At 40.4% G+C, this 58,197-nt stretch overlaps 3 protein-coding genes across 12 annotated transcripts; 2 read left to right on the top strand and 1 right to left on the bottom strand.

Annotated features, from left to right (window-relative positions):
- The first annotated feature begins 2,315 nt into the window (after positions 1-2,315).
- Positions 2,316-19,269, top strand: thbs2a (thrombospondin 2a). Of its 2 annotated transcripts, XM_067523299.1 has the most exons (23): positions 2,316-2,629; positions 2,977-3,045; positions 3,281-3,834; positions 4,249-4,333; positions 6,481-6,680; positions 7,995-8,135; positions 8,221-8,314; positions 8,675-8,845; positions 9,623-9,799; positions 10,057-10,230; positions 10,590-10,717; positions 10,836-10,988; positions 12,523-12,741; positions 12,832-12,939; positions 13,028-13,187; positions 13,292-13,410; positions 13,668-13,902; positions 15,248-15,475; positions 15,588-15,859; positions 15,944-16,041; positions 16,223-16,362; positions 17,394-17,424; positions 17,766-19,269. In XM_067523299.1, exons 2-23 carry the CDS (start codon positions 2,982-2,984, stop codon positions 17,767-17,769), a joined length of 3,555 nt encoding a protein of 1,184 aa, XP_067379400.1. In that variant the 5' UTR covers positions 2,316-2,629; positions 2,977-2,981; the 3' UTR covers positions 17,770-19,269. The 2 variants fall into 2 exon arrangements, with proteins under 2 accessions (XP_067379400.1, XP_067379411.1); XM_067523310.1 differs by lacking the exon at positions 17,394-17,424.
- Positions 19,270-30,937: 11,668 nt separating this feature from the next.
- Positions 30,938-34,880, top strand: agpat4 (1-acylglycerol-3-phosphate O-acyltransferase 4 (lysophosphatidic acid acyltransferase, delta)). Its single transcript, XM_067523286.1, has 9 exons — positions 30,938-31,173; positions 31,668-31,849; positions 32,083-32,252; positions 32,370-32,531; positions 32,646-32,799; positions 32,919-33,021; positions 33,113-33,188; positions 33,570-33,768; positions 34,369-34,880. Exons 2-9 carry the CDS (start codon positions 31,672-31,674, stop codon positions 34,521-34,523), a joined length of 1,197 nt encoding a protein of 398 aa, XP_067379387.1. The 5' UTR covers positions 30,938-31,173; positions 31,668-31,671; the 3' UTR covers positions 34,524-34,880.
- Positions 34,881-37,306: 2,426 nt separating this feature from the next.
- map3k4 (mitogen-activated protein kinase kinase kinase 4) lies at positions 37,307-56,450 on the bottom strand. Of its 9 annotated transcripts, none has more exons than XM_067523207.1 (27): positions 56,204-56,447; positions 50,853-51,043; positions 49,335-50,734; positions 47,934-48,194; positions 47,605-47,757; positions 47,344-47,501; positions 47,075-47,191; positions 46,875-46,974; positions 46,648-46,731; positions 46,278-46,547; positions 46,017-46,166; positions 45,445-45,606; positions 45,013-45,146; positions 44,278-44,356; positions 44,086-44,164; positions 43,005-43,098; positions 42,539-42,661; positions 41,475-41,575; positions 41,284-41,385; positions 41,020-41,211; positions 40,848-40,918; positions 40,632-40,748; positions 40,388-40,547; positions 40,145-40,267; positions 39,700-39,806; positions 39,265-39,444; positions 37,307-39,157 (listed from the first exon to the last, which is right to left on the bottom strand). In XM_067523207.1, the coding sequence occupies exons 1-27, from the start codon at positions 56,233-56,235 to the stop codon at positions 39,137-39,139; spliced, it is 4,761 nt and encodes a 1,586-aa protein (XP_067379308.1). In that variant the 5' UTR covers positions 56,236-56,447; the 3' UTR covers positions 37,307-39,136. The 9 variants fall into 9 exon arrangements, 8 of the variants coding, with proteins under 8 accessions (XP_067379308.1, XP_067379318.1, XP_067379336.1 ...); XM_067523217.1 differs by having other exon boundaries at positions 49,335-50,731; XM_067523235.1 differs by having other exon boundaries at positions 41,305-41,385; positions 49,335-50,731.
- Between the last annotated feature and the right edge of the window lie 1,747 nt (positions 56,451-58,197).

Here is a 58,197-nt window from a genome sequence, read left to right as displayed (position 1 = left end):
TATCACCCAACGAGGAAGTTTAGATGTAGGGAGCTGCTGCAGCAAACAGCGTTAACATGAATGAGCCCATCAGTGTGTAGCACTTTAGTACCTTATTGTAGACTGATTCAAATCTGGTTCTCTTACTTCCTTGCCACCCATGTACCCTGTGATCCAGTGCAGAACATTTAGACAGAAACAATAACAGACTGAAGGCTACCAGTGAAAATGTTCAAATCCATGTCCAGAGTGGGTAATACTGTAGTTAGATGGGGAGAGGAAATGCCACATTGGTTTTGGAGCCGCAAAGAGTCATGTGATACCACAACCCCAGTAATGACTGTGGTGAGTACAGTGAATGAATAATGAGGACAGTAGCATTTGAAGAAAATTCTTCTTCTCTGCACATACCTACATACATACTGTACATTAAAGTGCAGTTTTTAAGCAAACTGAGCCGTCATTCCATTTGGGAGATTATGCAAGGGCATTTTACAACGCCAACCACTCTGGCCAGATTTGTTTCATTGGCCTTACTCAACTTTTGGCATGATCAACTGGCCATTTGAAGTAAATCTTAACCAGAAGGACATTTTCTACCTAACCTCTTCATTTTCATCATTCCCCAAACTATTGTATATTAGGATGTGAGATTTACATGTTACATGTGTCACTTTCTCCAGTTCTTACTACTCTAAACATTTCAGGTGCCAGATTTCCCCTTTGGATAGTGCTCCTGAGTCAAACTGAACCATTTTTTTTTGTTAAAAACACATAAACCTCCATTGTGAAGTCACCACTTGGAGATGAGAATTGGAAACTTCGGTTGTTTATCAACCTAACTGACATCCATCACCTTCATTTCATGACTCTTCCACGTCTCTGGCCTTTGTAGCATTAATAGAGGATTCAGTGTTTATGTGTGGATCTTCTGTGTACTAGGTAAGCACTAGATTATGGTGTGGTTCAAATGACCCAGAAACCTAATCTTCAATGTAATGGTAATCTGAGCTGTGCAGAATCTGTCTTGAATGAGGTATTAGGACATTATGTTATTAATTCTCTCTGTAGCATAAACAGGTCGGATTTAAATCTTTTTGCCATCTTTGACTCTTCTTCTCCTCTGTCGAAACGTGACACAACTGCATTTGCTCTGCTCTTTTTGAGCTATGATGAGCAATGCTATTCATCCTAAATATTTTCCACTTCTCGGCTAAAGCATCATCACTCAGAGTTTGGTATAAAGGTCAAACTGTGTAAATGCAGATCGTAAAGTTAAAATTCCAGCCAGAGATTGCAATCACAACTTTTTTCTTCCAAACCTGACTCGTTCATGATTAATTATGTGAAATTAACACAAATCCATTAAACCCTATCATGGATGACTACAACTAGTATATTTCGTAAGTGCAAATCTGTCGAGAATTTCAACTTTTCCACCCTTGACAGTTTTAATCTGATGTGCTCAGATAATTGCACAACACATTGTTACATTTTTTAATGTCAGACAAACTGCCCGCTACTGTTTCTGATTTCTGTCAGGTTCGTGAATTCATGTTGAAAGGCAGTCACCCCATTTGGTAATGTCTGTCTGTTCTTCACTCGCTTCTTTTCCCCTTAAATGGAATGCACATTTCCATTTGACAAAACCCTCCCTGAAAATGTAACCCACTGGTACACAAAGGCCTACCCACATCCAGTCCTATGATCCCTCTGCAGGGCTCCAAGAAAAAGACGAATCAGCTTGTTTTTTTCCCCTGACACCACAGTACGGAAGCTTTGGCAAATACCTGACAGTCTCCAGACACAAGACACTGCTTGCCAGCAAAGTGGAAGCATCCAAAGCATCTTTTGATTAATATGCCATTTTCGTGCTCTTCTTTTGTCCTGCATTGTAGACATACCTGGGATTTGTTTTCAGTGTTAACACTTTTACTCAAAATTGTCCCTTTATGATTGTGCAGAGTTATTTTGTTTAAAAAAAATTCGACTTGAATTTTCAGCAGAGTTTTACCAAAGCTTTTTCCAGAAGGTGGTTAAAGCTCCGCTTTATACCCTACAAATATCTGAGTTAATTGTACTTCTCCTTTTATTAATTGAACCTTAACATTTTTATGAAGCAGTTCCCTCCAGACTAAACTTATGTAGCTGTATTCCACAATGAAAGTGTGAAAAAGAACTAGAGGGAAGGTGGGTTTAGTTTGCTAGAGATGGTGGGCATCACCGTGAGAGAGAGAGAGAGAGAGAGGGGGGGGGCTTCACAAATACCCTATATCAGACTGCGTTTGAGCACGGATAAGAAAATTACGCCATCGAGAGATAATTATGTAACTGTGTGTCTTAACAACCGACGAGAAACGCTTCGTACCCAAAAGGTTTTGATTGACAGGCTCCCTGCGAGCCTCTATATAAGAGGAGGGAGGTGGGCGCCTCAGCCACTGTTGCCTCACATCGTCCAGGCTGTGGATACGGTGAACCAAAGAGGACTTTACCATTTTACGCACGAGGTTTACAGGGGATATCCACTTCTCATTCATTTATTGATCGGCATCTCATCATCAAAGAAATTGGCTTTTCCCTGTCTGAAGATTTTTATTTTCTTGTTGTCGGATACCTGAGTGAATTTACACACAAACATTGCCTCCATCAGGTAAGTTGAACGGCGCAAGAGCCAGTTTGTTGTTGTACTTTTCGGCACGGGGCAGTGATTGGGTTACGGCACAGTTTGCAAGATCTGCAAGTGGAATGAGAAAAGCTGTCCGTGACAGACAGTAAACAATGCAAAACAGAGACAGTGATGCTGTGAACAGACAATGTAGAACTTTTTATCTTCTATCAATTGTAGCTTTATTATCTGTATTCTTTCTGGGCTCTTGTTTCGATTATTTATAGGGTATTTGAGAAGATTCAGTCATATTGGAAATGGACCCAGGAGGTCGAAAATGCGAATAGACAGGATATTAAACTCACACAAACTATGTCTGTCTTTCTTTTAAGGCAATATGATACTCAGGAGAAGTCTCTTCTTGCTGCTGTCATTTCATTTCCTCCACGCAGTACGTCAAGGTGAGTAAAGCAGTGAAGCTAACAGCAGTAATTCGAAATAATTATGTTTATATGAATCCAATTATTTTTTTTTTATTGAAATCAATTCAATGCTAGAAGCCCAACTAAAAAGGTTTAAAGAGTTTAAGAGTTTAAAGAGTGATTTTTTTTTGTCATTTATGAATGTTAATTTTTCTCAAAAGAATTTGTGGACCCTTCTTTCCCACTGTCCATTTTCACTTTCTCTGATTTGTAGATGGTGAGCAGGAGGATGAGTCATCATTTGACTTGTTTGAAATCAGCAACATCACACGCAAGACTCTAGGGGCCAAACTGTTCCGGGGCCAAAACTCAGATACCCCAGCTTACCGCTTCATTCGCTTTGACCACCTGCCCCCAGTGAGCCCCCCCATACTAAAACAAATACTACGCCAGATCCAAAACAATGAGGGCTTTGTGTTCGTAGCCAGCATACGTCAGGACCGCGCCTCTCGGGGCACCCTGATAGGTTTGGAGGGTCCCGATGGCCAGAGGCAGTTTGAGATTGTCTCCAACGGACGGGCCAACTCTCTGGACTTAGTATACTGGGCGGACGGCTCACAGAATGTGGTTTCATTCGAAGATGTGGACCTGTCTGACTCACAGTGGAAGAACATCACGCTTTATGTTCACGGTGAAAATGCACACCTGTTTGTGGGCTGCATCCTGATGGACAGCTTCATCCTGGATGAGCCATTCTACGAGCACTTGCAGGCGGAGGGAAACCAAATGTATGTTGCAAAGGGATCCATTCGGGAGAGCCACTTCAGGGTAAGACAGAGACTGTGACTTTCTGGAAGCTACACAAGGATTTCCCAGGATCTGAGAACTCTTCTAGCTGTGCCTTTTTAATCATCAGTTTCCAGAAGTAGAAACTATCTAAACTGTGGCAGAGTGGCTCTGGGTTGCCCCTGGTCTTTTTCTGTGGCAAAGCATCCAAATTTAGACTCAAAATTGCGCCTTGTGTGTAAAAATGAGACTGTGTATGGCAGGGTCAACAGTGAGTTCCACGGTGCTTAAGTGGTAATGGGTTTGTCTGTCACACTGATTCCCAATGCATGCTTGAATGAAGGCATGTGGAAAGTAGGCATACATCACTTCTGAAATATGCCAAAGTAGCCACAAAACGGTATATAATAGAAACCGTAATCACAGTGATTGAAACATCTATTTTTTTACCAACAGGGCCTTCTGCAAAATGTGCGTTTCATCTTTGATACACCAGTGGAAGACGTCCTCCTGAGCAGAAACTGCGAGGTCACTAAAGAAGGTAAGAGTGGATTTCTGTCGTCGTATTTCAGATGCTAACCGAGCATTCACCCAATAGTTCTGGCTATACTGCATCAGTGGGAAACACTTCTGTTTTGTGTGATTTTCATGATCCAAAATATGAGTCAAACCAATTATATTAGCAAAGTGTTTCACTCCCTCTTTTACATGCCATGCTGCAAAGCATGGTATCTGTGTTTTATTAAGTATCCCACACAGCAACTTTCCAGACCAAACAGTTTAGCACAATGTTGACTCCACTTTAATGAATTTAGGTCTTTTTGAAGTGGGTTAAAAAGTTAGCAGATTTGATATGTGATCTCCAAGTTTTTGGTGATACAGATGCTTACATTTATTTCCTTTGGCAGTGGAGTCAGGATAAAGCCCTGGGAAAGAAAATCGAAAAGAGAAAGTGAATGCTGTGCTACAGAGCAGGGAGCTTCCACTTCCAGCTGCACACACACACACAAACACACACACGCACAGAGTGAAGTCATTAATTGGCTGATGGCGTTGCTTTTCTCAGCTGAAGCTTTGTTCACATGAGGAATGGTACCTCATGATCCTTGGCGGAGCGCACGCAAAGAGCGCTTGCAACTAAAAATGATACCTGAGAAGATATTTACATAATCGACATCCAGTCAACCAGAGTTGGAAACAGCAACTGTGACAAAGCAAATCCATATGCGGTGTGCGGGTTTGTGCGTGACAGAGCAGTTGTTGCACTGCTGTTGCCACAAGCAGTGTCGAATTCCAGCTGAATGAGTTTATTTGTTTAACAAATGTCACCAAGGCCTGGAAGTTTTCTACACGCTGGCAGGTACCAGCCAAGGCTCTGCACTGGTAGCAGTTTTAATGGTAAAAGTTACTCACACAGCCCATGCTTAGACAAACTGGAATGTTGGACATTAAGAAGCAGTGTTAAAGCTGCCTAAGGATGTTGCCCGTGTTTAATTCTTTCCTCTTATCTGCTTTGAGAAAATAGAAAATTATCTGGGAGAGAAGAATGTGTGAATGCTTTCACAGACGGGCTAGCGCGCCTTAACACGTGCACACAGCGTGAAGCTCTCCTGAGATTTGAATGAATCCAGCAGACTGAAAAGAAAAGAAAACATAGCATTGGCTAAAGTGGGACGTCATTGGGCAATTTGGATGACTTTGTGATTTAGAGTCCCCAGTCTGCTGTTAATCTTCACCAATTTACATAACAAGACCCAAGCCATTTGCTTATACTGTGCAGTATGTGCTGTTCTTTGGCTGAATGACAGGGGTTCTGTGGTGCTTTAATATGTGTCCTATAGGTTTGTTTTTTGCATCATACATTCCTAAAGTTCATTATATTTTAACTGAATGTCACTGGTTTGAAATGAAATCAGTGAATGCTCTGTCCTGCTTCTTTAATTTGTCTGTTATACAAAGATCACGGCTTGCAGACACATATTGCTATGGACGTCCTGCTGCAGATTTGCAGATTGTTCAAAATTTAGCCTCATCACAACCTTCAGACAACACTGTAGGTAAAGATGGGGTTTCTTTTGACACTATACACTGAATGATAAGAGATTTTAGTCCTTCTGTCATAGTGGTAGTAATGACTGACAAATCCTGTGACTTAAGGGATTTTCACACAAGCGTACTGTGCTACTGATCAACTGTAAGGTCATGAGCTTGGCTCCCTGTAAGTCCATCTGTGTGGTTAGCCGGCAAAATTCATACAGTATAGGAAGCTTATCGGAAAGGTCATGGAGATTTATTGTGTTTGCATGGTTTTCTAATCAAAAGACAAACACTGGGATTCTTGCTTTTAGTGTTCGTCAATGCCATCCCCCTCCCATCCTCCTACGGCCAACCCTGCTGTCGTCTCTGGTGGAAAGATTTACCGTCCCCTTTTCAAACAGATACATTTTTCAAATCAAACACCGCTGACTGAACATCTGTTTTTGGGAACACAGTAAACATTGTAATCACAGGATTGTTGTGGTTTTTTGGCTGAGTTCAGGAAAACAGGAAATCACCCAGTTCTCTGATCAGAGTCATCGTGTTTCAATCATCATATCTCTCAAATATGTTTTCGATCATCAGTCTGTGTTCTTCATTCATCTGCTTGCTTGCTTGCTCATTGCTGTTGCTTCTTTTTTTGCCCACCAGATGATGCTAATACTGTAAGCGAGAGTGTGGAAATTGTGGATGTAAGTCCCTCCATCACTACGAATGTTATAGGTGAGAAGACAGATGAGGTGGGCACAGAAATGTGTGAACGCTCCTGCGAAGAACTTAGTACCATGTTCCAGGAGCTCAAAGGCCTTCGGGTTGTCGTCAGTAACCTCATTGATGGTTTACAGAAAGTGGTAAGTAGTGACAAATGTGTTAAGTTGAGTTATTGTCTCTTACATAGTGCAAATGTACGTAATCCTGACTTGTGTTTGCTTTAGATGAGCTACTGCCCACTGCACTGGTCTTTAAAGGCCAATTCTAATGATTAATGTGTAAATGTCTTTGTGTGAGGGATGAAAATGAACATTTTAGAGAAAATTAACATCTTAGAAAAATAAATGATTCGGTTCTCAGTATGGCAGCAAGGAGAGATTTGAATTAGGTTACTAGGTAACCTAAACAGTAAGTAGCCGCAGCACTGTTTATACAGTCGGCTGTGATTGCTGAACCCGTTGGACTGCTGCTATCTGTGGCAGCGTGAGTCAGACAGATTTTATGACATGTTACATGTGGATATAGGAAGTGTTCCCCTGGCAGCAATGGAGTCCAGTCTAATGTCTGGCTCTGTTTAAACAGCCCATGTGTTTCCTCTGGGAGCCACCCAGCAATAGGAGAGTCTGGGTATGAACTTTAAGGGAAAAAATGGCTGGGATGAGAAGGGTCCCTGAGGCTCTTCCAGATCGAGTGGTGTCTTAGATTCTAGTGCTGCACACTGCTGCCTCCTTTTTTCCAAAAGGAGGATACATGCACACACACACAGACACACAAATCTTTGGCAGTTCCCAAGCATTGGGAAGTCCAGCCAGAGGTCCCCTGGTCTCCAATTGGGTGGGAGGTTACAATGTGCATAACTAAGCAGCGCTTTCAATGGGCTATTTTCGTTGAAACTTTAGAAATCTGAAACATTTTAATGTTAGTGCAATTTGTGGCAATGAAGAGATTATTTTAAAATCTTCTAAAATCTTAACATCTTCTTCTCATTTATACAGTGCAGTGGCTTTTTATGTTGTAGTCTTTTCCTCTGGTTCATTTAGGTTTTCCCTGACACACTTTTCTCTGAATGATATGATGGTGTCTGCAGCAAAGTATTACAGAACTGCTGACAGACACAGGATGTCTAGTGATTATGTTTCTTAGAGAGTAATATTTGTTATTTAACTTAATTGTTTTCTATATAAGTGCTCTTCTTTGCTGCATATGAATATTTAACCGAGTAAAAGCAAAAAAAGACCAGAATATAACATTTTCTTTGAACTTGTTGAATCTCACCTCTGCTCTCTAAAAATAAAGTGCTTGCCATGAGGTGCAAACAGACTTCGTGGTAACACCTACATTGACAATACAAAGATCTTATCCTACATTAACTGTAACTTTTCACAAGTGCTTCTTAATCATTTCCAACCTGATCTCTTGGCTGACTACAAATCTGTCTGTTGTTTTATGCTCAGACAGAGGAGAACCTCGTCATGAAGGAGGTCCTCGGGAGGATGAAGAACTCTAAAGAGAAGAACATGTGCTGGCAGGATGGTCGCCTGTTTGACGATAATGAAGACTGGGTTGTAGACAGCTGCACTAAATGTACTTGCAAGGTAGCGTTAAGTCAGTCCAAAATAGGCACAAATTCACTGTGGATATCAATGATCCTGATATATTTCTAATGTTTTATAATGACAGGAGTCCAAGATTGTGTGTCACCAAATTACATGCACCCCCGTGGCATGTGCCAATCCCTCATTTATTGATGGCGAGTGCTGCCCTGTGTGTATGCGTAAGTAGTCACTCAACAGAATTATTTTATGTATGCATGCTATTTTAAAGTATTGGTGCAATATGCTATAAAAGGATATGCCACACATATTACATTTCAACACCACATGTCTTTTGCATTAACTTTGTCTTTGTGAGTCAAGCACATATTTATTGGTAAATCTAAGACTCTCAGAATGGCTACTGTGGCTTTTTAAGATGTGGTGATGTGGGTAACAAGCTGACATAAAGAAAACAAACAGTGCAGTAATGGTCTTTTTCCAGTACCTTTATTAATCTCTTTTTACGACAAGTTGATAAAGATTTTTTTCTTTTGCAAAAAGGACAAACATTTTGTCGTCATTTTGTTTGCATCGTTTAGCTAAAGACAGTGAGGATGGCTGGTCCCCCTGGTCAGAATGGACAGAGTGCACAGTCACTTGTGGGACAGGGACTCAACAAAGGGGTCGATCATGTGACGCAACCAATCACCCCTGCCCTGGACCTTCTATCCAGACTCGCAAGTGCAGCCTGGGCAAATGTGACAGCCGTGGTGAGACGATTTCTTTAATAGTTTATCTCTTGTCACTCTTTTTACAGTTTAAAAATATGTCTAACATTGCCACAAGTACACACCTAAGCAAACAAACATGACATATGGGAGGGAAGAACTGTGGAAAAACCCAGCACAGCATTAAATATGAAATAAGATCCTTTCAAGTGCAAAAGACTCAGTTCACGCCTCCATAAATCTGTTGAATATGAATCCAGACAAGTGAAGAGCTGAATCTCATGGTCGGGCTGCAGGGTGTGCCCAGTTAAAGTTAATTCCAAATAAATCACTGTCTGAGAGGGTGTTCCACAGTGCAATGACTCACCACTGCCTGCCATACAAAAATATAAAATATTAATGAACTTATTCATAGATGTACAATATATGAAGTGAGATATTACTACATTTGTGCTGGATGCTAAGCTGATGAATACGGTGCCTGATAAACTGCAAGATTAACATGCGTTACGGCTTGCAGTTAACTTTACTCTGCATCTGTGTGAGTGAATGCATCAGTCTAACCACTGGAGGAGAGTTTACCCACAATGACATAAATACTGGCGCAAGCATCCTTGAAAGTCTTTGAAAGTGAGCCATCATCGCCAACATCACATAATATTTACTTGAAGAAAATGCTGTGGCCCTTTTTTTTTCATTTTAAATTACTGCAAATTATACATGTCTGTAACTGTTTGACCGAATGGATGTCTAGAGGATAATACATGACATGTGTATTTTGTTGATCACAGCCTGTCATGTGTGATGTTTGATACCCAGTTCGCCAGGATGGAGGCTGGAGCTTGTGGTCTCCGTGGTCGTCCTGTTCAGTGACCTGTGGAGAAGGACAAATCACCAGGATACGACACTGCAATTCTCCCGTGCCACAGCTGGGGGGCAAAGACTGCGAAGGAAGTGGGAGAGAGACTCAGCGCTGCACTGCAAACCCGTGTCCCAGTGAGTATTTTAGCCTGTGCGGAGTACGGCAGCTGGATTGTGTATCAAACAATCGGGCTTTCTTGTGCCTCTTAGCTCCCCTGAGGCAACATCTGGCTGTCCTTTGGGAAATGTTGAGGCAAATCAACTCACTGTGTTTTCCCTTAGTGTATTAAGTTCCAGCTTTCTGACTTTGGCTGCTTTTCAGATTTCTGAATGTGAACATTTACATATTTTTTAAAACATTGTTGAAATATTCTGCTCCATATCTTTTTTAGTTGATGGAGGTTGGGGTCCTTGGTCTCCATGGTCAACCTGCTCAGCAACATGTGGAGGGGGAATCAAAAGTCGGATTCGGGAGTGCAACAGTCCTCAACCACAGTATGGCGGGAATATGTGTATTGGAGAGCCCAATGATAGCGACAGCTGTAACAAAAAAGACTGTCCTATAGGTGAGCACCAGTCACTGTGCACTATGTTTTAGCCATTCTAGCAGCATGATTCTAGGTTTACATTGTCGGGAAATTGTTTTCAGACCTCATCCATGGAAATCTTCCAGTGATCTTACCTGATCAGGTCAAATGTAAAATGTGTGTGCTACTTTGCAATTGTGTTTAGTATTTGTAATTTGGGTAAAAGTCTGGATCGTTAGGTCATATTTTCAATGAAAAGCATGTCCCAGCTGGTGGGGATTTATCTTGAAGCATTCAGTTGAAATGAAAGCTGTTGATAATGAAAGTTGAGCCTTTTAAAGACATGTAGATCTCTTTCCATTGTTTGTGTCCACTCTTGTCATCTAAATCCCTTGCAGATGGATGTCTGTCTAACCCATGTTTTGGTGGAGTGGATTGCAACAGCTCTCCAGATGGATCCTGGGAGTGCGGCCCATGTCCTGCTGGTTTCCGTGGAAATGGTACCCACTGTGAAGACATTAATGAGGTAGAGGTTCCTGTTTTTCTTATGTGAATAAAGCAGACTTTTATTGAATGTTTTAAACTATTTGTTTAAACGTTGACTTTAATGATCGGAATTTTTCTGATTTCTTTCTCTTTTTTAGTGTGACATGGTGTCAGATGTTTGCTACAGCGTGAGTGGAACACAGCGCTGCGTCAACACAGATCCAGGTTTCCACTGCCTGCCCTGTCCTAAGCGCTACAAGGGCACCCAGCCTTTCGGGATGGGTGTGGATGCTGCCAAGAAGAACAAACAGGTGAGGTGAAATTGCTCTTTCTTAAGACCAATACCACACTACTGGTTGGATTTCAAATAGAGGCTTTGGGAAAGTGAAAACAGAATATGTGGTTTAGCAGCAGATGGAAAATGGGGCTTTTGCCTCAGGCGGATTTTTAAAAGCAGTGTGAATTTTTGAATGTCAAATCAAGATTTATGAATGATGGAAGCAGCAACTTAGGTGATTTATAAGCTTCATTCTTGCAGCAAGAGGGTTTACATAGTGTTGTAAACTAGGCTGCCATATACTGTATACTGGTCCAAATCGGCAGGAAGAAGAGGAGGCCAGCTGGGCAACTCTTAACAACAAAGACGTAAATTACCTAAGTATTTTCAGAGAGGTGATTGAAAAAGCACTTTTTGGTCTAAATGTAAAGTACACTAATGTTTTTATTTAAGCAAATTTATGTTTTTTTTTTCTTTTCTTAAAGCTACAATATGCAACCTTTAGGGTTCAATGCCCTCTCCTCTCCCTGCTATGCTCTGCCACACTATCCCCTGCCCTTCCGATGTTAGTCATTATGAAATTACAATAAAAAGCTCAAGAAGAAAAAATGTGTTGTTTGTCGATGGTTATAAAGGTGATCCTCAAACAGAGACGTCTAGAAGAAAACATCTCTGCCCTCCTGCAATGTTGTTTAACGAGTCTTGGACAGCAACTCTTTACACTAAGCTTTGGATACCTGTACTGTAGCTTTACTTTTGGTTATGCACACAAATTCTGAAAAACACCTCAATATTTCCACTTTTGATTCCTGTCATGACCGTTAAGCTTTAGCCACATCAAAAGTAATATGAGATGCTGTATGTCACAGTAAATACCTGACTACCCTTTTCTTCTACCTTGTATTCCTTGAATTCACAGGGTGAGTTTCAGAAAACCAAAAAAAGCTTGTCGTGCCACTGACCAGCACTTGCATAATATCCCTCATGGACAATTTTGTCACCCTTTGGCCTCTGCAGCTGCTTGTCTTTGATTTGATGCCCCAATTTTACTAATTGATTTGGGAAGAGGGGAATTGTCTCATCGCTGGCATTAGGGCTTCATTTCTCAGTTTTGATCAAAGGCCTTTTCTTGCTGTCACTTTTTGTTCTATGAGCTCATGGAGTGGCATCCAAACTGGAGTAATGTTCTTCCTCTGATAATGTGTGGCAGCTGTGAATACCTCGTGCTGCTAAAAAGGGGTAAATGTGGGTCACGGTGCTATGTGTGATGCATTACGTGGAATTTCATGAATTTAACTGCTCAAGCTACCCCTTATTTCTGTTTTGGTAAAAATCTCTTTGTTAACCGTCTCACTTTGATTTGGAGTATCTGTACGTTCGGAGCAGCCTTCCAAAAACTAAGGTACAAGCTGAAATGGTAAAATAAGTTCTCTTGACATGAATTTGTAATCGCAGGCCAACATTTTTTTCTTTTTCAGGCAGTTCACGTCCAGTACTGTGGATTTTGAATGTTGTCAGTGACAAATCTCATAAAACAGTTCCATTTGCCTGTCTTGCTTTTTCTTTAGGTGTGTGAGCCAGAAAACCCATGCAAAGACAAGACCCACAACTGTCACAAGTATGCTGAATGCATCTACATCAGTCACTTCAGTGACCCAATGTATAAATGTGAGTGTAGGACTGGTTATGCTGGAGATGGCTTCATTTGTGGAGAAGACTCAGACTTGGATGGCTGGCCCAATCAGAACCTCGTGTGTGGTGCCAACGCCACTTATCACTGCAAGAAGGTATTCCATTGAACTTTGTCTTCCTATCTTATGTAACCTATCCTCCTAACTACGTCTGTAAAACGTCTGAACTTTCCACTACGATTTTAGGATAATTGTCCAATTCTCCCCAACTCGGGCCAAGAAGACTTTGACAAAGACGGTCAAGGAGATGCTTGTGACAAGGATGATGACAATGATGGAATTATGGATGAGAGGGTAAAGACTTTTTAACACGTGGCTACATGTTTTTTCCATGATCAGATAATCAAAGAAGTTCCTAACAGATACATTCTTTCCATCACAGGACAACTGTCCCCTCCTTTTCAATCCTCGCCAGTTTGACTTTGACAAGGATGAAGTTGGCGACCGCTGCGACAACTGTCCCTATGAACACAATCCTGCTCAAATAGACACCGACAACAATGGAGAAGGGGACGCCTGCGCAGTGGATATTGATGGAGATGGTAAAAAAAGCCACGGCTAAACCACTAAAATGCAGTATGAAGTCCATGTGTGACAGCTTATATTTCTTACTTAAATTCTCAAAAAACGCTCTTTTCTGTTTCAGAAATTCTGAATGAGAATGATAACTGCCCTTATGTTTACAACACTGACCAGAAGGATACGGACATGGATGGAGTTGGTGATCAATGCGACAACTGTCCAATGCTGCACAACCCTGACCAGGTACAGTAACATAATGCATATAATGACGGTAGGCGCAAGAATGTCCAGGGCCGATATCAAAGGATCTGCAATCAGCACCGATTCAGACAAATTTGAAGACGGAAGATCAGTATGTGTTAAAATGAAGCCACTCCCATCCTTTAACTGTGATGCTTCTTCACTAGAGAGGATACCATCATGTGGTTTTCAGAAGTTGCATTCTCCCAGTTATTCTTTGATTCATATAAAAATAATTAATATCTGCATTAATCTGACAGACTGATGTAGACAATGACCTGGTTGGAGATCAGTGTGACAACAACCAAGACATTGATGAAGATGGACATCAGAACAACCTGGACAACTGTCCCTATGTGGCCAACGCCAATCAAGCTGACCATGACAAGGATGGAAAAGGTGATGTATGCGACTATGATGATGACAATGATGGCATACCTGATGACAAGGACAACTGCAGACTAACACCCAACGCAGATCAGCTGGACACTGATGGTGAGGATATTAAATCTAAAGGTGTTAAAGTTCGTGCATGCTAACGGTTCTGAATCATATGCGAAAAAGATTCTGTATTTGCCCAGTGTACAAAATGTATTGAAATTATACAGCGTAACTACAAATTGTTTCACATTTCAGTCCAGGACAGCTCATTTCAGACTTGAGTTAGCCATGTTGCAGCAGTCTCACTTTGTTACATTTTAAGATTTGGTACATAACTAGGTTAGGCATCTTATAATGTTTGTTGTCATTATACAGACTAATACCATACAAATTGTGAGGCTGTTAGGATTTTTCACTGTTCTCATGCAGTGTTTCTGGTAAACTAATGGATTGTGGAAGTCAACTCAGTAGCTGTTGGCGATTTAGACTGATTGAGTTGCTGGTTGTTATGAAATTACCCATTTAAAGGACTTCTTGTCTGTTTTGGCTTAAAATTTCTGTTTGTAGTTGTTTGTCACAAGCCACTATTAATCATACGCGACTATTCTATGACACAGTGCCCACACATTATCAACCCTGTAGCTGTACTCGTCAGTTTGGGAATTGATCATCTGTAGCTGGATTTACTTATTGTCTAATTACCCGGTACTTTCTGCCTGTTGTCACTTTGTGTTCATCACACACTGATGATCCTATTTTCCTTCAGTGGGCTTTCAGTCAACTGTTTTTACAGTTAGCCAGTAGCTTCTCTGCAGCAAGTGTGAAATATGGTGGCTTTGGAAAGAGGCACTGACTGGGTTGGCATCGGTGACGTCATGTAGAATGACTTCAGTGAGAGACTTCACATGTCAGGCTGTGAAGTTTTCCTTTAGGCTTTGCTTGTGATTAATCCACAGTGCCCATTTTATACAGGGTTACCTGGAGTTTGCACAGCTGTATGTAACTGGAAACAGACCACAAACGGGGAGCTGACGCTTTCAAACCATTCACAGCTTGTCACATGGTGTTTATTTGATGTTAGACCCTTGTGTAGTAACTAAGACGATGACAGAAAGCAGTGATCTGCTTCCACGCAGTGGCCTTCATTAGCAACTGGCATCCTTTCCACTGTAAGCTCCTGGCCTGTAGTCTGGCTCTAATAGACTTCAGGCTTCACAAAGTTTGTATTAGTGGAAGTTGTCACAGCATGAAAAGATGGATGATTTGCCTCAATATACTTGGCAATGGTATTAAAGCCAACTTCTCAGGAGAAAAAGTTTTTTTTAACTTGGTGGAGCTATTTTGCAGTCACGACAATGATATTGCGACATGGTGGTAAAATGTAGTACATATAATGTGTCTTTTTAAAACTTTTACATTTATTGTTATAGTAATTATATGTATTTGACTTTTTCCATAGGTGATGGAAGAGGGGATGCCTGCAAAGATGACTTTGACAATGACAGTATCCCTGATATTCTTGATGTATGTCCTGAGAACAATGCCATCAGTGCCACAGACTTCAGGAAATTCCAGATGGTCCACTTGGATCCTAAGGGAACCACTCAAATTGATCCCAACTGGGTGGTCAGACACCAGGGCAAAGAGTTGGTTCAGACAGCAAACTCTGACCCAGGCATTGCAGTAGGTGAGCCGTACACACAGCAAACATTTTGTTTTTTGCAGAATTTAAAGGGATTTGAAAACTAATTGGAATACAAAAAGCTTTAAAATTTAGCACCATGTTTCTCTTGTTACAGGTTTTGATGAATTCAATGCTGTAGACTTCAGTGGAACAATGTATGTGAACACGGACAGAGATGATGATTATGCCGGCTTTGTGTTCGGCTACCAGTCGAGTGGGCGCTTTTATGTAGTGATGTGGAAGCAGATCACACAGACTTACTGGGAAGAAAAGCCCTCCAGGGCCTTTGGCATCTCTGGCGTTTCACTCAAAGTTGTGAACTCGACCACTGGCACTGGAGAAAACCTCAGGAATGCTTTGTGGCATACAGGCAACACCACCGGACAGGTGGGCTGCAATAAAAGTGCTATTTAGTCTTTTTTAAAGGCTGAAGGAGGAATAATCTTGTGTCCTTTTAACTATTTTCAATAGGTGCATACACTGTGGCATGACCCCAAAAATATCGGCTGGAAGGATTACACAGCTTACAGGTGGCATCTTATCCACAGACCAAAAACTGGTTTTATAAGGTAAGAAAAATGACCAGAACAAGAAACCTATTGTTATCTGATTTGTCTGATCTGTCGTTAATGTAGTCATTTATATCTGCCGCATTTCTTTTCTTGAAAATGATGACTGCATATCCAGGGGTTTCAATAAGGACCCTAATCTTTCAAATTAAGATGTTCATGTTTTACATGTATTTTGCAGGGTTGTGGTCTATGAAGGTAAACAGATCATGGCCGACTCAGGACCTATTTATGACAAGACCTTTGCTGGAGGGAGGTTAGGTTTGTTTGTTTTCTCGCAAGAACTGGTGTTCTTCTCCGACCTCAAATATGAGTGCAGAGGTTAGTACAGACGCATCCAATATTTTCTGTTTTGCTTTAGAAACAATGTGTAACTTGTGAGCGTATGTTTGTGATATTACCAGACTGACAACAGCCGCCATAATCATAAGTGTGTCGTAAGCACCATGGTTTTAATTAATTTAATTTAGAATTTTAAACTTGAAATAGATTATTTACAACTATAGAAGGTGGCAAACAAATCAAAGGAACATTCACTGAATGTTTTGGTTACTGCTCTCCTATGCCTAAATTATTTTGTAGATGAAAGCGTCGAAGGATTCACACTTTAATTCCCACATTTGTCCATGTGAGGGAGCTGTTCTGCTATGACAGGGGGTTAATGAATATTGTTAAAGAGCGGCTTCACAGATTTTTTATTTACTTCCTCTTGTTGTAGTCTGGAGAGTACATGTACATGAGTGATGGTAAACTATATTCTGTCTTATGTTGACATATCTCTCTGCCTCTATCTTAAAATTCTTCTAGATGATTTCATCTGGAGCTGGACGCTCCCACTGACATCATGTGGAGGAGGGAGTTTTTTTATATTCAGATGATGTCATCTGATTGCTTGTAATGTGGAGCTTGTAGTCTAGTCAACTCCAGAACTCCACCTCATGATGTCAATGGGAGGAGTTTTCAGAAACGAGAGAAATAATATAATAGATAGATTAAGTCAGGATACACTTTTTGTGGAGTGGGATTCAAAAAATTTTCTGAGGCAGGGTTTAGCAATTAGTTCCACAGATATATTTAGATACATATTTGAATTATATAACTTTATAGGTGTAAACACTGTGTTTGCATGAAATAAATGCAGTATGGTGTAAGTGATATATTTGTGTTTTTGTGTGTAACCTGTACGTACAGTGCATGTTTGGTTAAATGTATGTTGGGGAAACATATATAGCACAGTTTACCTATGTCGCTACTACGTATGTACAAACATTAGAAAGTGGGGGAGCAAATCCTCCATGTTTGAATAATGTGAGTAAAGTCTTTAAAACTTCAACATCTTTTTCAAATCTCAGATAAGCCGGAGTTGCCAACAGTGTTCACAAGGTAATGATGAAAAGGGCTATTTGTTGTGTGTTGGCTGAAGCAAGAAAGAGTCACGCTATGTTCCTGCTTGTCAGCTTGCCGTGTACAATGCCTCAGATGCATTGTGAAAGGCCTTGTGCATTGGTCCAAGGACTTCAGATTTTCTGTTGCGTGCTAAAAAGTGGAAAATTAGCCTGCTGCCTTTTTGCAATCACAGCCATGTTAGCGAAGACATGCTTTTTGACACACACGATGCACATGTCGTTGCTGCTCTCTGGCACCTTCACTGTGTGAATCTGGTATTCTAGCTTCAATATATAAATGTGGTGGTAATGGAAGCTATTTTCTCAATCTTTCCGCAGATAAATGAATCAAGTCGGATAGAAAAGCATCAGAAGGCAAACGACAAGAATCTCATAAAGTAAACATCATCACTAAATCCATTTCAACGTAAATGCCACTTTCCACGTTTTTCTCAGTTTTTCCTTGATCCTTCCACTCGAGAGGAAACCTTGGACAATTTTAGTTTTCTGGTGACTTCTACACATTTCCCAGCCTGGGGAAAAACTTACGGGATTGGACAAGTCAAAAACAAGCCTCTGCTGAATATCCAATTGTAACCAGTGTACTCATGTCTGCATTTTTAAATGATTATTTGTACAAGCACTTACATGCTGTATATGCTTCCTTACAGTTTCCTATGCTGTATGATTTTTAAGTGACTTAGTTGTTTTATCTTTAATACTGTATGTTTCTTTTTGAAATTAAGAGGCAAGAACAGCTGATCATAACAGTGCCTGACAAACATAAACTGCAACCAAAGCATAATCATTTTAGCTGTCTCAAATCCATTACTACTTCTGCTCATTATTTTTATTCTGAATGTGTTGGGGTTTTTTTTTTCGAGAACTTGAGTGAACAATTTAAATAAGCCATTTTAGTAAGTGCCAAAGATGTTTATAGTAAGTCTGTATTATAATTCCTTTTGTAAATTATTTATGCTTTGCTTGTTTTGTTTGTTTGCAGTTTTTGCTGGAGATTGTAAATAATTATTTATTTGTTTACACTGACAAAACTCATGAATGAATATCACAAATGCAAAGATAACATTATAGTATAAAATTTTAGCGTTGTCACGCACTTAATTAGTTTTTCAAACCTTGACGATAAATGCAGAGTAAGGCTTTGGAGAGAATAAACATTAACCAGTTTCTAAATAATCACATACATAAACACAGCAAATGTTTGTTCACACTGTGTGATAGCAGCTGTCAGACAAAGTTAATTTAGGTAGAATGTGTATGTTAAAAATACACTGTGTTTATTTTCTTAGCTTTCCAAATGGAGCCTAACCTTAAAGTGATATGTTACTTTGGCACATTGGGAATAGTTAGAGTGAAATAGACAGCTTTGCCATTTAGGTGCCTGATTTATTGTAAATCTGTGTAACAAGCACCAAATGACGTATTACATTGACAGTTGGTAATTTAGTCTTGAAGACTAAATACAGTGAGAGCATTTTATACAAATTACTTTTTCTTTCATATGCTAGTTATCACTATCAGTTGAGGATGTTGTGAAAGTTTATATTGTTGGTTGGAAAGGATCCCTAATGAGATTCTCTAAGAACAAAGTGTGACTGTATGACAAAGTGTGTTTAGTGCAGATTGAGGATATGTCAGTGTACAACCTTGTTGTTGTTAGCGTGTATAGCATTTGTGTTCTTCCATGTTTGGTTTCATTTTGATGAGAGTTTGCAATGCACAATTTGTAAATTGTTTTGTATACTTGTGTTTTTAGATATACATTTTCTACAGACATTAGTGTAAGAGTGTTCTGTTTCACAAATAAATCACTTGTACACTATTTTGTTGATTATGTACATGAGGATCAAAGGCTTTCCTGTTCTAATTATTGTCATGCTTTTAAGCAACAGTACTCGGTATAAAATATTAGATGGAATACATTATAAAAGATGGGGATAGTGTTTCAATTAAATTTTTTTTCCCACAGTCTCTTTATACTTTCTGACATCTTCAGTCTATCTGTGGCTCCCAGTCCCAAACTCTGCCAAATGAAGAATTCATTGTTTCTATACACAGCTGGGCACTGTAGTTTTTAGTAAACGTAAATTGTCTGTTCACTTCAGAATATTTTCACCTGCATGCAAATGTGTGTGTGCGTGCACGTGTGTGTCTTTAATTTATAGATTCTCTGTGTTGCCATGGAATTACCATAATCAACCATTGGGTATGCATACTGTACATCTCCCCTCAGCAGCAGTTATTGTTTATCATGCATGAACTATTCAAAGGGTTTATCAGACATATCAAGTTTGTCTGCTTTATGCATGTGATGGACGTGGGAGAATATTGCATGCAACAAAGGATAAGATAATATGAACCATCAGCTTCCTTTAAAAGCTTCCCTCTTTTTTACTTTAAAGACTGTCAGTTCAGTCAAGTGAAGTTCTAGTTCTTTTTTAATGAATTTGCATAATTGATTGAAATGTGTGTGTGTGTGTGTGTGTGCGGATTTCAACTACAACATATTTCACGCTGCAGACATCAAGGAGTGAAGGGGTTAAGTAAATGATGTTGAGGCCAGGAAATAAATGCACTATTAGGGAAAATGGAGAAGTCAGAACCTTTCTCTTGTAACTCTGTGGCAGAGATATTTGGGTTGAGGCTTTTGGAATGGTCCACGTGGCACACACCAATGACTGGCTATATAGGTCTGGCACTGGGGTCTGGTTTTAAGCCCAGCGCACGTTCCAGGGTGGTTGATACAACTTTGCCAAAGGATGTCAATGTGTGACACAGTAAACCAGAATTTTCTGCTGAGGCAAGTGTTTAACCACCAACGGGCATTTTTAAAGGATGAATAACTTCATACACACTGGCCTCAATTAACTGAAAATAAATCTAGAAAAGTTCACTTTCACCAGTGGTTATTAAAAAATGTGACACAAGGTGTGCAGTTTGGATTGACCCCAAGGATGAAATCATCGCTGCTAAAGGAGTTCAAGATCCGATTGGTTAGTGCAGATGTGGCACTCAGCACCAGACTGTCAGTTTTAACTGCACAAAGAGACACACAGAAAGCGTCGAGTGGAGAGGGAAGTCTTCCATTCAGAGACGAAGTTTAAAGGAGAACTGCCCTGCGTCTGATATTCAGTCACAGTTGTGTGAAATACCACCGTGTCTGATGTTGGGCTACTGTAAGAGTACGCCTGAAACCCACTAACTGTGTTTCTCTGCTTTCTTTCTGGGGGATTCCAGCTCAAGATTTCTGCACACAGACATGTCTGAAATGTTTTTTTTAACAATGTGAACTTAAAGCCACTGCTAATAGACTGCCACAAACAACAGTTTTTTTTTTAAAGTTTTGATTTGTTTTTTTAAAGATACAACTTTTATATCTGTACAGTAATATATTGCTACAACCAGCAGCTTGATATTATAGCTTAGCACAAAGACAGGAATTAGCTGGTCTGGCTCTGTTCCTAAAAATTCCTTTTGCACCTTGGTTTATTCATGGATTAAACAAATGTAAAATGTGTTAATCACGCAGCCTTAGAGGAGTTGGAAGGTAACCTTTAGACCGAGCCAAGATGGTAGTTTCTTACTGTTTCCAGTCTTTGTGTTAAGCTAAACTAACATGTTGCTGGCTGTAGGTTAATTTTAGTCACATGACTCGTATCAGTCCTCTTGTTATTGACCCTTAAAAGGTTTCCTTCCTTCTTTCTTTTTTTCCTTTTTTTTTTTTTGATTCTTCTGCTTCCCAGAATCCAATTTAAATCAGCAATTATTGTTCCCATTGGCTATATTAATGAGCGAATGTTATGAATGCGAATGTTGTTGCTGAGCATAGTGACCAAGGCACTGCCAAGGGCAAAAGTGCTATAGGAAAAAAGTGGGTCTGTCATTTGAAATAAGGCAAGCCATTTATTTCAGTGTTCTTCTAGTCATTGGGAAAATATCCATGGTCTTTCTCCTCGCCAACATTTAGGGCGCACACTCGATGCTCCCAGAAAATAGAGGTGCCAGAAGTGTTGGGCTCTAAGCTGGAATCCTGAAGCACAGGGGCTCCAAGCTGTCTGCATGAACCCAGCTCTTTGATATTACTCATGGCTTTGAGATGCTTCACTTTAGAAACTTTAAATGACTGACATCAGACACTGGTACAACATTCAAGAAGCAAGCAACTTTTCCCATGCCGCAGTAATTATATGTTTGGACATTTGCTCAAATCCAGGCTGTAAAGGCATTCATTGTTAGGGATCCATATTCATGAAACCCAAATGGAACAACTTTTTTTTGGTCACGTGTCATATGCAAGTATGATCCTCAGAAATGTCTGGAGTGTCAGAGCAAAACTTGTTTCCACTTAGGTCTTGATGGCACCGGTGTGAAACTGGGAACAGATGCGGTGGGTCTCATTAAATCAGGTTGTGAAGTCTTGGCCTGGCAGTAACCTTGGACAAAACAAATCCAGACCGTGCAGATAGCCACAGGCCTTCTAAAGTCTGATTTATCTGACTTATACAAATAAACTTAGATCAAATACAACCCTTATGTCTTATGGAATGCAAAGACAATCAAGATATCCCCTGCTGCCCCTTGACTTTGAGATAAATCACCCTTCATTTATTTTCAAAGGTATTATCCAAAATTGCAAAAACCTTCATGAAATGGTTTAATATTTAGAAATATGTGTTGGCTGTGTTGTGATATTGGAGCCACATCAACACAACATGAGTCCAGTGCGACCATAGAAGCTTTAATCTTGGGTTGGATGACTTTCAACTATGTAAAAAATAACCTGATAAGAGCTCAAATCCCCAGTTGTTGTAAATGGTGAGTCAGTGTGAAACAGTAGAGTTGAACTGTCCTTGATCAAGACACAGCCTCCGCCTGCTGAAACACTCAACCATCGGGTCAAATAAAGGTCTAAATGAAACAGGCAGAAATGATTTGACACCAGCAGCTGCAGCAAAAGCAAAGATACCACAGTTTGCTGAATGTACATCTAAAGGCTACGTCTGAGGTCCGCCATGCTCAGTGATTGCTGTCCACGGGAGGTGAGTGGTTGACTGGTCCAAACTTTAGTGACACATAAACATATTTTCACATCTCATTACACATCGCCAGGAGTTGAAACCACTGTGAAGATGTTGCTGAATTGTCACTATACCTGTTTGCAGCCATTTCGCAGTTGGGTTGCCTGATTTCGTAGTTGGTATCCGTAACTACCCTTGGTGGTGATCTGGCTCATCCCAGGGGTAAGGGGTTCAATATGACGAACAGCAGCCGATACAGTGTATCACCTTGGAAAATCTAAAACTTGATAGTGACTTGTGTAGTTGGCCTGAAGTTGGCCTCTATGGTTGTTTTCCACTTCCCCACTGAGTACTTGATGAAGGTTTCTAGAGACCCGATGATGTTCTAAGCATTCCAGGATCCATGGGTGAGGCATTGAGTTCTAGCCTTTGTTTTAGTCAATCCTGGCAGTCTTGCAGGTCTCACTGTATCAAGTGACTTTATCTACCAGTAGCTGGCGCTTTGCTCCTCTGGTGTTACTACCAAATCCTTTCTGGGGCCTGTTCATGTACTGAGCAGCTATGATGCCTGACAGGATCTTCTATGTTGTGCAGAAGCAGGTTATTGGGTGGTAGTTGGATGGAACTGACCAACTGAAAACAAACGATAAACAGCATTATCTAGAGACAATAAATGTAATAAAACAGTAATGAAGTTAACACAACATACATGAAATGAATATATTTGTGTAAAAAATTAGCTTTGTTTCTTTCTGTCTGTTAAAGGTTGACCCTCAGGAATAAAGTAAAATTATTTCTCTATTCAAATAATATAAATACGTATAGTGGCAACAGCAAAAGCTATAGAACACCTCTTAGTATATTGTAGACTGGGAAATATTTTTGTTGCAACAAATATAAATAATAAGGTTGTCTTAAACATGTCTAACATGTAATGGTGAAACACTTAAATGGTTTTGCTAAAAAAAATTATAAACCATTAAAGTCTGCTTGATGTATGGAGACATTATATGGAGGATACTATAGTGTCAGAGGACAGGACAGAAGATGACGGCAGTGGTGTGTCTATGGGACTACGAGGCTACAACATCCCCTCCCCTTTCTGAAGTGGAAACAAGTGATCACACCATATCCTCTTACATCTCTGATGGCTTTCTCAGCTATGTTGCTCTGTGCTGTAATGGAACATCCACTCATGAAAATACACACGGCAAGCATCGCTCTATCCTTTTTTTTTTCTTCTCATTTTCCCATTACAAAACCATTGGAAAATGTATCACAGTTTTCCAGTCAACAAGCCAAAATTGTTTCTTTTAATATTATATATGATTTATGCAAATGTAAACATGTTTGTATAAATAAATGTTCACTTCTATCTAAACTTATAAAAGAGAAAAACAAAATTTTAAATTAAGCATATATGATCGCTTTGTAATATTGTTTTGAAGAAAAAAAATGTTTTCATAAATGAATTGTATACCTTATCCCTTTAAGATAATTAGTCACTATTGCTAATAATAAAATGTGCAATAGGAGAGGGAAGCAGGTTCTTCTTAAGTTCTGATTTTACTGAATGTAATTTTATTCTGTGCTCTAAAAAAAGTACACACAAACTTTTGGAAATGATTTAAGTGATACGAACATTCAGAAAATAACTTTTTTTTGTGTGTTCTCAGTATTTTTTCATTTATTTTTTTTATGTGGGATGCCCTTCCTGATGCAATCCTCCTCAATTTCTACTGGGTTTGGACCAGCACTGCATAGCTGGGGAGGGGAATGGGCTGTTAGGGATTCAGTGTCTTGCCCAGAGACACTTTGACACATAGCTGGGACTGGGGACTGAACCATCAACCCTGTGGTCAGTGGACGACTGCCTTTATCAACTACAGCCGCCACGATCTCAAGTATGACAAAAGGAGAAATTGTAACACCTTTCACTTGATATGATTAATCCTACAGAATATGTGAAGTCTAATACTGCATTTGCTGAGGTCCCAGCATGCACCAAAACTAATGATGTCACTAGATATACTACACATGAAGAGAATAATGTTTATTATCTTATGGATATGTTAGGACGTAAGCAAACAGTTGCTGAAGTTGATGTGTTGGAAGCAGGACAATGAGCAAGCTGAAGGATCTAAGGGACTTTTACAAGAGCTAAACTGTGCACTTCTCAGTACCTATGTAAAAAGGCCCAAGGAAGGACAACGGGTAAACCGGCGACAGGATCATGGTTCCCATGCCTCTCTGTCAGCAGGAAAAACCATCTAGCCATTAATGCAAAAAATGCTCAGGAATAGCCTGACAAAGAGTTCAAGGTGTTGCTTTAGCCTCTATATAAAGTCATGTCTAGTTTAGCTTAACAACCTTTCAAATTCTGTGAGCGGGGAGTTGGCTGCACACATGCCCAGAACAGCTGTTGGCATTGTCTGAAACAAAACAATGTAAGAATGTGTGTGGGATGACCAATTTTCTAGGCAATCCTTTCACTACCAAACAGTTAGAATAATCTTCACAAGCTGTTTGGGTAAAAATGTGATGGTCTCTTTATGCTTGTTGGAGCAGTGAAAATGCCCCTGACAACCTCAGGGATTTGTAAGAATGTTGACACAGGAAGACAGTGGCTCACTCACTGTCTGGTTGTTCTGCAGACGTCAGGAGGGCTTATGAAGAGGTACCACAATGTAAAAATATACCATTACATGCCTTTCAAGCAGGATCTTACAAGCAGCATTATTACTAGAAAAATGTATTAGCATTAACTGATGTTATGTCTATGTGCAACAAGCTGTCAATGACATATTTACTTTTTGACAGAGAGTGCTGTTAAGTCTAATGTGATAGCAAGCATTTTGCTACTGACACATGCAGCAGACCAAAGCAACATTGTCATTCATTTCAAACTTTGGCCAATTGGCAGTCCGGTATTCAGCAACCCTTTTAAATTTTGATTAGCTCTTTAACAATCCCTGAGGGACATAGTTGTCTCTTTAGCAGCTTCAATTATAATCGAGTCAATAACGGCTGTCTGGATATATCAGACTAACAGCACAAACCGTAGCTCCCACACATGCACTGTGACCAGAGTTCTGCGCATGTGACCTCATGTTGAATGGCTTTCTCATCCCTGTGCATTCAAATCCCAATTCTGACATCTGTCAGAGGAAGCAGAAGTAAAAGGTAATAAAGAGGACACATAATTGCATAACCATGCACTATTTAAATCATCTTCTCCTTGGTAATGGCATTGCATCAAACTCCGGCCAGTTCCTCTCGGCACTTCAGGTTCAGGTCTCATGCATGGGTCCCAAAGACCAGCATAGAAAGTTTCTCCAGAAAGCCTCTCAATTTTTCAATGGCAGTTGGATGTGATGGTGGGGCCCACGGTTAGTTAGTCCAATGGACAAGGCTGCAGAGTGTAGTCCCAGGAGAAATAGACAGTACATACAGTACATCAGGTTCTCATTACCAGCCTATTGAACATATATACTGTGTCAAATAAAATTTAGGCCCCAGGCTATGTTGTCACTTTTTCTGATTTGTACATTTTTCCTAAAGGTCCAAAAGCCCAGTGCATGCATTTATTTCATGACATTCCAGCATGCAGTCGTCTGAAATGACTTCATCAGATTTAGCGCCTTGTTTACTAAAAGTCTGTGGAAAACCAGAATGCATGCAGCAGGTCAGAGTTCTCCATGATTCATTTACCCAATTCACACAAATACAGTATTGTCCCTCACATGTTTCCATCAGAATACCAAGTACTGCAGATGACTCTGCTGTTAGTCAAACGCATGCATTACTTGCATTAACATAAACATGGCTGTGTTCTTTTGCTCACACTTTTAAAAGCAGTTTTTACTATCACCTGCATATGATACTGAGCTGCACATTGTTCTATAGTTAATACATTTGGAGCACTATGAGGAATATAGTATATATATTATATATAAGTAGGGTTTTGACAGTCATACGCCTGAGTAAAGTGATAAATATCCACTGATAGTCATATAACTTTAAAGACTTAAGATTTATGCCGCATCTACACCCACCTGGACAAGCCTGGGCGGTCTAAGGATTATATCCTTTGACTTTTCCAGTGCCTTTACCATAATCCAGCCTATCCTGGGGGGGGGGGGGGGGAATTAAATAGCACACCCTTTCTCATCATCCTGTATACCCCTGACTTCAGGTACAACTCAGAGTCCTTCCACCTTCAGAGGTTTTCTGATGACTCTGCGGTTGCGGGATGTGTCCAGGGTGGAGATATCACGGAGTATTGATCATAGGTGGACAGTTTTGTTTACTGGCGTGAGGACAATCATCTCCAGCTCAACATCAGTAAAACAAAGGTACCGGTGGTGGACTTCAGGAAGTCCAGGAATCCTGTCAATCTTCTCTCTATATAGGGAGGGGGTTGAGTTAGTTTGGGAGTACAAATACCTGGGTGTCCGTTAATGCAGCATCAATATACAGGAAAACACAGAGCAGGCTGCATTTTCTAAGGAGACTAAGGTCTTTCAACATCTGCAGCACCATGCTGTTTTATGAGTCAGTGGTAGCCAGCTCCATCTCCTATGTTGTGGTTACCTGGGGCAGCAATATGAAGGTGGCAGCCATTAAGCTGTTCAACTCATCCCTTCTGTAAAAAGGTGGGAACTAAATGGTCAAAATGGACAAATAGTATTGTTTCTTATTATTATTTATCCTATTTTTTTATTATCATATTGTTTATTTATGTTTACTACTCAGTAGTTTGTACTTGTACTTGTTTAATTTCTTGCTTTGGTGAAAGTTTTTTCCTTTCTTTTTTTCTTTTTTTCACATGGAGAGCAGCTGTAAAGAGGCAACACAATTTCCCTTTGAGATCAATAAAGTTGTTTGAGTCTTGGATTTTGAATCTTGAATCTAGTGGAGTCGAATGTTAATTTGTCTCGCCTAAAAGGAGTTAAGACCAGTGACAGTCTATTGATGCTGAGTGGCTCATAAATCACACTTGTGCAGTGATTTCACTTAATCCTTGGTGCATTCTTTATACAGGGTGCTCATCCAATTCACCCCTGTGTTGCTCAGCCAAAAGTATAGTTCTTTCTGGCTGAAAGCTGTTGACTTTGGCCAGATGCATCAACCTGATTCAGCCCTGACTAAAAAATGTCAGCTGTCACCACTGATTTTTACAGCAATAACTAATTAGTTTCACTAAATAAATGAAGGAATTAAAAGCGATTAAAAACGTTCCAATCCACACACCTATAATGGTGACAAGTGCAACATTAAAGCTGATATTTTTGTTCTGGGTTTTCCCCCAGTAAAGTCCTGCGTCATTCCATCTGGTGTTTAGTTTGATTTAGCAAGAGGGCATTTAAAAATTATTTTTATAACCCCTGTTCTATTTAATAGTGGACAATAAATAAAAGTAGGAGGATGTCAACAAATGTCAAGCGCTGCACTTCTACTCATGACATGACATGACATGTCCTCATATGGTATCTGATTGCCTGCTGTGCCAAAGAAGAGCCCTAGAAGGGTAACACTAACCGTAACACATAACTCATTTAATGAAAGTTGACATATCTTGGAACAGTTTAACTTCTTGTGGTTGGGTGCCCCTGCAACACATCTTTAAATCCAGTAACCCCATATCAACTGCACTTTTCCACTGAAGATTCAGTAAAATGTGAATTAGACACTCTCCTTCCTGGCTGCCCACTTTGGGCAAGAGGCACACTAATGTTAGTCTTTTCAGTTTAACAACCATTTTCAAGACGTATGTTTTCACTTGGGTTTATATTTTCCATTTAACAGTCACTCTCATGCCTCTTTCATAGCTGGGCTTTGGCTAAGTCCAGCAGTGTTTCAGCTTGGGTGTTCTTGGAGTATATCTGCATTGTGTGAGATTCAAAAAAATGGAGTAGTTATTGAAATTTATTTTGGTATCATGCATCAAACTTTTTTTTTTAAACATTGAGGCTACCACAGTCTTTATGATCTTTTAAACGATTCTAGTCACCTCTGCATTAAATATAAGTTTACTTCATTAATATTTTTGCGTTGTATGTTCAGATTCTGACATTGGATAGCCATTTTCACATTTATGTTCTGCAAGATTATCTGAAAAAAAATTATGGTTCAATATAAAAATGCAAAACTTCCAGAACATCTGTGCTGAGAATGGACTTTCCAGTGAAGCAGGAAACATTACATTTACAAACTAGGTTTATTCGTGTATTCACAGCAAATTTCATCTACAAAAAGTTAGATCATATAGACCATATAATGGCTTAAATCAGAAAACAGAATCAGAATCAGATTCTGGTTTATTTAATTCTTAAAGTGTTTCCATTAAATAATTGGACACCACACTTTAATAGTAATGAGCAACATGACAGTGCAAATGACCCTGTGTTTCTGAAGACGCAAATATTGTATGTATGAAAAGCATATAACATATTTAATTTACAAGTTTTACTGTTACTACCTTAAGTTGCCTGGTATAACAGTAAAAAAGACAAGACAAAAGTTCCATAAACTTGCACGATGGACTCATTTGACTAATCTAAACCAAGGTATTTAAAAGGTTGGTTCACTTAGCCTGGGTATCAGGTAAAGAGTTGATTTAGCCCACTTTTCAAAGGTGCTTTTCAAAAGTGATTTTAAATTACTAACACTCTTCCTTACTTCAGCTAACAGTGTAACATTTGCTATGCTCCTTCGCTTCTGTAGCTACAAAATGACTTTCATACACTAATACTTACTGAACATTATTCCCCTGTGCCGCTTTACACTGCTGCTCGTTGGTATTTGGTAAAGACATGCCCTCTCTCTTCAAATTTATTTGATCGTGAAAGAAACCTTGGTAAATATTCTTAGGAACCCCCAAGGTGGAACAGTCATGGTACAGTATTAACGTCCTTTTAGATGTCTCCAGATTGCAAAATAAAAAGAATCAAATGTAGTTTAATTTGATTTGGAAATTCCATGTGATGACATGTTTTAATAATAAAAATGAAATGATTTGACATTTTCCTCATCTGGGAAACCTATTCTGTTCGTTTCAGCTGTGTTCGGTGAGTCTTTATTTCCCTCTGCTGTTGGCATGAGGAAATGATTGGAGACATTTATTTTGGGCAAATTGACGTAAGCACATCTTCTGCTCAGCCAGGAAAGTTTACGAGTGTAGTTTCATCCACTTCTATACGTTATTACTTAAAATACTGTGATTTGTTTTTGTTTGGTTGTTTTTTTTTTGTGAGAGGAGATAAATATTTCAGTGTTTTCATTAGTCAACTCATATAGTCAATTTTAACTGTGAAAACCCTGATTTATGCCTGAATCCCTGATTCTCTTGAACGGGTATAATAAACTTTGTTAAATGCATCATGGAAATCCTTGACATTTGGAAAGTGGATTCAGTGTTGATGGTTATTCATGTTGTAAACTCAGTGATGTAATCTTCTGATGTGAAGTGATGTAAAGTTCTGTTGCAAAAGCAGGGAGAGCGTCAAGTATTTTTAAATTATTTTGGCTTCTGCTCCATTAGGAAAAATCACTTCATTTAACGTACATACAACACATTACCAGCAAGAGGTGCTGTAAGGCGCAATTTTGTATAGCCGTTGTCTGTCAAACTCCATGTCATCTTAGTTCCACAGGCTTTTAAATAGCGACATCACTGTGGAAGCGATTTTGATCTAGTTATTATTCAAATCCGGTCACAATCAAACAATGAAGTGACATTGTTTACCAGTCCGCGGCTACGTTTACTGCTTTATGATCATGTTGCCCGTCATAAAGAAAACACCACTGCGCACGTGCCTCGCTTCCAGTTCGCTTCGTGTGAAGTTCGCTTAGCTTGCGTTCGCTTTGCTCCCGCGAAGTCTGTGGTGCAACAATATCCGGTTGACCTGACGGAGAAGGTGGAACTAACATTTCTTTGAAAAAATAAAACTACAGGCGAAATAAAAGAGGCTACAGAAAAGGACAGATTCCAAAAGTGACTTAGATTAACCAAACAACAGCTGTCGTTTGCTCGCTAGCCGTGGCAGCTCTTATAGGTTATATTCCAGCCATTTTATGACCTTTCTTTATTTTGACCACAATACACAATAGATAAGTGCACCTTATCTTCGCCATGACGTAACCATCACTCACCAAAGAGGTTGAAAAAACAAAGAGGTGTCACTCAGTCCCAGTTTGAGGAACGACAGCGTGAAATTTCACCAGCATCCTCACACAGTGTGTATTGTCCAGGGGGGAGAGATTTTGAGAGACGGTCTTGCAGAGATCACGTATAGGCACAGATGTTTATCGGAGACCAGATAAAGAAAACTTGCATAACTTATGATTTCTGTGATCTTGCGTGCAGTCCCGTACATCCCACCATAGTTTATCATGGGATGTATAAACGATCTTTGAAGTCAGCCTGTTCTCCAGAGTTTTTCTAGAAGGAAGTACAAGCTCACATGTGTCTCCATCGCCAGGCGTGGCTTTCCGATGGGTGTGCTTCCTTGTGAGAGCAAGGTTCTTTTCATCCGTGAGTCGACTGTGGAGTACGCGTCATATTGAATGAATTCTGAATAAAAACAACGAGAACTACATGTGGTATGGACGTATAGCCTATGAAGACTTGAGCGATTGGGTTTTTATTTCGAAAAGTTAAAGGTCCCTGTGGCAGAAAGACTCTGTTTGAGCGTACAGACCAATAGGTGTGTATCACTATTTTATATTTAAATAATTAAATTGACCTTTATCACAGTGGCACTTTGAAACCTCTGTAACAGACAAATCCTTATTAACTGCTGGATTACAGTGTAATTGAGCTGGAAACACAGGTATCTTAAAAATGTTCATATAGGGAAGTATTATGCCAAACATTCAGCATTGTTGCAGTGAGAGATATGATGAAACTGTGTCACTGTCCCTAAAAGCATTGTGTGTAGTGTGACCTCACAGTTTTCCTTGTAACTGGCCGTTTAAGCGTAGTCCAACTCAAAGGCTCCATTCAGCAGATAAAATCAGAGAGTCCAGTCAAAGAAAACCTTTATATCAGATGAGGCTCAGCACTTTGAGAATACTTGCTTCTAGCTGTCCAGGATAACACCAGTTTAAAAATAATTCTCGACAAGATTGAAAGGTGAAGTACAGTTTGCCATCTTCTGACATAAAGCTTCTGACATGATAAATTTTGCTACATTCACAGAAACATGGGCCTCCTGCAGCTGCTGAAATCACAGTTCATATGCCACCTAATCATCTGCTACGTTTTCCTGGTCAGTGGCCTCTTTATCAACCTGTTGCAGCTCTGCACTTTACCTCTAAGGCTTGTCAATAAGCAGCTGGCCCGCAGGGTCAACATCGTACTGGCCTACTGTATCAGTAGTCGTAAGTATTGTTTTTTCCAATGAACTGCAGCGTGTTATAAAGACGATACTGAAATAAGTTGCCTGTCTGTCTGTACTGGGTTTGTTTTGATACTTAAAGGTGGAAATTAGTCATTTCAGTGTTAATGAACAAGATTCAAAACTTCAACTCTGTTCATTGCACACAGTGGAGTGTGTAATGACGACTTTACAACTACGCCAATCCATAATGTATTATTCTCTAATTATACCCAGAGATGGTAGCTGCCCTGGAGTGGTGGTCGGGGACAGAATGCACACTCTACACAGACCTGGAGAGTTATCCATTTTATGGAAAGGAGAATGCGATTGTGGTTATGAACCACAGCTTTGACATAGACTTCCTATTAGGCTGGACCTTCTGCGAGAGATATGGAGTTCTTGGGGTAAGAGAAAATATGCCAGTAGAGCACACCTTTGCGTTTTGGCCATAGGTTTGTTTTTTTTCCCTCTCCGCCATCTTTGAGTTACTTAATATGCTTTCAATTTTAACCTTTTTCTAGAGCTCAAAAGTGTTGGCCAAGAAAGAGTTGGCATACGTGCCAGTTATTGGTTGGATGTGGTACTTCCTGGAGATAGTTTTTTGCAAGAGGAGATGGGAGGAGGACCGAACAACAGTGGCTCACAGTCTGCAAAATTTGCGGGATTACCCGGAAAAGTTCTGGGTAAATTTCCACTTATTGTAAAGTCAACATGAAAGAAAGTGAAAGCTTAGCAGTAGTGTGACATCACAGAGATGAATAAGGCCATTAATGAGCACTCTGTTTTGCTGGGGTTAGTTCTTGCTTTTCTGTGAAGGAACACGCCTCACACCAAAGAAGCACCAGGTCAGCATGCAGATAGCTGAGAGCAAAGGCTTGCCCAAACTGAAGTATCATCTTTTACCGAGGACAAAAGGATTCTACATCACGGTTCAAAACCTCAGAGGAAATGGTGAGTGTCTTCTGTGATACAAAAGTACGCATCAGATAATGTAAGGTAAATTTTGAGAGGGTTTACCAAATCTAATGACTTGTACATATAACTGCTGCTGTGTGTCTCACCATGTGTAGCTGCAGCTGTTTACGATTCGACGCTGAACTTCAGAAACCGTGAAACTCCAACCTTGCTTGGAATTCTTAATGGCAAGAAATACCATGCAGATTTATACGTAAGGTATAAAGAAAGGTTTTCCAAAGAGTATTGCCGTATTTCCCAGTGTTGCTGAGCTTTCTCTGACTAATCCAACCTCCCCTTTTACTTGCAGAAGAATCCCACTGGAGTTGATCCCAGAAGGTGAGGCAGAATGTGCTGATTGGCTCCATAATCTGTACCAGGAAAAGGTTAGTGAATATAAGAGAAGCTGGGTTTCTGAAGGAAAATGTGAGACCGCCAAGATAGTGAAAACTGAAGCAGTAGCTATACTCATTAAATATTTATGCTTGAATTAGTAAAATAGTGCCTCTGGGTTAATATTTTATTATGAAAGCTAGGAGGATATAAGTAGTACATTGGCGAGGTAGCAACTCTACATAAAAACCTTGTGAGAAACCCTGTGTGTTTGGCTCAGCTCTGAAGCTCCTCAGTTGTCTGGTCACATACTTTATGGCATTTAATTAATTTATCCAAAACGATTCAGATGAATGAATTATGTTATAGAAGGTAGTTCTGTTTTGGTGCCTACCACTGTGCTGTCAAATTGAGTCTTCATAACTTATCCACAGGACAGCTTTCAGGAACAATACATACAGACCGGACGTTTCCCTGGCTCCATAGTGAACCCTCCACGCCGACCCTGGTCTCTGCTCAACTGGCTCTTCTGGTCCTGCTTGCTCCTCTACCCACTAGGACTGCTACTTGCTCAGCTGATCAGCTCTGGGTCGATACTGACCATCTTCACTTCTGTGGCCCTTTGCTGTGCAGGTTAGTTTCATGCATTCACATCCAAAGCGCAAAGCCACCCTGAAATAGGCAAAATGGACCTACCTTCAGTTTAACCAGCTCCTTTTTATCCAAACATTCCATAAAGCAGCAGATCTGACAACTCAAATGTAAGTCCGCCTTTTTGGAAAATATGACTTAGTCTTCAGAGCATGTCCCTAACAGCTCTCAGGCATGTGTGTGCTTAGCAAAGTTAAACATTCATCTGAATACTTTCACTGAGATGCCAAATGGAGAAATGATTTCTCTAACAGCATGGGTTCACGAGGAGCGTGTTACAGTTTCCACAATAAATAAGTGTCTATGGTTTCAGGTGTAAATGACAAATTCAGTTTCATTTTTTACCAAACTTACCCCTTAGCTTCTCATCTCAAAGTGACAAATTGAACAATGCCATTAAATTCTAATCCTAAAAAATCTTTACAATTTGAGGGGAAATTTACAAAATTTTAAAATGAATTTGTGGATACTGTGGAACTGGAAAACCATGTCCTGTGCAGGATCTCTAAAATGGTTGCCACTTCCTTGTGACTTACTCAAATAATGTTGTAAATCTTTCTTTCGTGAATCTTTCATTCACAGCTTCAGTGGGAGTTCGCTGGATGATTGGCCAGACTGAGATTGACAAAGGCTCAAACTATGGGAACAAGGAGGTTCCTGAACAACAACTAAAGAATCCAGACAAACTCAATGCAGCTTCATTGCACAATGCAAGCTGCCAGCAGCAGAATTCATAAACACCAGTTGGGATCCTGCTGGTCTAACAAGTGCAAACCTGCTTCAGAGGACAATGCAGGACAGCATAGTCTCATCTTAACACTATGCTGCAAAAGCTCGAGACACAAGATCACGAAACTGGACTGTGCTGGCCAGCACAAAATTTTAAGAATGCGAGGCAAGATGAAATATGACCTCATTACACAGTTTTTAAATCAGGGAGTAAAGATTTTAATATAAGCATTTCACTGGTGACTGAACCTAAAGTTAAAATTCAACTAAGTGAAAAATGGACTACAGTAATTAATAGTAATGTAAACATAATTATAAATCTCAGCTTCATGGTTCAATAAAACACACATTTTGCTTTTAAAAAACATTGGTTTATTAATGTTAATGGCACATAGTGACATTGTAAAAGCAGCAGAGTGTGTGTGTGTGTATCTCTGTGTGTGTCTGTGTTTGCTTGCGTGGATGGTTTGTGTTCCGCAGTAGAAAAGGACAATAGGCTACATTCCAAAAGCTCCTGAAGGCTCCAACTTGACATTTACTCCTTAGCAAAGAAAAAGGGAAAATTGTAACTAAATGTTTCCTAATGTCAGCAATGGCCACTTGTCAAATTATTACAACTAGTATTTGAATGTTTGGAAAGTAGAAATGTTCAAGTGCCCGTGTACGATTCATCTCTATATCTTTGTACTTGACATGATGTAGATGTTCTTACAGTTACATTACTCAGCAAGTTGAAAACGAATAGTCATCACTTCTTGCTGATGGTGTGAAGTGAGATCCAGTAGTCAGATAAAAAGCTATTACAGTTTTCCTCGTTCATCACTTAGTGGCGACAGAAATCTTGCCTGAAGCAAAAAAAAAAGATGAACATTGCTTTGCACATCATTACATCTGCAGGACTAATAACTCTTGAAGCTGTGGTGTTGGCCGCTGTCGCACATTGCCACACAGCCTAAACCCCCATCTACTGCTTGTCGAGTGGGATTACAAAGACCTAAATGGTTTACCAGTTAAGGGAAATGCAGTTCTAAATGTGAGATCTGGGGTAGCTTGAGGCTATGAACAGTTAATTTTCTTTAGGCTCCTTCACATTTTAAATTGTAATCATTTAAAAGACCGGGTTCATGTTTCTGTCATTGGTCAGATGCAGCACTTCCTGAAAATAGGTTTCTGTAAGAGGAGGTGGGAGGAAGACAGGACAGGGCCTCCAGAACCTGCTGCATTACCCTGACAACTTGTGAGCAGGTTTCAGTCTGTCATCATTAATACAAAATCAAGAAGCCTGAGAATAATATATTTTTAAGGTGTTGTAAGGTGCTGTTATAGAGATATTTGAAACAGACCTTCACCCTCTGCTTTTCTGATGTTCGGGGACCATGTATGATGATAATGATAGAAACTGGGATACTTAAACTCAGTTGTTAAAATTTGTCACAAACTCATTACCGGGACTACACAAGGCCATGCTTATGTTTGCAAGAAGCAAGTTGGTGGAAGTCCAGTGTGAAAGTGCTTGCACTGGTATAAATGAAGAAACAGACAATCACCAGGCTGAATCCACCTAAATAATGTCAGAATGAGCGAGACTGACACTGACCTTTGATACAACTAAAAAAACATGTTCATTGAGAAGACAATAGACTATAGAAATGCTAGGTTTCTAAGAAAGCTGATCCTGGATCACATTTGATATGAGTATGACATGGCTTGATAAAATGAATTCTCAATGAAGACATTACATTATTAAAGACATAAGCAAAGAATTTGTCATTTTACTATGTGTTGTCAATTTTAGTATGAGACAATAAATTCATTATTTAAAAGGAAATGACATGGTGTATTGTGTTCCACTTGCATTTCTATTTAATTTTAATTCTGCATTGCAGTGTATTCAACACCTAATTATAGCTAATGAAGAAACAAAGCTTTTTAATTGCTAGTTTGCCATTTTAGTTGTCCTTCCGTCACAGTTCATCAAGAAAACGCTGTAAGGGTCAAGTCAAAGAAGACATTTTGTACCCAGAAGATACACATTTAGTTTGCTTAAATCAGGCTGATGACATCAAGCCAGTTAAAAGTCACATATTTGTACACATTAGAAGTGTACTAAGAACAGAGAACATGGTGTGACTGATGTTATTGATGTGACTGAGAAAATGTGCCAAGAAAACAAAAAACATACTTGGGACTTGTTCTATCAATAAATTATTATTGTGACGTAGTCAACAATAATCAACAATGGGGACAAATATTGTTTTAATTTCATTTATTATTTTATTTATTTTTACTCCTCTGAGTTTCTTTTTACTTATTGATCAGTAGTTTGTACAAGTACTTGTTATTGTCTTGAACATTTTTTCCTTTTTTCTACTCTTCATGTGGAAAGCAGCTGTAACAGGGCAACACATTTCCCTATTAGATCAATAAAGTTGTTTGAACCTTGAAAATGTTCAAGGCCTGGTGCCTTACAAGGAGCAAACTTTTGTGCTGCTAATGACAGTTCATTTTCATAAATTCTTCATTCAGGAGATAAAACACAAAGGATAAGGATAAGCCATTTTATTGTCCATACAACAAACTTTGACCTGGGCTTTCTTTTGGATAATCATAAATGACATTAGAAAGAATATTTAAATGAGACAAATATATACAGTAAATTTTATCTGAATACTTTGGGTGCTGTATATGCAGTATATTTTCAAAATCAGACTAGCTTACTGCGTCAGCAGACAAAAATACTGCAATTACTTTCTTCCTGATGTCAGATGTGTCTGTTTAATTTCCTTTAAACTCCTTCACATCTTCAATTGTAGAGTAGGTTCATGTACCTGGTATTGTCTGACGCAGTACTCCCCCAAAACAGTGTACTGCAATAGGTGAGACAGAACAGGGCCTCCAGAACCTGTTGTGAGCAGGTTTCAGTCTGACATCATTATAAAATCAATAAGAACGAGAATGATATATTGTCAGGGTGCTTTTACCATTACTAACTAGTTCTCTCCTGAGGACGCCTCTTGCTGTGTGAGGCAAAGCAACAAAGCACTTCACATCCAAGAAGCACCATATCAGATGGGCAACTGCGTGAAAGCAAAGGTTTATTTACAAGCTTTCCCAGGGCCAAATGATTCTGGGTAAGAGTTCAAAACCTCAGAGGAACAGAGGAATTCATAACAGAAAAACATAACGTGCACATTTTCATGTGAAGTACAAATATATATACATTTTAAAAAGAGCTTAAAAAAAGAATGTTTTTTAATAGATTTGTCTTAGTTTAATAGTTCATATTCCTTAGTGGCCTCTAAACCAATCGGGACATAACTTTCAGTAAACACTTTTGGGCTCATTCTTTATTCAGACAGTAAGATGTGTTTGCAAAAATCAGTCCACAGGACAGTTGTCGGGGGCTATAAACAGAGACAAGGTGTGTCCTTGGCTCCCTAGTGAGGACTTCACACCAACACTGGGCTTTAATCAACCGGCTCTTCAGGTACTTCTTGGTTCACTAGCTGCTTGGCCTGCGTGCTGAATCTTTCCTTAACAAAGACTGGCTGAGGTTGACGGTTCAAGCCTACAGAGCAGCTTCTTTGCTAAGCTACTACCAACAGTAGAAAACAGCTATAAAACGCAAAGATGTCAGATCAAGAAACTTGAAAGTGATGAGCATTTTCGCGGTTGAAGAAAATACACATCTCCCTTTAAAAAAAAAGATTGGTTTATTAATATTGTTTGTACATAGCAAACACTGTAAGAGCAGCAGAGGACCAGAAGTTGTGGTGTGTGTGTGTGTGTGTGTGTGTGTGTGTACACGTCAGTGTCTGTTAGGTCGTGTGAAAGTTATGTGATCAGCAGCAGGGAGGGAGAGCAGGACCTGTTTCTCCTCTTTGTTGGCTATGCTCCAGTCAAATGAACAGCTCTTCACCAGTGAACAGTAGACTTGAACATTGCTCCAACTTGACATTTACTCCTCAGCAAAAGGCAAAGAAAAAAAAAGTACATTTAAAAAGAAAAATCCTTCCTAGTGCCTACACTTGTGACAATGACAAGTGATAAATTAATCTCAATATTTGGATGGTGTTCACTTCATAAGGGTAAACCAGCGTCTCCTTCCAGGCTTACCACACCCTTTTTACAGCCTCAAAGGTTGGCTGAAATAAGATTCCTCCCTCCTCTACAGAACTGCCCCCCTGGGTAAACAGTTTAAAAGTGCCATAGATTTTGTCCCCCCCACCCACACCCCTCCCATTCGTTTAAAAAAAAAAAAAATATGCTCAATGCCTTTTCAGAAGTCTCTTCAGTGAGAACAACAAATGTGTCGATTATTACTTTAACTTTACAGTATCGTTTATACAAGAATTAAAGCCAATCCTATTCTTACAGTATGTACAGTCCCACCCCCACCCCTCCTCTCCCCTACATGGGTACATAAAGACACCACAACCCCTATACGCTTTAGGTCCAGTTGTCCTCTGAAATGATATTGTATTAGTTCCTCAGTTTAACACTATGTGCCTTCAGCCGTAACTTCCACTTCTCCAAGTCCACAGTTCTGTTTTCTTTTGCCAACAAGCATGTACAGTAGTGCTTTAATGTGTAAACTTAAAAGCCACACTTGAAGTGTCATTCACTCTTCGTCCGTACAGACCTGAAACACACAAGAGATGACAGCTGTAATGCTGAGCCATGCCGTGACACTTCACTTGTAAAGACAACAGGGCGACTTTAAAAATACACGCCACAGCAGTGTCACACCTTGACAAATGGGTGGTCTAGCAGCATGCTAGCTGTCCAGCGGCGTTTGGGTTCGCTCTCCAGGCAATGACAGAGGAAGTCCTTCCCCTCCGTGCTTAGCTTCTCCGGGATAGGGGGTTTGTGGCCCATGCCGACTTTGTACATGATCTGGAAGTTGTGCTCGTACTCATGCCAAGGCCTCTGCAGGTTGAGATAAATGGGAAAACACCGGTTATTACCATGTGGTTTTCACTTCTGTTTTTGCTGTGAAGACTCGTGACGTGGGAGCTAATAACAGGTTTTTTAGTCTGCCTCCCAAAAAAACTCTGATCCAGATGCAAACCTGTTTACTTACTTACTGTTCACTTTTAAGCACAAGCTTTTCGGGACCTATGGCTAAGGCAAAATCTCTTCCAGACCATATGAAATGTAAGTCCCCCCCCAATTACTTCTTACCTTGCCTGTCACCATCTCAATGAGCACACAGCCCAAACTCCAGATGTCTGCTGCTCGTCCATGACCTTCACCCTTTGCTCTGGTGATAACTTCAGGTGCCATATATGCTAATAAGGAATGAAAAAATGAAGAATATAACACACAGCTAAATCACTATAAATTATTAAGCAGTTATAACATAATTTTTTTGACATAAATACAGCTTATCTGTAGGTTTGAACATACGTATACGTAGAAATGAAGATTGCTCTGCCAACTAAACAGCTTTTAGAAACAGAAGAGTTTAAATACATTTAGTTTTATATTTACAGAACCTAGGACATACATCAAAGCAAGGGGGTGAACATATGTTGGCGAAAGGAAAAACAATCACTCTGTGCCACAGTGACAACTTGTGGTGTTGTGCAGCTCCAAATCACACTATAGTCGATATATAATTTCTAACCTGCTGTCCCGAGTGTGCTGTTGACCTCCCCCGGCATGGTATGAGTGTTGTTCCTCAACTTGACAGAACAGCCAAAGTCGCCCAGCTTTATTAGACCGGAAGACGTCAGAAATATGTTGGCTCCTGATTTAAAAACAAACAAACAAACAATAAAAAAACAGTAATGAGAAACTAGTCTGAATAGTTACATATTCAATATGAGAGAAACTCCAAAAAATATGAGTTAAAGAGTTTGACCCTGACCCTTAATATCTCGGTGGACAATGCCGTGTTCATGGAGGACATTGATGGCTGTAGTGATCTGTTTACTGTAAAGCCTGATGACATGTTCCTGCAGCCCCAGCCTGGACACCTCCTCTAGAGTTCCCTCATCACAGTACTCCATAAAGATGTACATCTCCTCCTACGGGTCAGCACATAAACATTTTTACCACGCCGCTTTATTATTGACCATGTGGCGCCTGCAATGACACGAACAGCCTCTCACCCGATGGAGCTCGACTCCAAAGTATCGCACCAGATTTGGGTGTTTAATGCCTTCAAATATCTTTAGCTCATCTGCAGTCTCCTTGATTGTTTTGTGATCATTGGGCTGGAATCGGATCTAGTTTATAAATAAATAAATAAATCAGGGAAAACAAATTGTTACTGCTACCTGTAGCTCTCATGGTTATTTGTGAATACATCTGAATTGATGTCATACCTCCTTCATGGCCATTAGTTCTCCAGTGTCAACATTAATGCAGGTGTAGACTTTTCCATACTGGCCCTCACCTGTTTATATATGCACAAGCATAACATCACTGACTGTATGTGCATTAAAAAAAAAAAAAAAAAAAAAGATTTGAACAAAGGCCAAGACCAAGTTTCCATACCTATCTTGTTGCCCCTTTGCCACTTAAAGGTCACCTTCCTGAGCCCGACGTGCATGACGTTGTCATAGGACTTAGGTGTGTGACATACTTGGCCAATGATGTTGCGCTGCTTCATCATGGCGTAGCGTTTCTCCTCAAATTTGCGAATAGAGCGACGGACGGCCTCCATTGCGCTCTGGCGAGCAGCTGTGTCTTATACAGGAGAGAGAAAATATTTAAGTACAATAAATACAACGTACCTTACAGTGTGGCAGTTTAAAATACCAATCTGTTCAGCAATGTCACCCTTGGACTGGCTGCTAAAAGTGGGAAGCTCCCAGCTTCTGCGTGCAGCACTGTTAGGATCTGCCTTAGGATAGGAGGGTTCTGAAGGGAGAAATCAGAGAGTTCAGCTAACTAGGCAGATGGAAATTAACAATTCGAATCAATCCCTGGCAATCGCTGACTGCACTAACCTTCTCTGTCCTCTGTGGGGCTGGAGTGGCGGCTCAGAGATTTGAAATTCAACTCTGCTGCAACCGACGACAGACGGTCATTCTCATGAAAACTGGATCCCCTGCAAGGACATGAAAGAAAATGATGCAATGCTGTAGTCTACACACACACAAACAAAAAATTGCTTCAGTCTAGGGGGGAATCCTTGTTAATTGCTGAACTAAAGATGCAGTGTAACCACTTCTGCCAAGATTATGCTTGGATTTTATCAATAGTATGCTCCTGATAAAATCCTATGCAATAAAGGTTTTTTTAGTATAGGCCACTGCTTCCTAAAACAGGACCCACTAACTTGCAAAGGGAGAGAAATCATTTTCACCTTGAAATGCCTGCGTTCCCAGACACAGTATTAAGATTTTAAAACATTGAGAGAAAAAAAAACACACTGCAGTATGCCTTTGAAGGCCTAATAACAACGGTTAGAGTGCATTTTCTGATTTCAAATACACACACAAAGATGCCAGAAAATTTAATAGCAGTGAATCATCAACATTAAAGCAAGACAGACGTTAGCAGCACTGAAAAGCAGAGTATCATAGCCCACTCTTTCAATGGGGTAGTGTTTTCCCCCACCGCACCATGCACAACAATCCCAGTCTCTTCCCATGACCAGTAATAGGGCTTGTGTAGGGCCATTTTTTCTGATTTGGTGACATTTTGTGGCATTTTCTTCTGCAGTCTTTTGCAGCTAGCATCAAAAAATGTGGTTTAATTTAAGCTGCAACAGGTTCAGAGTGATTAAAATATCTGAAGAGCCATGCTGTAAACGCAGCATAAATACTTTCAATTGAAGTCTTCAAGTGGAAGGCGAAGGTGAAAGCTTCATTGTTAATAATATTATGCTTAAAGGATCTAGTGAACCAAAAAACTGTCCTATAGCCTGCAAAAACAGGTTTCAAATCTTAACATGAAACATTTGCTCTTCACACTTCCAGAAGCACTTAAAAAAGTAGCCATGGCTTTTTTATATCTGTGGCTGTGGTTTGACAACAGGTTCTACCAGGTAACTTGGGGGCAAGGCTACCTGACATCATTGGGGGTGCTGCCGGGTGCTTTGGTGTGGCTGTGTTCCCCCGGGCCCTGAGGGATGGGCCGAGGGCCATTGGGGAGCAGGTGGTTCCGGAGGTCGCAGGGAAGACTTCGAGAGCTGTGTGGTGAAAAAACAAACGGAGGAGCTCTGCTTTGATGTGGCTTGCATAGGGATGTGTGAAGATATGTTTGTGTGTATGACTAAATGGCTGGTTGAAGGACACACAACACACGCACGCACGCGCACACACACGCAGGCTTGAAAGGGGAAAAAAAAACAGACATATTCAAGGCAAACACATACATGACAGAATCTCAACAACTATAGGGCAAAGACATAAAGGCATCAAAAGCAAAAGGTATGATGAGCCATGCATGAAGAGGCATTAAAAAAAAAAAAAAAAACATAAAAAACATCTTAGACATAGAATATTCCACAAACCTTAATTGTACCCACTTACCTGAAACCTTCAGTATTAGGGATGAAAAGATTGGGGTTTGGTGGGTCACTATGGCAGCGAGGTACCTTTAAAGGGCGAGGACTATTCCTGGTAGCTGAAAAGAGAAACAGCGCCTGTGCTTAATTTTGGGAAAAAGAAATCTGGAACATATGTGCAGTAACACAGGTAGATACTATATTAATGATCTTTTTCTTTTCCATAAACAGAAAATGATCTATATGGCAATTTCTAATACAGAAAGTTGTAAAATTCTTGACAGAAAGAAAAAAAAGAGGGAAACAGAACACAAAAGACACACAAGGAGAAATACAGTTATAAAATCATGACAACAAAAAACATATTAGCTGGAGATGTGCCCTGGTTTTGTTTTCTCCTGGACTTTGTGGAGGCTGTTCTGAAGTCAAGGAGCAACTACTACAGAGTCCAAGTTTCCTGTAGGCTAAAGTCTATTTTTGTTCTATGCATAACATAAAATATTCAGTTCTCAAAATCTAGTAACAGGTAGCTAACATCACAGAGATAATGTCAGTTCTTTTCATTGGTGCCAAATTAGTCATGTTTCAAAACCATATACATCCAGTGGTCAGGTTGTTATATAACCATGCTAAAAGCTAGTGCATCATGTTGCTTTCCTCCGTCTATATCTAAGACACAAATCCTGCACCACTGGACTCTGTTTACTACATTTCTGCCTCCATATTTTATCTTGGACAAACGTTTTGCATAAAACAGCAAGAAAAAGACCTGATATTTTCTGTTTGCTGAGTTTTAATAATCATTCCTTACTTCAATCATTTCCTTTACTTACAATAATATGCCCTTTCTAGTTGTAATTATTGTTATTATCATGCCAAACATTTATTATTACTAACACCGCAATTCTCATAAACACACTTACTCAAGGTTACCACAATTTTCTACTGCTGGGCACCAAGGAGCAGATTTGCTCAAAAGTTTGAACCAAACTAGTAAATTTCCCATTATATTTGTGTGTTCAACATCCAGGTAATAAATCCGTAACAGAAACACTAAAGTAGATCCTGAAGTCACCAACATTCTGTATCACAGAGGAGAAACTCACGTATATACAGGCCAGTGACTGGGCTATGAGGCTTTCCAATAACATGACCAATGCATTCATTCATCAGAGCTTGTAAATTCTGCAGAAAGAAAGGCAAATTTACAGTTAGAAGATAATAAATGCAAAGTATTCCAAAGTGACTGTTTTACAACTTGCAGGAAACAACAAAAATAAGAAAACAGGTCACTTTACCAGGAAGTCCTCCTCTGGTAAGGCTGATATAAAGGCAGGTTCAATAGCCTGGAGAAAATCAAATCCCTGAGTTGCCCACCTGTAGGATTTCAGGAAATCCAAGCTCAAAATTTGAAATACAAACTTGAAATGATTAAGACCTGGTTTTGCTATTCATTTCTGTTTTTCCAAGTAGCATTTGAGCAAATTTCAACTGTCACTACTGTAATAAATCATAGAACAGATTTTAATATCCAAGTCCTTAAGTACAGTTTTAAATAATACAAATCTGACTCAAGCTCTATAATCACTGCGGCTACTTTTGTTTCGTCTACTATTGCAGCTGTGTTGCATGAAATATCCTTAAAGCAACAACGTTGCCATGGCAGCTTGTTACACATCAAAGCATGAGGAATAGTCCCGCCCCCCCTTCACTAATAACTTATACTGTAAGAAAGAAAAAAAACTTTTCAGTCAGTCAATTAGTCCACTGCAACTCTGCAGTTTGTTTACAGGGGAACATTGTGTTTTTAAGCCAAGATTAATTACATTCATAGGATGGCTTGTTGCTTAGTAAGGTTTAATGTCTGACTTCAACTCTGGTTTTTAGCAAGACAGCAAGAAGCATCCCTAAAGTGCAGCCCTAGGAGCACAACACAAGCTGGAAAATTCTGCACTCAACCGAATAAAATAGAGGAATAAATGAAGATTTAGTAATTTATACGAGTGCTCAACTGATACAATATAAAGCCTTACCTGGGCTTGGTGCCCCTTCCGCTCTCACATTTGGTAAGGACATAGTTCATCCATTTGCGTGCAAAAGCTATGTAGCGTTCCCCAATCCTCTGCCTGAACTCCCCTGACATCAGACGAACTACTTCCTTGTGGTACTGCAAAGCAAAATAGAACAAAACAAGAAAAAACAGCACACATGAGCAGATATAGGATAACTGTCAACTCCCTTCAGTCATACTTAATTCAATACTTCAGTTTAGTCCCTTTGCAAAGTAGGACCCATAAAAGCCCCATTACAGTCACCATTACTCTCTAGATTTTCTGGAAATAGACTTTTCTTTGACATGCTCCGACCAGGTAAATGTGAGTAGAAGGTACAGAGGGACAGAGTAGAGTAGTAGGGACAGATTAGATGCCTCACATTCATACCTAGAAAACCCTGCGGGTTCTTACCTCAAAGGCAAAATTGTAGCCCTGTATCATTGCCTCCCTGTAGTACTGATTAAGAGTGGCTGACTCAGACTCCTCCACCTCTGCCTCAAACTCTGTGGTGAACATGTACTCCACTCTGTCAATGGCAGTGCTGATTTTAATGCATAGCTGGAGTGCCTCATCCTGGGGTAGACGAGCAAAAGATTGGAAGAAGAAAGCAAATCAAAGAGCTGTGTTTCATTGTTAGTTTACATTAGAAAGATTCTGTGTAAACCTTCAAATTAACATCGATCAGTAAAAGGATTATACATGGAAAACTGGTAGCATCCACATGAGAAATTACCAGTGGTATTGTGGCTTTGACTCTAACAGAAATTTCAGCCAGTACCTTCTGGACAAATAAAGGCCTTATTTTTTTATTATTATTATTTTTTTAAAGGTTAAGTTAATAGATTGTAAATTAACTCTGAGAGCAGCTGCAGTTACATAGAGATTGGAAAGTAAAACGCTAGCATGCATGTGTCTTTACATTGGCACAAAATGAACCAGCATTTTAGCCAGTTAGACGTCAAAGTGCGTTGTTATGTAAATACCTTCAGCTCCTCTAGGGCACTGGCGATGAGAGGCTGACTAGATGTTTGCTCCCGGATGAGAGTGAGTACATCCTCCATGGACTGCTGGAAAGCCTTTCGTTGGGCCACCAGGTGAGCTGACTGCATCACTATCAAGAGCACGTTCTCCACCTGAAAGCAAATCGGTCCAGTGGAACGCTCATAAACAAAACACACGCATGCACACACACGTACCCAAGCGTGCACACACACACACAGACTGAATTAAATAACAACAAATACCTTCATAGCCCTTAAAGTGTCGACTGTTTCCATCTGGGGAACCAGTTTGAGTAGCTGTCCGTCCCACTTAGCCCAGTCAGAATCTGTGGAGGAGTCCCCTGCTCCGTGTTTACTCATGAGCAGGTAGGCCTCATCCTCTGGAAGATCATCCGGCTCTTTGGAGCAGTCTTTGCCAGCAGCAGCATTGAGAAGCTGCAGGATGAGTGTGTGCTGATCCATTAAACCACAGGGGACAAAGACCTGCAACTCCTCCAAACCTGGAATCTGAACCTGGGTACAAAAGGAGAAGGTAAAACAATGGAACATAAATGACCTGAGGACAAAAAGGCAAGGCCAGGAATGTGCAAGACGTTCAGAAAAGTAGACACACCTTCACATATTGTCTCTCCTTTAGTGCCTCCAGGAAGCAGGACACCCCATTAGTGATACTGAAATTTGCAGCGACCTCTAAGTCCTGTAGAGAGGGAAGCAAACCACGTGTGTGTCAGAACATACAGCCCCAGTTCTTTAGCAAGTAGAAAAAACAGGGTCACACATAAACTGCACTGTCAGTGCTGCAGTGGCTTTTTTTAAAATTCCTTTACTGCTGTTTCTTACCTTGCGAAGCATTTTGGCAAAGCCAAGAGCCTTGGATGCTCGCTCCCTGGCCTCGTGGAATAACTCTTTAAGTGAACGACTAGTCTCAATCACTGACCGTCTGGAAGAATTTAGAAGGTTCAAAGATTAAAACACCTCTTTAAAGACAAAAAATTAGTCCTGACATATAAGCAGAAATCCAAGTCATTATATTCTCTTACCTGATCTCATCTGAGGCTGTGCTGTCATCTGCACTTTCCCAGAATTCATTACCACTTTTTTGCAAGCCAGATTCAAGGAACTCTCCAGTTGATTTAAGCAGCATCCCAGCAATATCACTGCAAAGAGTTCAGTCAGTTAAAAACCCATGATTAATGAACTCTTCACTAAAATTACAAATGTCTTTCAGTAAGGTTTAAATCTCATAAAAAGGAACAATAAACTTGAGTTTTAACTTGCCACAAAATAGACAGACTGCAGCTCCACTCACCAAAACAGCTTCCCAGACTGGGCCTCCCCTCCACGGATATAAGGAGTGATAACCTTAGTAAAGTGCCACTCCTCCTCCAACAAGTTCTTTAAGCTGTGAGAGGCCTGAGGCAGTTGCTGCAACATCTGGATCCAACTGTGCATGTAGTCAAAGTAAACCTGCAAAAGCATTTTTCTTTCTATTACAATGACTATACCCTCTTCTCAGAGGTACTGAGTTTAAATGCCCTAAGTGAAGCCAAGTGGAACATGGGAGTCTTACCACCAGCATCTTGTGAAGATCCTCTTCAAACTCGTCAATATTGGCATTCGTCTGCAGGCCCTGAGCATCAGTCACCACATCTCGCAGCATGAACTGATAATACTGCTTCATTAGAAGGCCACCTTTAAGAACCTCTTTGCACTCACGTACCAACTGCAGAGCACAAGCAGCACAGCATGGTTAGTGCTGGCCAGTACACTAAAGAAGAAAGATTTATTTCCACTAGCCAACTTTGTGTCCATTTTTTTATCCACATTTTTTTTTGAGAAAAAAAAACCCGAATGCAACAATTAATAATTAAATATATAACAAGCTCAACAGTTGCTTGCCTGTTTGATACTGAGGAGTGAAGGTTCTCCAGCAGGCCTCTGTTCAAGTCGCAATTTAAGGCATTCGTGAATGACATTGAGTAGGACTCTGCACAGCACAAGGAATGCTGGTCGGAAGGATGGGAGGTCCATGTCCAGCAAATCCTCCCAGGAAACCTGGTCTGCTCCGAGCTCAGGATGAGCTGAACCACTGCAGGACACACGGCGCGACAGCTCTGGCAGGTAATCGCTATACAGCATAGGATCTGGAAAGTCTGCAAACTGCAAGTGAAGGGTAATTCCAGGGATGTTAGTTCAGCATATTTTATAAGCGATCTTATTCCATTTAAGAAAATTCATTTTAAACTGTTTGCTTGAATGCTCCTGGTTCTCTACACCAAATGACACATTTACATTTATTGTTTTATATTTGCAAGATGGAAGGGAGTGAACACCGCTAAAATGCTTCAATTAACGTTAATATCACACCATTATCTAGAAGAGCTCTTCAACCACTACAATATACTCAAAAACACTCCTCTCCTCTTTATTGCCCTTGGCTTTTATCTGTGAGAACTCTTTCAAATGCATACAATTAAATTATAAACACTGGCCCAGCAAACATCACAATTAGCAGTTTGAGTGCTTTACACTTTACCGCACATTGCAGTCATGACTGCTATCCAGTGCGTCATAACTGGCACATGACACTTAATGTAATAGAAAAATTAACACAAACATAGGAGCTCGGTAAAGATATTTCTTGTACATCTGATAAATCTATCTTTCAATCCCTGAATTCTTGCTTGAGAAATTTGTGACGATCAATTTGCTTTAAATACAAGGCTCTCTCTTTTTCTACACTATGGCCCTTTTCAGGTGAATGGAGAATGCTGCATGTAGTTACAATATTGAGCACACTGTGTGCTTCAGGTACTTTCACTACTTTAATGAACCTGAAGGTGGAATCAGTTTGCCAAAAAAAAAAAATTAAAAAAAAATCTGATAATATAATTTTATTGCATACAAGAAAATGTTCCAACAGAAGTCCAGGCAAAACCTAGTTGTGCTTGTCTAAGAAGCAAACCATTCATATTGTGTTTGAAACATGTAATGCATGGCTTTTATTGAGGGATTAAAGGCTTCATTGATATTTTTTTCTATTATCTGTCACAATGTCCACGAGCCAAAAATGCTATCTTTTAATTAACTAGTTTTGCAATTAATGAATGGATTAATTTATTAGTTCACCAATTATGGCAGAAATCTTAAAGCAGTATCTTTATAAATATTTGCACCTTAGTTTTTATTGTACTTACGCATTACTACATAGTTTCATCTCATCTATTTTTTTTTGCATTTAGATTGTTTAAGATAAAATGGTAATCATTAGTTTTGCAGTACAATAAATTAAAACATCACCTCCAGTGTAGGAGTGTGGCGGAGCAGTGCTGCTCTGGACCTCTGAAGGGACCGGTCCATCAGCTTGTGCAGCCTGAGGATGAGTTTACGCAGCCCCATCTGTTTGAGAGCTTTATCCACAAATGGTCTGTAGATAGCTGTGGGGCAGAATACTCCCCCTCTCGTGGCCGCATCGGCACTTCCTGCAGTAGCTGTAGGCAGAAACTCATCTTCTGACAACAATCGGGCAAGTTTAGGAGTCAAGGAGGGAGATAACTCTCCCTCTGCTACAGGTTCCAATCTTTCTTCCTCCTTGACATCTCTGTCCTCTCCTTCACTTTCAGCTGTAAAAGTGGCTGTCGAGTCATTTGCCTCATCCTCATTCTCATCTTCTTCATTGCCACGGGAGCAGCGAGGTGAAGGGATCTCAAAGACAGGCCACCCGATACGAGATAAATCATGGAGGCCTAGGACAGTGGCCATAACACGCAGCTTTTGGTTGAGGTCTTGGGTGATGTTGAGCCACAGACAGAGTGCCTGCACCCTGCCCTGGAAATCTCGTGCTGCATACTTTTCATAGTCCCTTTGCAGCGAATGCAATGAAGGGTACAAAGCTTCTACTGACTCAAGCAACTCCATAACTCGCTTGACTTGCTCAAATGCCAGGCGCTGATGCTGGAGATGTTCTCTGCAATCAGAACCAGAGCCAAGAGGCTCTGCTGCATTCATTGTAGTTGAGGGGCAGGCACTAAAACCCCAAGTATCTACTCCACAGTGATTGGTCTCTGCTACAGCAGGATCCCTCTCCTCTACACAGACTACATCCGATACACTCTGATGGTCCAACCGGCCCTCCCTAAGGCTTTCATAGTTGACCTTAAACTGCAGCACCACATTGATGATTTCAGGGATAGCCTGACGGGCAGTGAAAAGAAAAAGGTCTTGGTCATTGGTGGTGCGTCGAGCATGCCAAGCCTGCAGCTCCAACCAAATGACCTCATTGTTGTGACCCATGTAGGGCATGTTCTCCAGGCCTCTTTGCTCCTTCTCCTTCCTCTTTGAGGACATGGACGTAAGCTTAAGTAGCAGTCGCAGAGTTTCAAAGAACTTGAGACGGTCTGCGGGACAGTCTGTCCTGGAGGTCTGGCGGTGCGTCCTGGCCATATGTGGCATAGAGACAGGAAGTTTGCCGCTGCTGCAGCCCAAGCTTAAGTAATGCTTCCTAGGATCCATGCTGAAGTTACTGAAAGAACTCGGCTTTGATAGTGGATCAAGCATGAAAGAGCCTTCAAAGGTTTTCTTGTGGGCTCTTTCTGTTGAGCGCTGTGTGGCCCTCTGTTTCTTGCCCTGCTTGTAGCTGTGCTGCTCAGAGGTCTCTACCGGCCTAAGACTTTCTCTTGAGGCAGATGGGCTAAGGTCTGCTGAAATGAACACAGGAAATACAGACTGTCAATCAGTACACAAATCATGCAAAAAGATAAAAGTGATGAATTCTATACAGTACAAATTTTAAATCAAGTCAATTTGTAATTTATGTACCCTTGTGTGTAGACTGACAAACACTCCTTCCCTGGCTGTTTCTTTGATGTTTGCCAGACATGCGTTTTATCTGACGTGAGGTATAAGGTGGTGATGTGCCAAACAGAGGGTCCTCTTCCTCGCTGGGAGTGTCCCAGGATTCATCAGCTTCAGAGTTCTTTTGGGATTCATCTTCCACTGGCCTGGCCTGCCTGCCAACATTTTATGACATTTACACAAAACGCTTTGGTGTTAGCTATTCCAATCATATCTTTTCAAAAGGAAACCTATAAAAATCACGCTGGGTTATTTCTACCCAAAACAGAAAAATCTCCTGCAATGCCACAGAATACAGTTGCCTAACTGCAACTAGAGTTGTTGTCTGCTGCTTCCTACAGCAGGCTGACGAGTTGTCTGTCTTTTGGAGCCTAAATGGCTGCTTCTCAAATGTACAGCAGCAATACTCTTTGACCACAGCCGTCCAGACACAAGATAATAAGCTGTGAGTTCTCCACTGGCACCATCTCTTGGTCTAAGTAAACATAATGGCTCAACCAGCAAGGGAGAAATAGTAACCTTCATTAACACTGTCTACAAAGTTACAACTACAAAAGCACAAGTCAAGACTTCACTGAGCACTGAGACTCACTCATCCAAAGTGTACAGAAGCTAACACACCATATGCAAACACAGTGCTAACATAAAGCAGCACCATTTTTATGTTATTATAGTAAATCCTGAGCAATAATGATGTGGACATCATGGCTGCTTAACCACGTTCTGACAGTGAATTTCAGATAATGAAAGGCCATAGTAGAAAACGCTGCATTCAGTTCTGCAGGAATGAAACACTATAATCACTTGAGTTCTTCCTTCTGGGAAAAAAGGAAAAGAAAACGGAGAGTGCCGGCGGCACGCCTTTCCAGATTACAATGTCAGAGCTTTGTTCCCTAATGCCTTTCAGAGGGATTTTTAATAGGATTAAAGAGAAGAGTTCAAAAGTCTGACCCCACCAACAAAAACAAAAAGAGAAAGGAGGAGGGGAATGAAAATGGGTGTTCTATATGCTGATCACCATGTGTCCCTTCATCGATCATTGGACTGAAAGGCATTCCCCAGCACGTGCCTGTTGACATCTGTGCAGAGTTGAAAGGGGCAAGGAAGTATTGCTTTCACTAGGGAATGGCTGTGAAAGTTAGGGGAGGGGGGGTAAGATCTGGAAATCACTCGCTCAAGCTTTTCAAGAAGCTACACAGAGAGCGACACAGTCCTGACTTGTATTGCCCATCTGCCCCCTCCAGAAACTCTACACACATGCACACAGCAGCTGTGGTACTACACGCAAGGCTGACAGACACCTGCTGCATGTCCTGTGATTGCGAATGCAATTCAATTTCAGTTGCAAGACTTTATGGAATAGAGTTTGTCACCTTGCAACCATCTTATACTTGACAGTATCCAAACTTGTATGAAAGAACACTGGTGCCTTTATGAGTGTCTCGTATGGGATATTGTGAAGGGGCCTGTTCTGCAGGAGCAGTACACCACAGTGATCCTTTCAGTATGCAGGGACAAGAATGCACAGTAACCAATCTTGTGTTTATCACAATAAGACATTTAGCACAACAACAGCAGACAATTCACTGCACAAATGCACGCACAAATCAAAACTGGATAAAGAAAAGTAGTAGTAAATGTCATCAACCTCCCACTGTATCACATGTATGATTAAATTCTAATCACATGTGCAAATAAGCATGAAAAGATACAGAGTGTCTGAGGACAGAAATAGTTGTACATGTGAGAGGGAACAAGATCAAGTTTTAAAATGACACTTCCTCACAGTGAAGAGCATGACTCTATTACTCAGGAATGACAGCGGAACCGATGACGCCATTACTGCTGGTTGTTTGTTTGGTTGCCGTGAGACACTTGAAGCACAGATTGTACTGCTGCAGGGAAAGCTGCACTAATTTCTTTTTAGAATTCTTGGCTATTTTCCTAAACCTACTTGCAGGCTGACCAAAGAAAGTTAGTGGCCTGCATGCCCTGCAGTTAACCATTGTCACACTATGCTCTACAAGCTGTCCCTTCCTGGCTGCCACTAGTAAATTATCACTGCAGATGGTGTCTGGCTGCTCTCAAAGGCTCATCTTATGGCTCATTGGGGCTTCAATAAAGGCAAGTGGAATGCTAGAGCCCAAAAGCAGTGCATAATAAAAAGCACAAAATCGGGACTCTTTTCTGTACAGCGACTGAAGCAGTGATCCCAAGGGCTGCCAGAGTCAGGGAGGCCTGACCTTTGACAGCAGCCATCCACACCATTGTACCAGGAAGGGGCACACTATTGTAAAGTTGTGACACGTGGCCTGGGAGGCCCACAGTTGAATAGTACACAGCTGGTTGGTGAGCCCACTTGCTCACAATGTCCAAACTAAATAGTTTTTTTTTTTAGAGAGGAAAGGGGGGAGGCTAAAAACTTTGAAAGGACACACTTTCCACTAATTAAGTCACACTGGGATAACTGATATCTCCCAGTTATGCATTAAGGTGGATGTAGACACACATGTCATAGTAGGTACATCTGCATACCACAGACACGCATATCACATTATGCGTTTCTGACTTGCAGCAAATCCTAGATAAACAGAAAGAGCTGATCCAATGAACAGAAAATGTGCCACAGACTGACAGAATTCAGAAACAATGAACACAACGTACTTGACCCCACCCTTCTCTGGAACAGTATGACATTGCCAGGAATGGACCTCCCAACCTCTCCCACATGCAACTTTGCAAAGCATATTGTGCATTCCCCAAGCAAGAGATGATACTGAATGCAAACAGCAGCTTTAATTCATAAAAATCATAAGTCTCAGTAGATCTCCACATCCACTTTGTTTTCCACCTGGCCTTAATATTACTTAACACTCACAGACTTACAGACTGTAGGAGTGGTAGTTCAAGTCATCAGCCACAATGTGTCACATAATCTAAAAGTATCTAAATTTAGAGACTGCTTACTGACTGTGGCCTGCAGACTGGAATAAATGGTGTAATGACATGTTTTTCACCTTATGCTGCGTACATCAGGAATGCAGTGCAGGCAGCTGTTTGCTCAACCTTTGAAATTTAAACTGAAACCAGAAAGAGTCATAAGCAACACTTCTGTCAGTTTCTACTCACATTTCAGTTTCTTTTGCAGCTGTGCACATAATAAATGTCAAATCAAATAAAAGGGCATCTTAGTCCACAGTACGTTAGGCTATCCCCCTCCCTTTCCTGATCTATTTTCTCACATGCTTTTTCTCCTGCAGCATACCGGTAACATCAATTTCCAACATTTTAAGAGTTACAAAGATCCTATTGTTTATAATGAAATGACAGATGAGAGTGACAGAATGTGAAAGAACAGCATTATTTCTCTAAAGCAGGTGTGGACAGAGACAGGATGCAGCTAGGAAATGCTAGAGGATGGTCCATCTGTATTCTACAGCCTGTGCTCCTGGCAAATGCAGGCATTAACAAGTTCTAACCCAGCATCTCTGCTGCTCCAGGCAGCTCCTGCTGCCCATAGTAGACCACATCCTGAAATCTCTGGAATGCTTGTGAGCCACAATGACTTCAGAGTGACTTTGAGAATGAGACATTATTGACAAAAGGACCTCTGTCTTTGGAATGATAGCAACAGCCTTCAATTCCCAGGAAAGCCCAATATTCCTTGGTCTCAAAATAGAACTGATGTGACATATAGTTTTAATGCATATACAGAAGGTTTTGTTTTCTATAACATATTACATGTTGTGCTGCTTTTTGTTTAAGTTGAACTTTAATTACAACCAAAAAACAGCATGTGCTGCAAACTGCAACAGTTTGCCTATGTAACTATTACTGTGCACGAATGTTCAAGTTGTGCATGTTTCTGACCTGAACCTGTAACTACCCCAAAAAGTTGTAAAAACACAGCCAAGACATATTTTTGTGAATACATTGAGAATACTTTAACCTTCACCCAAAGCCTTGTACTGTTATGAAACTGAAAAAAGAACATGAAATTGAACCTCACGTAATCGCGTCAGCTTGTTACACTAGCATGCTCCCAAATATCCAGGTTAATGTCTCTGTATTTTCTTTATGCAACAATGTCAGACAGCAATAACATAAACAGGGCCAACATTGCACAATCACGCGAGGTGTTTGTGTCCATTTCGTGCTGAGTTGCCACAAGGCTGGTACTCAGTCATTACTAACAGAGCCGACAAAAAAAAAACAGGCTATTTGCTCAAAACCAGGATTACTGCTGATGACAGTGCTGATTCCAAGTGATAAATGCCCTCAAAGTCTGTGGCTCTGCAGACAAACAACTGGATGTGAGGAGAAGGGGTGAGAGGGAAAGACATAACAGCAGATTCCTGGGGGTCTGTCGCCTGGAGTCAGGGGCAAACACTGCGGCATTTCGATTAGGAATTGCGTAAATATGTAAAAAAAGAAAAGAAAAACAACCTCACGAACGTCTTTTTATATGCATTCCCCTGTGAGATTGCAGAAATGTGGCGTTCAGTAGCCTTGAGCATCTGAGCACGGTGACTACATATAACACCGGTATGATCACACGCTTGTTGCTGCACAAACATTCCCAGGATATTGTCAAGTTATAAAGCTCCAATGAAAATACAAAAATGCACTTCATACATAACATGAGGTGTAAAATGTTACTGCAAAGAAACGGTGATGCCGTGGCATGATTCAGCAGTGGGGAGCGAGACAACAACAACAACAACAACAACAACAACAGGAGCCCACTTAAAGCATCAACAGTGGAGCAACACGCTAGCTAAGCCTCGAAGTTTGTGCCTCCGCGCTGGGATGAAATGCATGGTCAGGCAATGCCAAATAATCAACCACACAGTCCCAGGTCAACCCAACAAGGACACATTGCAACACTAATCCAGCTTCAGCTCCGTCACTTTCTATTAGCGAACTTGTGGGTGAACAATAAGTGTCAAACGACAGCCAGTTACCAGTGGATGTTAGCTAACTTAGCTTGTTCCCTGACATATTAAAGCGATTGTTCGTTGTGCCTGATGTTACCTTATTATTTGGCGAGCATTTTGCCTTTCTCTCTGGCAACCGAGAATCAAATGGGGAGCAAATATCTGCAGCAAAGTACGACTGAAAATGTTGCTCGAAAAAGTTTGCAACTCGGTGTTGCAAATACACTAACTGCACCGCGTACCACTATTTGACAGGAAGTCGATTTCTAAGGGATGCGCAGGCGCTCCCATAGTGCGGACTGCAGTGTCACGTTCAGCTCCCTATTTGGCAAGTGCGCGGTCCTGATGGTGTAGAGTCTGTTCAACAAATTCGCATACCTGCTAGGCTTGTTGCGATCCGGAGGCTCCATAGCAAACCAGTGGCTTCTTGTTCCTAACCGTGCATGGGCTAAATCATGTCTAAGCGATACCAGACAGGCTTTGCACCGTTAAATCTTTGCAAGAGAGGCGGGCTTGTGTCTTTGTGGAGCACTTTCTATCCACCGGTACAGTTGACTCTCGCTGGTGCGTATGCCGTCGCCATCTTTCCACCGTTCATTGAGGAGGAGTGCCCCAGTCTTGCATTACTACGGCAACCCGAATAGGTCATTTACGGTCAAAGCTGTGCAGGGTCCCAGTACGTGTTTTTATCCCCCAGAATACAGTCACTGTGAATCAGTTTTCATATGGTGCGCACTTGACTGACGTAGTGTCACAATCTAATAAAGTGATGTGGAAAGTCCCATCTGCTACAAACAACGGCTTAAGATATTTTTTACTTAGTTCTTAAGACAGCCTAGCTTGTCAGTGGGCGATCTGGGGGACTGACTACAGTGTCCCTTCACTGTCAGTGAGGGTGCTGTGCACTACAGTGTCCCTTGTCGTGCAGCAGCGTCCTATAAATTGTATTATGAATATAGAAAAGTGAATTGCCAGATTAACCTCATAAGCTTTGGTCAAAAACTGTGAATCAGACAAGTTCTAAACCTCTGTTAATATAAATGGTCTTTTCTACTTATTGGTACTTGAAGCGCTTTACATTGCTTGTCACTCACCCACTCGCAATCACAATCACACCCCGACGTTGCCTACACACAGACCAGCAGCAACTAGGTTGCGGTTCGGCGTCTTGCTCAAGAACACTTCTACACGTGTCAGGAGGAGCCGTCGATCGGATCTAAAAACCCTGGGATTGGTGGGGGATTGGTGGACGATTGCTCTGCCTCCTGCGCCACAGTCTCATGATGATGTTAATACGCGGTTTTTCCATGCTGTAAAATTACACAAGCAATGTTGCCATTGAAACAAATTGAGTTTTAAAGCTGAAATAATGGGGTGATTTTCAGAAGTGGTATGTAATTATATTTATTCAAGGACTGTACTTAGGTATAACTTTGTGGCAGTTGCACTTTACTGGAGAGTTCAATTTTAGGCTCCATTTACCTTTAAGCCACTACTACTACTACACACACACACACATACATACGTACATACATACATATATATGTATACGTGTATGTATAAATAAATAAAACTTTTTGCTCTACTACATTTCTTTTTCAGAATTTGTTACTAGTTACTTTTTGAAGATGTAGATTCTTTATTTAGTATCTAATTAACTAAAAATTACGTTATTGTTGGTTAACCACCTGTCAGTGCCCAAAGGACTTAAAATCTGCTTAAACTTTACCAGTTAGGCCATTTTAATTCCATACCAAGATGCTGGGTGACTTTGGCTGTTGTTTTTTCTGAATTAACATATTTTCTTTAAATCTGCCGTCATTTTCTCCTTTGAGAATTTTTCAAATAAATTTGTGCGAGACTCTGACATTGATGTCATTGACAATATCCCAATTATTACTGTTACTAATACATTTTCTTTTACAGAATGTAATTTGCTACTGCAATTTGAGTAAAGAGTTTGAAGTGGTACGTCTACCTCTCCTGATTTTGACAGCCAGGGTTGTAAAACCAAATTATAAAGTAGGTCCATCTAATGGCAGCTTAAATGTCTGTTGATTTATGGGGATTCTGTGGGGCCCGGGGGGTCTTCGGTTTTGCAACAATTGGCTCGTTATTTATTTAGATTTGGTGAAGTTGCATCAAAAATTAAATGTAAATAGTTGTGTTTATTTTTATGTACATATATTTTATGTAGGGGCATTTAATGTATTTAAAAATTCAAAAATAATTTAAACAAATGTTAAATAGATGCATGTTTTCCATGGCATCTCAGAATTACACCGAGAATGCTAACTGACCTAATAAACTTTGAGAAAGAGCTTGAACACAAACTAAATGAAGAGTTTTTAAGATTTCCTTTTCAGCAAACA

The sequence above is a fragment of the Channa argus genome, chromosome 1 (genome assembly GCF_033026475.1).
Source record: "Channa argus isolate prfri chromosome 1, Channa argus male v1.0, whole genome shotgun sequence".
NCBI lineage: Eukaryota > Metazoa > Chordata > Actinopteri > Anabantiformes > Channidae > Channa > Channa argus.
The sequence above is the reverse complement of the archived record's forward strand: the minus strand, read 5'-3'. Positions and strand labels throughout refer to the sequence as shown.

Coding starts and splice junctions, on each gene's coding strand:
- map3k4 (XM_067523207.1), bottom strand. CDS start 56,235: ATGGAGCCTCCGGATCGCAACAAGCCTAGCAG. Junction 47,502..47,604: donor ATCTTCACAAGATGCTGGTG/GTAAGACTCCCA, acceptor ATGCTTTTGCAG/GTTTACTTTGACTACATGCA. Junction 47,192..47,343: donor CAGTCTGGGAAGCTGTTTTG/GTGAGTGGAGCT, acceptor AACTCTTTGCAG/TGATATTGCTGGGATGCTGC.
- thbs2a (XM_067523299.1), top strand. CDS start 2,982: ATGATACTCAGGAGAAGTCTCTTCTTGCTGCTGTCATTTCATTTCCTC. Junction 3,046..3,280: donor CCTCCACGCAGTACGTCAAG/GTGAGTAAAGCA, acceptor TCTGATTTGTAG/ATGGTGAGCAGGAGGATGAG. Junction 16,363..17,393: donor CCTCAAATATGAGTGCAGAG/GTTAGTACAGAC, acceptor TTCAAATCTCAG/ATAAGCCGGAGTTGCCAACA.
- agpat4 (XM_067523286.1), top strand. CDS start 31,672: ATGGGCCTCCTGCAGCTGCTGAAATCACAGTTCATATGCCACCTAATC. Junction 32,532..32,645: donor ATTACCCGGAAAAGTTCTGG/GTAAATTTCCAC, acceptor TGCTGGGGTTAG/TTCTTGCTTTTCTGTGAAGG. Junction 33,769..34,368: donor TGTGGCCCTTTGCTGTGCAG/GTTAGTTTCATG, acceptor TTTCATTCACAG/CTTCAGTGGGAGTTCGCTGG.